A 72,089-nucleotide genomic window follows, 5' to 3' on the forward strand; every position below is an offset into this window, starting at 1 on the left:
AGCTTAGCTTTTGCACGGTGACTGATTTCCCATTATTCCCCTTATTAACAGCTTGATGAGTCCTGACCAGTGCAAAGTGGGGCGTGAATCAAACTCCATGCCATTGATTTGAGTCTATCAAACAGGAAATGCAAAATGAAAAAAATACATTGGGCTGCATCATTATTGTTACATGTAGAGTCGAGTGAAGCATTGCTGGAATGCGCGCCTGTTCATCACAGATAATGTAAAATGACAGAGGAATAAACAAATGCACGCATTAGCTTGTCAGAGGATTCAGTGTGAAATTCTAACAACCTTAACTGCTTGTCAATTTCCTAAATCCAAGAGGTAAACAATGAGCCTTACAGGCGTGAAGGATCCAGTGCCGAGATTAAAATGTCCTTTAGTGCTAATGATTTCTATAAAGAGCTGCCTAAATATCAGGTGACATCCGAGATTATGCAGACATTCCCTTAAAGCCTTCATCTGCTTCGTGAATTCAGAATGTCTCGCAGAAATATGGAGGCACAGGTTCATTCTCATTAAAATAATTTTTAAATGTATTTTAATACTCAAATAGCATCTTTGTTTGGCAGGTAATGAACACAATGTAAAAAAGGAGCACAAATGTTTGATTGTGATGCAAATTGATCAACCCCCTGCTTACTTCTCTCCACTGGCTGCCTGTCATGGCTCGTATCAAAACATTAGTGCTAGCCTTCCAAGCAGTTAAGGGGTCTTCCCTAGCTTACCTCCAAAAAATCATCAGACCCTACACCCCTGCCAGACCTCTTCGTTCAGCCTCCACAGGCCGCTTGGCACCTCCCCGTCTCCGAACCTCCACCTCACGCTCACGACTACTGTCTGTTCTGGCTCCACGGTGGTGGAATGAACTCCCCGTTGAGGTCAGAACTGTAGAATCTCTCCCCACCTTCAAGCGCAAACTGAAGACGCACCTCTTCAAGCATCCCTCCCTACCTCCCTGTGAACTTTAATTGTTGTCTTTCTGTGATTTACTTTGTGTATCGGTATTTTTAGTTGGCTAGGTAAGCAGTGTTTGGATAGTTAAGTTTGGTCACTTATGCTTTGTTGTTTGTTTATTTGTTTAAAAAAAAAAAAAAAAAAAAAATTTAAAAATTAAAAAAAAAAAAAAATTCAAATAGGCCCTGGTCCTTATCTTGGTTGTACAGGTAGCAGTTGAAATTGTACTTCCCTCTAGGGTCTTTCAGCGCACTTAGCCCTGGTTATGGGTATGCACTTTGTTGTACGTCGCTCTGGATAAGAGCGTCTGCCAAATACCATTAATGTAACAAAGGCAATTGCTTTTAATTTGAATTTAACAAAAAAAACTTTTTTGTAAAGATAAATAACTATGAATAACTATCTCACCTGGAAGCCAGTGAAAGAATAGTCCAGTACAGTAGGAATGTTCCACAACTGTTTGGAGCAGCACGGCCGGCTGGTTCCCCTTAGTAAGAGAGATCCCAAAACAGAGCTGGAGTGCAGATGGGCGGTTAACTTTGCATGCGCCCCATGGCATTATTTGCACATTCAATTGGGTTCTACATACTGCTTTGTCCTATCATTGCAAGCCTTCCAAAAATGCCATTATTCAGATGTCTAAACGGCTATAAATCAAGTCACAGCCTTCTGTGTTGGTCCCAGTGTCAAACTGACATTTTCTGACTTGCTTGCAATTAGGTAAGGCCTGGCAGCTTCAGTGACTGAGCCAACATAAGCTGGACTCTAGGCACAAAGCTCCCAGTTACAAATATGCATGCATGAATGCACAGACACACACATACGCATACAGACACATGCATACATACAGAAACACGTGCACACACCCACTTTCTACACAGACGCACATGCACACACTCGCATACATGCACAGACACACATGCATGCACTGACACACCAGTGCATTCACTAAAAGCCATTTGATTCAAACCTTTGAATCATGACCGTATATCCTATGACACAGATATTTGCTCTAACACCAATTATCATGACCATGTCAACAGAATATAGCACTGTTCCACTGTCAGCGAAACTTTATCTATCAAAATTGCAACGCAACGACCTGACTCTTCACCTGTGCTGCCACTGAGATGATCTACTTCTTGGCATGATGCAATAGATGCTGGAGCTATCTGCCCCATGAGGAACATTTGGTGTCCATCCCACTTTGTCTCTTTCTGCAATAATGGCTTCTTGTTTGCCCAGGAGCTCGCTAAAGCTATAAACAAGGGGCATTGACTGACCTGCCAATGGCTTCATGTGGTCCCTCTTTTTAATGAGCACATTAGGCTGCCATTATTTAGCCTAAATTAAGGCCGTTAGTGTCAAACTCCTGACACACTTTAACCTTGCAGAGGGTGCAGGTAAGGTTCAGGCAATTATCACGGAAACCTAATTATCACACTGTCAGCTTGAGGTGGATCCCCTGCTGAAGTTATGATATGACCAATGCAGGCATGAAAAGGTTTAAAAGTGACACCTACTTTGGTTGTTGGCCAACTGTAGATCTACTGTAGTCTAAAAACAATTAAACTTCTAAAACAATTGAAGCAATTACAATGTGTTTGCAATGAAATTACAGTATAAAGCTAGATTTCCCACTTTCCTATATAAACTCAGCTGGCATGTAGGCTAATATAAACTGTAGATGGCTTCCAAGTTTGGTAGTACTGATTAAAGGAAAAAGTGTGGGGGGGGGGGGGGTCTCTACTTGTGGTAAACTGTAATATGATAAAGTATTTTAAATGTATACATATATTTTTTCTAATATTAATTTTGCAATTAACATTATCTGAAATAGTCCTGTATGTAAAATGCACATTTTAGAGAAATTGCCATAGCAATGTTACTTTTGCCCTCAGTTATGTGTATCTGGCATGATTATGACACAAAGCAAACATAATAACAAACCTGACTGACTTCACACATATCCCATGTCATAATATGTTATGTTACTGATAAGGTCATTGTTAACTAGGATCTGTCTATAAAAGTGCAATGTGGCTATACAGTGTGATGCACAGGAAGGGACATTTTTTTTAGCTTGCCTGACTGGCCTTGGTTCTGTTGGAGTTTTGCTTAATAAAATGTGGTAAGTCAATGGGTCCACCCTCTAATGAATGAATGAAAGAATAAAATGTGTTAGCATAGCACTTTTCCAGATGGCCAGTGCTATAGATTGAAGGGGGGACTCACCTCAAACACCACCAATGTATAGCACCCATCTGGGTAATGCATAGCTGCCATTTTGCACTAGAACCATCACCACATATCTGTTAAGGTTGGGAGGGAGTGGATAAAAATTGTGCAGCTGTAAAATCTCAAGGAAATTCCAGAAAATTGTCTACACTGAAATCCACTCAAAGCCCAAGAAAGGCCAAGATAAAAGCTTTCAGTCTCGCTCGACATTTTTGGAATTATTTCTCCAAGGTACATGCAATAATGCCTCTTTCCTTTCTTACCTGCCCAGCCTGGCTGGTTCTATACCCACTTTAACCTCCCACTGCCCTAGATAACCATGTCATGACATACTTGGTTGTCTACATCATAGCCATACTGGGACTTTGACATTTTGTTCATATGAATAGCCTCTTGGCCTATTGGCACTATTTGTTCAAGCACTGCACACACGATAGAATAATCCTATCATCGTAATTCAAACATTCTTATGTTAGCGCTTTGATTAGATAGGCTCACAAACTTAACTAATTCATAAAAGTTGTTTCAAAATATCATGAATTCACTCACTTTATAATTTTGATAGCTAGGCTAACAAGAAGTTAACATTAACCGTTACCCCCATAATCTGACACAACAGACTCCAACTACATGGCTGCAAATGAAAGCACCACCATCTCAGATTTTAAAATATAGCTATTGCTGTAAAAATTACAGTCATAAAGGAGAAGCCTGTTAGCAGACCTCTCACCCTGAGCGGTGAAATAACAATGCTGCGTAATACTCACTGTTGGCTATCTGTCTGTCAATTCTGGATGCCATATGCTGCACCGTGCTATATCTAGGCTGCATTAATGTCTTGTAAAATCCCGGTAACCAGTTACTTCACAGTTAAATGCTGATTACAATAATATACTGTGAAATACTATTGGTAAATCTAGTCAAAATCAGTGCTGTCAATGAAGTGGTAGCAATGGCGATGAGATGGTTGTAAAATGTGTTGGTTCTGAGAAACAATTGGTTCAGGAATCGATTTCAATCCTTTAAAAAGATTCTGAACTGGTATGAGACTATAAAAAAGTTTAATGTGTAGATAAGAGAAGGGATAGTAGTTTGGTTGGCAGTACATTATACCACTGATAAGCTGGAAAGGAGTAAGGTAAATAGGGACTTGGAGGGAAGGTAAGAAATAGCTTGTCAGTGGGAGAAGAACTGTTAACTGTGGCAAGCAACTAGAGCAAGAAAACAGATGCTCAAATAAATGTGAGCAACAATAGTGAACGGGCAAGTGGGTTGAGGAAAGGAGGAAGATTAATTCCCTACTTCAAATTATCCTCCAACTTGCATAAACTGAGAGACTGATTTTGAATTTATCACTAAAAGCTCTTCCAAGTCATGTTTGGAAGAGCTTTTAGTGTGAAATTCAAATTTTGTCCACAAAAGTGATAAGGGTTGAGGTGTATTCATATGAAGACGTCAGTAGTACAGATTCTTGCAGTAGTGGTGGCTTGTTGAATGCTGACGGTTAATGTGGTCTGTCAGCTAAATTGTAAGGACAGATATATATTAAGTTGGTAGCAAGCCAGATAGTGCATATTACTGCAAGAAGTAGAGTGGATTATCTTTTTTTCAAAATTCTATTTGGAATGTGTACGCGACTTTAATTCCCTGTGAGCTACCTTAACTTTGCAATACGTCTGCTCAGCAAGATTTGTCTCTTCTACAGTATCTCACTCACATAGGTTTGGGCTAAAGGAGTCTCATGTCAGATACAAATACCATACCCTATGCAAAGTAATACCAATATTATTATTTATTTATTTAATAAAGGGATATATTTTAGTTGTTGTACAGATCTTACTAGAATAAAATAACAGTTTTATACATTTCATACAAATGAATTTGTCAAGCTCACATAGAAAATTATAATATTTGAAAAGCATTTCTGAACTTTGGTCAACATTTAATTTGCATAGATTATGTAAAAAGAAGAAAAATTGAGGGCAGAACTAATTAAATCTTCAAAACTTTTCTTGACAACATTAAGAATGATGTCAAGCTTGAGATGTTTGCATAAAATTAGAGCAGTAATATAATGACATAAATATCTTTCTTAAATTGAAAATTGATTTAAGCTTTTTCTTCATGGTTAAGTAATTATACCTTTCATCTGGTCCATAGAAAGGCAGGAATACACCCTGGACAGGTCGCCAGTCCATCACAGGGCACACACACCATTCACTCACACACTCATACCCATGGGCAATTTAGACTCTCCAATCAGCCTAACCTGCATGTCTTTGGACTGTGGGAGGAAACCGGAGTACCCGGAAGAAACCCACGCAAACATGGGGAGAACATGCAAACTCCACACAGAGAGGCACCGGCCGACTGGGATTCAAACCCAGGACCTCCTTGCTGTGAGGCAGCAGTGCTACCCACTGCACCATCTGTGCCGCCCAGTGTGAATATATGCAATAATAGAGGAAATCAGGAAATATTTGTACTGCACCATCCGTGCTGCCTTCAGGAAACCAAATGCCCATATTTTAATAAATACCAACCCCTCGTGTTGTAGGCTTTTGAAACCACAGAAAGTCCATAGGAATAGTTTCATTATATGTTGTATGGTACTACGGAGACCACGGAAGCCTGCAACCCTCCCGGACCATGATGTTTGTGGTACCCTACACCTACAGCATGTGCGTTGGTTAAACGAAATGAACGAAAGTAACACCACTTACAGGCTCGCACACCTGGAATCATCATCCTCGCTTACAGTAGTTTACCTGAAAAGAGTCTAAAAGGGTTTAGAAAAATGCGGGCACCAGTAGCACTGACATTGAAGGGAAGTCTCCAGCTCATGAACTTTCATACCGTAGTCCATATAACCACGGGTTGCAAAGTAAATTGTAATTTACAGTACATATTTAGTGAGAGAGAAAGCTCATATCTTCATTTATGTAGTAAACCCTTGTATCCACTTACACAGCCGTCAAAACACGACACCGATATGAAGTGCATAGGCCTACTGTAAAATCTGAGAAACAAGGGCACGTGTAGAAACGGCAGAAACACATAAAGTATCGGACTATACCACTGATATTGACATCCATTTGTAAGGTATTGGTAAATAAGTGGTCTAAGATCCTTATCACGCCTAGTTCCTACTTTTTTTAAATCGAATTATAACCTTGAGTGTGTATGAAACATAAAAAAACAATACAAAAAGATTACAATTTAGATCTGTTTTTCAAAAAGACAAACAAACACACGAAAAAAGAAAAACTACAACAAAAGATTAAATTGCCTACAATGGAAATGTATTATAGCCTATGCACGGGCTGAATTTGGCTACAAGTCCGCAGTAAGAGGATGCGCTGTTTTTGTGTGTTTTGGCAGAAACACGCAATCAAGGAAATGGGTAAAAGCAGGGCTACGTAGTATCTGAAACCTCACTTTCACTACTCTCCTCAAGTGCCAAGAAGGCTAGCAGTCATTGTTGCATATTTTTTGCGCTAGCACATTTTATTTCGCTGTCTATGTAGAGTATGTAATACCTGCATGATCAGTAGGCTAGATATGATGAAACTATGATTCTTTACACATTTCAACTGACGTGTATTTTGGGTAAGCACAATATCCGTTATACTTGCAGTTGGCCTATACAGGATTGTGCTGCTAGAATAAACACTTGGTTTGCCCTCGTCTGTAGGAAATAAAATGTTAAATTAACAGAAATAACTAGATATTACTGGCATTTATATAAAGTCGAAGGTTACTGATGTTAAACGTCATTGCATTAGCTATTGATTGTAGCTGGTTATGCGCTTGAATCGCTTGTTTTTTCATTCAGCATATGGTTAAACGACATCTTTATATTTTGCGGTATCATCATTATTACTGAACCTGCATGGCATTCTCTTCTAGCTCTAGGCCACTGCTGTACCAATCTGACGGTTCGACAAATACCAGAATCTGCATACTGGAAGGAGGGCGCGAGCGTCAACTTCAGCTGTACGTTTACTTTTAACGTCAACTCTTTCCTGGAGTTTTCTGTGGAATGGTACAAAAATGCTTCAATAATTTCATATAAACGCTACAATCTGTCCGAAAGGCAGGATTTTACCGATATCCTACCTTTACATTCGATCCAACGGAATCAGAGTGGAAAGTATTTTTGTAACGTGTCCATCATTTTACCCTGCATGGAACGGGGCAGTGGAAGTGGAACTAATCTCATTGTAGAAGGTAAGAAACATTGGATGTGGCAACATTTAAAGTAGCATCAACTCTGCATTAGCATAGCCTCCTTTTCAAGTAAGTGTTTTCTTTGAGGCAGAACAATTTTTTAACTTGCGTGGTTTGAGAGAGAAAATTCTCGGACAATTAAAGTGAAACCTCTCAGTGTTAGTGAAGTTTCAAAGTAGTTTATAGGCCTAGTGTCTGTACACATTTAACTATTAAAAATGGGGGCGGCATTGGTTCAGGCGGTAAGAGCAGTGGTCTGGCAGTAGGTTCTATCCCGCTCGGTGTGTTTTATTGAACCAGACCCCTAACGCCCAAATGCGCGTTGGTCTGTGAGTGTGTGTATGAATGGGTGAATGACAAGCGTCAATTGTACAGCGCTTTGGATAAAGGCGCTATATATAAATGCCAACCATTCAAATGTGAAAATGCTATTTTGATTAACGGTTTCGGATGGTTGCCTCCAGTTCTTGAACCCCCTGGTACTGTAAGGGAATCCTCCTCTTCAACTGTCGTTTGGACGTCACTGTTGCCTGCAGTTTTGGCAGTGGGACTATGCTGTGTGATCTACAGCAAACGTAAAGGTAAATATATATTACATTAATTTAGCAGATGCTCGCGATGTACAAATAAGTAGGCATATACTACATACATAGCCTACGGTTATTTGAGCAACATTCTACCTAACGTAGGCCAATAAGCGACATCATTGAACTATTAATTGTAAAGTTACTTATGCGAACCGAGAGCGACAATACAAATAATATGCCAGAAAAGAATATTCAAAATATGAAATCAGCCATAGGGTGATTATCGCCATGTCAGCTATTTAGCCATATCTGATTAAAAGTAGCCTACTTTAATTGTTCTACTATAATAATATTGGGGTCATTCCTTGATGTGTTGCAAACTATGTCCGAGCAATTTCACATTCCATAAAAAAATGAAAAAACATACTTAATGTCAGAATATTGGTGGATTCGTTTCTATTAACCTCTTTTAAGATTAGGAAATAGAAAAAAAAATGAAATCGTGAAATTCTGATATATATAATAGAGCTTTTTGTGTCACCACGTCATGAAAAACAGTGTGTCTGAAGCCTTTTGCAATATGATGCGAATTTAACCATCCATCCATCCATCCATTATCTGAACCCGCTTATCCTGAACAGGGTCACAGGGGGGCTGGAGCCTATCCCAGCATACATTGGGCGAAAGGCAGGAATACACCCGGGACGGGACGCAAGTCCATCACAGGGCACACACACCATTCACTCACACACTCACACACTCACACACTCATACCTACGGGCAATTTAGACTCTCCAATCAGCCTAACATGCATGTCTTTGGACTGTGGGAGGAAGAACATGCAAACTCCGCACAGAGAGGTCCCGGCCGATGGGGATTTGAACCCAGGACCTCCTTGCTGTTAAGCTTAACTTTCCTTAACTTTTCCCATTCATTCTCAACGGAAGTTCTTATCACTTCGGATGCGATATATTCTTGGCCGCACGTTGATATCGCGGCGCTGTTCCGAGAAAAACCAATGACGTCCTTACAGCGCCGATTCCTTAACTTTTCCCATTCATTTTCAACGGAAGTTCTTATCCACGGGCTCCTTTTGGTAAGTCTTATTTAGATAATTATTTTGGCATTAACGGGTCCTCGAATGATATTCATGTTGTTGAGGTATTCCCGATGTATTATTGTTATTTTGAATGTTCCAATTGTTCGTTTTTTTATGTGGGAAAATTACAGGTAAACGGGATAATGTCTCTGCATGTCTGCTTCTCAACGTCGTAGCCAGCTACATTAACATGCTATCACATTACGGTTTTAAAATATCACCGTCATTAATAGTATTGACAATTTGTATACACGTTTGATTCGTGAAGGTTTAGACATAAAATGTATTATTGTTGCTCGTATTTCACTGGCAATTGTTTCTTGACATTGGCCTAACTTACTGTCATTCAGACATCTTGGTATATGTTCCTTTATTTTCCATTAATATATTATTATTATTATTGTTGTTGTTGTTAACTTGCCCATATTATGTAGTTGCCCAGCTAAGTACTTAAATAATAGAGCAGTTTCCACAATTATTATATTATACAATATTTACACCCATGTTACCTTAAATTATATGAATGTACAGTAAATACATATACTTTTTGTTCTGTTTTTTCTTTGTTTAGTACAACAATGACTGTAATGCCAGGCAGTATAATTAGGCACACAGTATAATTAGTATAGGTCTCTTGGTTACTTTCATACATTTGATAACTAACGTTACTTTGATATCTCCAGGTGATCAGGATGTGGAGGCGTCTATATTTTCTCCCAGGTAGGCGCAGATGTACATCCGAAGAGGTCTGTGAAGTCCTTGGCAAAATCGGAACCATACCAGTACCTCAGGAGACCCAGCCTTCACCTTCCCTCCTGCCCTGGCTATTCCAACTGCCCCAGTCCCAAGCCCAGTCTCCTTTAATACCTATGCATATCCACCATGCTAATATTGTTACAAACAACAATATATAGTTATTCATTGATATTTTTGTTGCTGTTGTTGTGTTTATATGTTCATAAGAATTGTAATATGCAATGCCCTCCGTAATGCTTGGGATAAAAACATTAATTTAGCTCAGTACACCACAATTTTATATTCATAAACAAACGATTCAAAGTGCAAGTTCTCATATATGTTTGGGACATATTTATGTGATGTAAATTACAGTCATGTTTACTGCATATTTTCTGTCTGCATGACTGGTTGAAGTCTGTGACCCACTGAGACATGACTGTGGTCTTTTGTGGACAGTAGTCTCTGACACATCCACGCCTGCCTCCTGAACGGTGTTTCTGATCGGTTGGACACATGTTTGGGATTTTTCTTCATTATGATGAGAATTCTTCAGCTATCAGCTGTAGAGGTCTTACTTGGCTTGCCATGCCCTATGCCCCATTACATGTTCTCTCTCCTTAATGCTGTTCCAAACAGTTGATTTTGTTACACCTAAGGTTTGGCATAACAAAGCAGACATTACAGACTTTTTATTTTAATTTTTCAGTCTCATAATGGCTTCCTTGACATTCATTGGAATTTGGACATTCTGGCCCTCATGTTTAATGCCAACAATAATACAAACCAAAGGCAAGAAAAAGCTGAGAAAAATATGATGTTTATTGTTACTATATATAAAACACACTGTAATTTCAATATGGTGAAACCAAAGTCTGTAAACATGCCCTTCAATATTTCCTGAGAATATGCATTTTTGATTACAAATCTAAAATTGTGGAGAACAGAGCCAAATAAAAAAATGTCTTTGTCCTAAACATTACAGATGGCACTCTATATAACATTGTAATCTTTTTTTGTGTATGTAATAAATTGCAATCATTGATCTAATGTCAGTAGTGATGTAATGTCAGTTCTACATCTAATGTAGAACTTTCCACATATTGTTATACACTGCTATTTTCACATACATACTACTGTACTACTTTTATGTTGCCTCATTGTGTAAGTGTAAATATGTTTATACGGTTCTGTACTTTAATGAGCTATACCCTTCACCTCAGTTACATATTTTGCATGTTCTATTTGAAAATATACACTCACTTTATTGGGTATTTATTAGATGTATTAGGTCTTCTGCTGCTGTAGTCTATCCACTTAGAGGTTTGACGCATTGTGTGTTCAGAGATCTGTTCACTGATGTTATGTGCAGTTATTTGCATTACTGTCACCTCCCTGTCAGCTTAGACCAGTCTGTACCTTCTCCATTACCTCACTCATCCTCAAGCCATTTCCGTCTGCAGAACTGCCGATCACTGAATGTTTGTTTGTTTTTCGCACCATTCTGAGTAAACTCAAGAGACTGTTGTGGATGAAAATCCCAGGAGATCAGCAGTTACAGGAATACTCGTACCTTGCACCAACAATCATGCCACAGTCAAAATCACTATTGGTGGATATGAACATGAACTGGAGCTCCTGACCCATATCTGCATGATTTTATGCATTGCACTGCTGCCACGATTAGGTAATCGCATGACTAAGTAGGTGTACAGGTGTTCCTAATAAAGTTCTCAGTGAGTGGATATTTTGGCAATTGTCTGTATCTGTGTGCATGGATAGTAGACAAGTTGTAAATATTGTTCTCCTTCAGTTGCCATAAAAACTTTTACCCAATCCAACCAGCTGCCTGCCTTTCATTTTATTTCCTGCTTGATATTATTAATTTGAATGTAAAGTTTGTCAGGATTAGAAGATATTAAATGATGTACTTCATTATCTGTCACGACCTGGCTCATTGGCCGTGACAAAGAGGGAGACGCACACTGACGCATTTAAAAAACAAGGTCAAATTTATTTGAAATAACCAGTTAACAAAAATGTGTAGTGTGAAAGTCAGTTGCATCAGTAGTGTGAGTGAGTGGATGTGTGAAAAGTATGCTGAAGCAATGTTGTCTAATGCAAACCCAAAAAGAACCAACAGGTACGTGGGAAGAGAGTTCCCTCCTTCAGACAAGAGTCAGGTACATTTTAACATCTGGTCACAGGTGCTTCCAATTGCGCAAATGACCTGGTGCTCCGCCAACAAGGCACCTGTGAAGTAACGCCAGAATAAGTAGCACAGAGCAGGGGGCCGTAACGTATCCCTAATTTTAACAATTTGAAACAATAAAATTAAAAAATTAAAACATTTACAGAGTTACAATAACAGCCATTAAAAACAATGTACTTAAAACAAATTGCATATCCCATATTGTTCAGAGTGAACAGTGGGGGACAGAGCCAAATACCTTAATTGTATTTGAGATAACTATTAAGTAGAATGATGGCAGAAAGGATTTCCTATCCATAGTGAAATGGAGCTGGAGATCTAATGACACAACAAACATGATTATGGGACAATTCTACAAGGAAATAGTTTCCATTATTTATGTCATGGTTTGGCAAAGGGCGGATTCGAGCCGTAGTGACCATCGTAGAGCTCTACACCTACACACGGCTGGCCCCTTGCTGTGAGGCGGCAGTGCTACCCACTACACCATCCGTGCCGCCCGCAAATTTAACCACATAAATTAAAATTATAAATGACAATTGTCTGGTCAAAATAAAACCAAACACTGAAATTACTGTTTACTGATTATCTAGATTAGTTTGAATAATGATAAAAATAAAATAATCTTTTATTAGAAACTATTAGAAATAGTTAATATCTCTTTAAAAATAAGCAGGAAGAACTTCTAAACTACTTTCTGTTGGAAGTGATTGTACAAAGAAGCGGGAATTCTGACAGGTTTGACCTACAGTCCCCTCAGAAAGTATTGGAACAGCAAGGCCAATTCCTTTGTTCTTGTAAACTGAATACATTTGGGGTTGAGATAAAAATATGAACACGAGACAAGCGTTCAGAATTTTAGCTTTTGGTATTTACACATATATGTCTTAAATTATTTAGAACATAGCACCTTTGGTATCAGACCACCCAATTTTTAGGTTAGCAAAAGTATTGGAACAGATTATTTAAGTGAATGAAATAAATAACACTTAATATTTGGTAGCATATCCCTTGCTTGCAATAACTGCATCAAGCCTGCGAAACTTGTTCTTCTATGTGATGCTTTTCCAGACTTTTACTGCAGCCACTTTCAGTTATTGATTCCCTTCAATCTCCTCTTCAGGAGGTGAAATGCATGCTCAATTGTCTGGCAATTGACTTGGTCAGTCTCAAACCTTCAACCTTTTCTTCATAACAAAGTCCTTTGTTGTGTTGCTAGTGTTTTTTGGGTCATTGTCTTGCTGCGTGATGAAGTTCCTCCCAATTAGTTGGATGCATTTCTCTGTAAGTTAGCAGCAATGTTTTTTTAGACTTCTGAATTAATCCTGCTGCTACCATCATGAGTTATATCATCAATAAAGTTTAGTGAGCCCATCCAGAAGCAGCCATGCAAGCCCAAGCATGAGCTTGTATGTTTTGGATCATGAGCAGATCCCTTCTTTCTCCACACTTTGGCCTTTCCATCACTTTGGTAGAGGTTAATCGTGGTCTTATCAGACCATAAAACTTTGTTTCAGAACTTTTGTGGCTCATCTGCATACTTCTTTGCAAATTCTAATCTCGTCTTCCAATTCGTACTACTGATGAGGGTTTGCCTCTTGTGTTATAGGCTCTATATTGCTTCTCTCTAAGTTTTCTTCGAACAGTTGATTGAAATACCTTCACCCCTGCCCGGTGGAGATTGTTTGTGATGCCACTGACTGATGTTTCTATCATCAACGGCTATTGTTGACCTGTTCGATGTCTGTTGCTCAGTACGCCAGCAGTTTCTAGACATTCTAGGTTGTTGTACAAGCTGTTCCAAATGCTTCTGCAATGGACTTCCCCTCTTTTCTAAGCTTCAAAATGGCTTGCTTTTCTCCCAAAGACAGCTCTGATCTTCATATTGGTTTATCTTTTCTAACACAAATGCAGTCTTTACAGGCAAAACACAAGGCTAAAACCAAGAGTAGACATTCAGAACTATGTGTGGTTTAACCAATCAATCTATCAGGACACATCTGGGCAACAGTGAACACCTGTCAGTCACATGTTAACTTTTGCTCACCTAAAAATTGGGTGTTCTGATACAAAAGGTGTTTAACATATCTAGATACAAATACCAGGAAATAAAAGATGAAATTCAGATCTGTCATATAGCAGTCAATATGCGGATGCAGTCAATATGCGCCTTGTTTTCTTAATAAAAATGAAAAATAACGATATTCAGTTTAACTTTTAAAGTATATTTTGATGAGCCCCTCTAAATATTTAACTTGCTACAGTGCACAAATGCTATTGATACAGTATCTGACAATTTGATTCAATTATGATTAGAAAACACTCAAGATTACCCAATATTACTAATATTTCCTGATTTCCTCTATTATTGCATATATTCACACTGGGTGGCACGGATGGTGCAGTGGGTAGCACTGCCGCCTCACAGCAAGGAGGTCCTGGGTTCGAATCCCAGTCGGCCGGGGCCTCTCTGTGTGGAGTCTGCATGTTCTCCCCGTGTTTGCGTGGGTTTCTTCCGGGTCCTCCGGTTTCCTCCCACAGTCCAAAGACATGCAGGTTAGGCTGATTGGAGAGTCTAAATTGCCCGTAGGTGTGTGTGAGTGAATGGTGTGTGTGCCCTGCGATGGACTGGCGACGTGTCCAGGGTGTATTCCTGCCTTTCGCCCAATGTATGCTGGGATAGGCTCCAGCCCCCCTGCGACCCTGTTCAGGATAAGCGGGTTAATATAATGGATGGATGGATGGATGGATATTCACACTGAATAGTTTTAGATCTTTTGACAAAATGTAATATTAAGCATTTTCAGGGAAGTTGAGTAAACACCAAACACATTTTTATTAAATTGTGTAATTGATTTAATTACAAAAGTTATCAAACATCCATGTCACCCCTGTGGAAAAGTAATTGCCTCCTTAAATGTAGTAACTGGTTTCACCACCTTTAGCAGCAATAACTGCAACCAAACGCTTTCTATAATTTGATATCAGTCTTTCACATCACTGTGGAGGAATTTTAACCCACTCTTCTGCTTCAATAAAGACAAGTCGGTAGGTTTTTAGCATTCTCTTTTCATATTCTGCCACAGCATCTCTATTCGAGGCAAGTTAAGTTGACCACTCCAAAGCTTTAATTGTGATTCTTTTCAGTCAACTAGATGTGGACCTGCTCTTGTGTTTTGGATTATTGACAGGGTGGACAGCGACTTTCTGACAGGATGGATAGGGACTTTAAGGACAGATGCAAAATCCTTGATTTTATTATAAAAAATCTAACATATTATAAACACTTCAATTGAGAAATAACTTTAAATTTTAATTTTGCTTTTGCTTTTGTTGACTGACTGGCACAGGGTATATGGAATAATTGCTTTCATCCAAAGAATGGAAACTGTAAAATGTATTCAATTTGTCATGTTCTTGGATTTTTATGACCATAAAAGCCATATGGTTCTGCTTTACATCAAATCCGAATGGTTGAAATTCATCTTCTTCAAATATTTATTCCAGGCAATAAAAGAAACACTTCCACAGGACAGGAAACTGGTTGCCCGGTAAAGTTTTTCTGTGTTCTTTCATTAGCCTACCGAATACCATACATTTTTTAAAATGAAATGTAGGCTATTGTTTCTGTTACAAATTTCATGATGTACCAGTGAGTTAAGTCTTGGTGTAAAACTCACAGCATTAACTTGTAGAAATATGAATAAATTATTGAAACAGTAAATATTAAGCAATTCATACCTTTCAGACACCAGACCTTTCTGAGGTTGTTTATGCAAAGCCCAACTTTAGGAATTTTAAGGCTAGTGATGGAAGCAACAGCACTGAAGCACAGGTGAGTTCTAATTAAAAAATTATCCTGTTTTGTTATTATTCATAAAGGTTAGAGGGTGTGGTGATATAATACTTTGGTATAGAATAATTGCAATCAATAAATAATAACAAATACCATTTTGTGAGATAGGGCAGCTTAACCCAAACCTTTCTTTAGACAATGAAAATAGAGGCTAAATAATATATAGTGTCATTAAGTAAGGAGGTTTGTTTAAACCACAATTATTGAATTAATAGTCTTGACAGGCTTGGTTTTAGTTTTGACTTTACATTTCTACATTTGTGTCTGAGATTATAATCTGAAGTCAATATTGATTTTCATCTGGTATTTTAAACTCATTTTCAGTGCTCTAACAAGCCACAAGTTGGAAAGAGAACACTGGATTCAGGATGCATGAGACCTGCTGTTGTGGAAAATGTTTCATACAGTACACTGAAGCTTACTCCTCCAGACCTGTAAATCAGAGTTAATAATTTGTATTGAGTCATACATTTGCTCGTAAAAATTGTTTGGGTCTTTTATTATTGTATCATTACTTCAGCTGTAAGCCAAATATTATTTATTTCTCACATTTCCAAATAATGCTTTGCCAAGAGATCAAAGTTCTTTTGTTGCCATCAGAAATGATGTGATGTGATTTCCTTCAGTTGCTAAATGAAAAATAAAATTTAACAGTGAAAAATAGTATATTGTTTATATACTCAGTTTAAATATAGATGTTAGTACAATGCTAAATGTCTTGATGTAATAGTCGAAATATCTTTCCCGAAACAGCATTGGTAGCATTAGATTTAATTAAATAATCATTCTTACGAGGTCATTGAAGAATTAAAAGTTTATTTTGTATGCTGTCTGCTATATTAATTCGAAACAAATTTGAATATGGTTTGTTTTCACACGCATATGCACACACTCGTTCTAAATGGAGACATATGGCTTTTATTTCATGTGAACAGGGAAAGTGGTCTTCTGCGAAAGGCACAGTGCAGAACGTTCTCACAGCGGTGCGCGGCTCAGCTACGAGCCCCGGCTGCAGCGGTGAGAAACGCAGTTGAGGGTTTGTGTGGACCGAAGGTGCAGTAGACCCGTGGGAGGGTGTGAGACAGAGGGGCCGCTTTGGTTTACTGATACCCCCGCTTCAGAGACCAGAAGCTAGGTAAAAACCCACATTCGGTTTTTCCGCACTGTGCTAAGGCGCTGCATGCAGCTCATGGATGGTTTGTGTGTCCTTCCACGTTGCACTACAAAGAAGATGCACATCTCTGTATTTACCAAGAACAGGAACCCCCTACTGCAAACAGAATGGGCTTTATTGTCCGTTTAGAAAGGGTTGTCCTTCATGATGAGCATGTGTAAAATAGGATTGTGAAAAAACAGTTAAGGACGGTTTACTTTCAGTGATTTTCCATATTATTTTAAGTTTGGCATAGTTTGATTGGCCCAGACACCTTTTGTGTTTGATGAGGGATATTTTAAGGTATTTAGAGAGTTTTCTGATTAACCATCAGCTTTGAATGGCAGGCAGGAGTTCAACATAAATAACAGTTTGGTTTATTCATAATTATTAACATAAATATGTATGCACTTCCTTGAGGACTGTGGCCTCAGATTGCATGCACCATAAGAAATCTTTCCAAACAAAGACAACTCGATGTAGTTTTTGAACAACAATGAAGTGATATACATATGTTGAGCCTTTGGAGGCATAATGACACTGTACAACCGGCATTGGAGTTCTGTGAAGTGCATTTTCTTTCTTTAGACCACACATCCCCAAATGCCCTATAACTGCCATTACAGGCCTGCAGGTAAATAAATGTCCTTAATAGCTCACAAATAAAAAACACACTAAAGTGAAATAACAGTTAAAAAGCCCAGACACTGAACTTTGCCTCTTGGGTGGATGTTGGCATATCCACATATTGGTGGTAGACAGGAAGGAAGTAGTCATGTCAAGTAAACTTTCTTTTTTCACAGATCACAGTCTATCTCAGTACTATATTAACCATGTACTACAGTGGGAGTATATGTGGGGGTAAATGATGGATTGTCATGAGTATGAGGGGGTTTCTCTTAAGTGTGGGCAGGTGTGGCATTCTCCCTGTCATCATAACAGTTTTGCTATTAAAACAAAGCCACAACCACAGCCATTGGTGGAATGTTTTAAAATAATTTATTAGGAATTTTAAAATGAAGTTTCCAGAGGAGAAAAAACAAAAAGAGGAAGACAAAAAAAAACTTACAGTGTTGACTAAGACATCACCTCTCCTCATCAACATAGAGCCAGGTCCCTCCTCTCCACTCTCCATGGCTACTGTCACACACTCCTTACCACCCCCACCCCCATCACCCACCCCACCCAAAAACAATAAAACAAAACAAAACAAAAAAATCCCCCAAAAAAGTATGTTTTGAAAATGATTCAAAAACTACTCATCAGTCACAGGAATAATTTCAGCTTCATGTTAATATAATAAGTCTTAGAAATGAAAGAGTATTTTGAATGCCACAAAATTATCTTCGAATCTTATCACCATTACCATCATAATTATAAGAAGAAAATATAAAATATTGCTTTTTGTCTGTTAAATAGCTACAGTGTTTGTGTCACGCAGTAGTTTGGTTGAGTCTTAGACAGTGCAGGTGGGCATTGAAGCTTTGTGATTCTGGGAGCATGAGACAGAAGAGGCTGGCGGGTAGGAGATGTTCTAAAATGGAAGACCAGTTTGCAGCAGTGTGCTCTGAGGCAGTTTATCCCCAGTATATTTTAAGGCATTAATAAATGCAGATGTTGGTTAAGATGAGGGAAGATGCCCACAGAGGACCAAATGTTGTTTCTGCACCATTGCAATCCATGTAAAACATGCAGAACAGTTTTGAGCCAAACACAGGCTACGGATGCATTTTCCCCAAATTTCCCATGTAGCTTCTTAGCTTCTATCGAACCACATTGTACAAAAAGAGAGCTTCAATGACAGATCGAGATGGAATCAGAAACTCGTATGAATGATCTACAACTCATTCGCCAAATATAACCAAAATTCCAGCCTACAGAAGCAGTCATATATGCACACACACCAAGACACACACACACATGCACGCATGCACGCACACACGCACACACGTACACACACACACACACACACACACCGCCAAATAAGATCTGAAGAAGAAGAATTCAGCCAGAATAGAACCTTGATCAAACATTCTCCATAATCCCTTGCTTTTGGAAAATGTGTCCTTCATTTTTAAAGTCAGAGACAGTTCATTGGAACTGCATTTAAAAAGCAACTATTTTAAAAAAGAAGACTTTGCATAATGATGCCACAAAGTTTTTTTTTTCTTCTTTTTGCAAGACTCAAATAGAATATTTAGACCCCTCCCATCAAATACACCCACATTCCTCACCTAATCCTTCAGGCCCAATTGCATGAAGCACCTTAAGTTCATGTTCTCCATTGTTTTTCCCCCAGAAATGGGGGAGGGGGGGTATTGTGGTCAGAAATATCCCCACTGTACTCTGGTGATATAGGTTTACACGCTGAAGCACAACCTTATAGCCTCTTGACATTTACAGTAGTGTATTTCCAGTTTATTCCACCCTATAAGAACCATTAACTGCAGAATGCCAGTTCCAGATTTCACTAACCCCATTCCCTCAATACAGTAGTGGCGACCTTCCCGTGCCATCGAGAGAAATGTGTTTAAGGGTGTTTAAAATCACTGGTTTAATTTCTAATGTGCAAACTAGTATAAAAAGCAGCCAGAGACTGCTGGGGGAAATCACTTGTCCCCTACAAGAATGCTGTATAAAGCAGCTTAACACCACATAAGTCCTCATTAAGGAGAAAAATATTCAACAGCAGGGAATAAATCACATCTCCCACTGTAGAGAGAGTCACATCAGATTTTACCGGCAGAAGATCCTTGGTTCATACAATTTGTATCGATTACACAAAACAAGTAAGGGCTCTTTAAAGAGCTCTGTCATTCCAAGAGAATGAGTACACCCTTTGTTTCTGGACTGATGGTTGTGAAGAAGAACCTACGGGCGATAAAATCTGGAGTGATGCCATCTTTTTTCCTTCACCCGGTGACACTGATATTTAACACTTCAGGTATTCAACACTCAAGGTGATTTATCCAACTTTACAATAATTTTCCAAGAAATATAAATGTCCCTGCCCCCAAAATTGCCCCTTCCCTATTACAGCAAAAAAAAACCCCCAAAAGACTGAACTATATTTACAATATATTACAGGAAGAAACAAAACATTGTTTAAAACCAATTATGGAAAATAGGTTCTTGATTATGATTATTACTATTATTATTAATATTACAAATGTTCTTTTTTGTTTCAAAACTACCAAAATATACATCTTTCCTTTTGCATGTCTTTTTTGTAAAAAAATGTTCAATTAGAATTATTCTGTTTTCTTAAAATTACTTAAGAACCGAACACTGAGACACAAACATCCATGCACACAAACCAATCATTGCTTCCGTCCATGTACCATCATTTATGACTAGAGAAACATGTTATTCTTTTCTCAAACTATTTTCTTGCTCGCTCTCTCCCTCCCTCTGTAACACCATGACAATGGTTTTAATTTCTGACAAAAAGTATAATCCAAAGCAACAAAGACGACAAACAAAAAAATTAAATTAAATTAAAATTCCTCAAGAACAGTCAAGTAAATAAAACAAAACATAAGGAGCTAATGCACGGATGGTGCAGTGGGTAGCACTGCTGCCTCACAGCAAGGAGGTCCTGGGTTTGAATCCCAGTCGGCCGGTGCCTCTCTGTGTGGAGTTTGCATGTTCTCCCCATGTTTGCGTGGGTTTCTTCCGGGTACTCCGGTTTCCTCCCACAGTCCAAAGACATGCAGGTTAGGCTGATTGGAGAGTCTAAATTGCCCATAGGTATGAGTGTGTGAGTGAATGGTGCGTGTGCCCTGCGATGGACTGGCGACCTGTCCAGGGAGTATTCCTGCCTTTCGCCCAATGTATGCTGGGATAGGCTCCAGCCCCCCTGCGACCCTGTTCAGGATAAGCGGGTTAAGATAATGGATGGATGGATGGATCTGGTCCATAGAGATCCATATAGTACCTAGAGATGTGCGATTGCAGCAAATCAGTGCACCGGAAAACCTGAAATATCTCAGAAATTATGAGGAATATTGAAGAGCTGTGAACAAGCACACCATTCAGGACCGCGCTGGACATTTTTCAGTTGGTTTGGTGTCGGGTATTTGGATAACAATAGTGTGTTGCTTCGCAATCACACTAATAATTAGAAAGCAAAACCACATCAAAACATTGCGGATTTGAAATCCGAGGCATACTTTGAAGTCCATTTCCGTTTCGTGTTGTATCAGGAGTTAATATTAGACATAAAAAAGGTAATAATGTTTTAATAGAAAATCATTGATTTCTTTGAATGCACCCTGGGCAATACTAACACCAATTATGCTTCATTCTGGGTCTGGTGGACACAGTCATGTTTCACTCAGCTACTTAATAGAACAGTTGATAGAATTCCAGTAGGGAAAAAATTACTCTATTGTCATATGATTGCTTACAGATTATTTAGCTTTCCTTTTAATACTTAACCTTAAATACTCCCAAATGTGGTAATCTGCTAAGAAACAAAATGGAAAGTATCACAGCCTTCTGTGGGTTGAAATGTCTTTTTCACATTTCATACTTACAGTCTCGTTTCACTTTGCAGTGTGTGGTTGGTTCTGGAAAGGAACAGAGCACGAACAAGTGCACCTTTCTTTTGCATCGCTCTTCTTTCTCAATGCACGCTCAGACACTACCTTCCCAGCGGAGAGATTGAACAGTTACTCCGGACTCCAAGGATAGCAATGAATTGTTTGAAATTGCATACGAAGCTAGTTACATAGATGCAACATGATATGTATCAGCACTGTTTTCCTGTGTTAATTATCGAAATAGAATTACATACACTCAGTCATGCAAGACAGGAAAAGTAATTTCTTGCATTTTGAGCAGAAAGAAAGCTAGGTTGAAACGTTGATGGGGTGGGGTAATCTAAACCCAACACTAACCGTAACATTTTCCCTACTGCAGGGTGTGAATGTGTGCAATGCCTCCATTGGCCTCATTGTTTATTAATATCATAATTGCAAACACAATAATCTTACTGTGCAGAACCATGAATCTTGTTTCAGTCTTGTGTTTCAAGGGAAATTAGATGTATATTTAAAAGTATTCTAGAGCTTTTATACTTCCATAGAATTCAACACACTGCCAGGTCAGGGCAAATGGTGGTACTCTGACTCATAATCATCTGTTAAAAGCGGCTAAGGTGATGCCAGGGCTTAACCCACTGGCTAGTAGGTGTGCGCTGATTCCCCCAAATCTGTTCCTGAGAGATATTGGAGTCTGCCTGCCCCTGTCCTCCAGGAAGGGAAGCCACAAAAGCCCACAGTCATGAGTGATGTGAAACCACCCAGCCTGGGGAACAGCAGTGGGCCCCATCCTTTAGGCAGTCAGCCTGTCAGATGGGTGTGCTCCACTTCACGCTCTGAGACTCAGCACATCTCCTGTCATTATCTCCTGGCACCTGATCTCCGGGCTGCCTGCGGGACCCAATGCCATACTCGTGCTGCTACTGAAAAAAACTCACCCCGCTGTTCATGAGAAATGATTGCAATTATCAACCACAATCAGCAAGTATGTCAAGAGGGAAAGGAAAACAGAAAATAGCTGTTTTATTTAACCAGAGACTGCCCACTTCAAAAGAGGTGTGAGAGGACAGCAAGATAGCCAGCGTACAGGAATTTCCTTGTGAAAATAATGGTGCTAAAAGACACTAATTATTGTAATTATTTACTAATTGAGTAAAAGGTATTCAATAATCTTCAGAGGTGTTGCAGAATTCCTCCAACTGCATGGTAAGTGTGAAAGCCATGCTAAAATTTAAACAGCAAGGATAATTAACTAGTCATTTTGATTCTACATTTAAAATACAATAAATTAAAACAGCATGGGGTAGATGGAAAAGCATTAAACATTAATGTATTCCTCCTTGGTGGATGAAAATAATGTAACTGAACAAGCTTGACTGAGACTTTCATACAATATATTCCAAAAGTCTACTCGCGCACACACATGTACTTACACATGCACATGCACACACGTCAGTTGTTTTTCTCATTTCAGCATGTAATAATATTTCCTTTTGGCTAGATGCCCTATTTAGAAAGCCTATAATTATCTAGCATGATTAACAGCATGATTCTGTCTGCCACAAAGGTGCAAAGGACAGGAACAAAGGTGACACTTCACTGAAATTAAAAAGAGCGAACACAGTATAATGCAATATTTTCTCTTCCTTTTTTTGTATTAAATAAGATCTAGAAGAAATCACAATATTATGGTGCCATATGCTTGATATACACTCACTGAGCACTTTATTAGGTATTTATTAGACTTGTTTTTTTTTTTGCTTATTGGTCTTCAGCTGCTGTAGCCTATCCACTTAAGAGGCTTGATGTGTTGTGTGTTCATAGATGCTCTTCTGCACACCAATGTTGTAATGTGTGGTTATTTGCATTACTATCGCCTTCCTTTGACTAGTCTGGCCCTTCTCCTCTGACCTCTCTCATTAACAACGGGTTTTTGCCCGCAGAACAGCTGCTTGCTGGATGTTTTGTGTAAAAGTCCTTGGAGATCTGCAGTTTCTGAGATACTCAAACCACCCTGTCAGGCACCAACATCATTCCACGGTCAAAGTCACTTCGATCATTCTGACATTTGGTCTAAAAAACAGCTGAATCTCTTGACCATATCTGGATGGATTGGCTGATTAATTATTTGCATTAACAAGCTGGTGTACAGGTCTACATAATAAAGTGGTCACTGAGTGTATATCGCATAGAAATTGAGTGGATGCTTTGGCTTGGTCTGTACAGAGAACTGGGGTTATAGCACGGTTGGATGGAGGATAGCTAACGCCACAACATAGACACAAAATGGGAGTTCTTGTGAGGACATACCCACGAGTGCTGCGACTTTGGTAATGTTCTGTCCTTGGATATGGATGAATGAGACTTTTCATTTGGAGGCGTTGGAAATTCTGCGGATGGAATTGTGAGTTGCAGGGAAGGAGACATTTATTCATTGCACAGTGACCACAGTTCAAAAGATGGCAGTACATCGGCTCAGCAGAACATTTGAATAAACACCCCAGCAATAAAACCTCAGAGTGTTTTTCATTGTGAGTGAAATTCTTTTGACTGAGCATCAAAGCATTTATTCATATGCAGATCCATTGCCAGCACTGAGTGATGTGGCCCAGCCACCCCCTCCCAAATTCACCTACATGTGGCTCGCCTACTGTCTTAAAAACATTTGTATGAACACAATACACATCCAAAGTACAAACAAAATTAAAGAGGGCCTGTTTATAGGCACAAAACCTTGAAATATCTGCCCTTCTACTGCTTAAATATGTACCACTGAATCAACCCCAAATGCAACAGTATGTGTATGTGTATATGTATTAGCACTTTTAAACATCTGCTTTATCATTTGGTAAGGTAAGGTTTAGGTTATATAATAGCTCAAAACAAGAAATTACGAACACTCGCAGTCACAGCTAATCTTTAATGTCAATTCCGTTAAATGCCTGGTCTACGTTCAAAGCGTTCAAACTTTTGACTCTCATCGTCTCTCAGGCTTTAAATCTAATTTATAAAATGAATTTAGACTTTATTTTATATATATATATATTATTATTATTATTATTTTTTTTAATATATATTATATAAATATATTATATATAAAAATATATTTATATTTTTTATATTTTTGTATTTAATTTAAAAAAGGAACATATTACTGTAAGTAATTGACTACTTTTTACATAAAAACGTGATCAAGGCTGTCAGAAGCACGGAGCCAACCAAAGTCTGCAGAAGAACTGTGGCAAGTTCTCCAACATTCTTGGAACAACCTCCCTGCTGACTGTCTTATAGAACTGCAGGAACGGAAGTTTTAACACCAAAGGGTGATCATAAAAAATATTGATTTGATTCAGTTTCTAACTATTCTGCCAAATTACTAAAATGTAATGTACGTTTATTTACTAATTTACTAATGCTAGGGCAGGATAGGTTTATTACTAACTATTACTAATTACCTCGTTAACTTGTCAATCCTCCACACCTGATTTCCATTCTCTTGCTGCTCTCAAGCTAATTGTCTACACCTGTCTTCACCTGCATATAAAGCTCAGTTTCATGTCTTGTCTTTGGGAACTTGTTGCCTCCTGTTCGTCAGTGCATCTTTTGAGCATTATTGTCAAGCCATTTGTCTACCCGTTATGATCCAAGCCTGTTTACTGCCCATTGTTTATTGACTTCTGTTTTGTTGACCATCGCCTGCCTGTACCACGACTTTGCCTGCTGTTTTAGTGCTTTTGCCCCACGGAGCAGACTTCGGTCCTGACTCTTGCACCGTCATTGACCCTGAGCCTGCTTACCGTCCAGCTGTACTTCTGCCCCGCTGACAGCTTTCCTGGCTACCGGACTTCCCGCATGGTGTACTGACTACGAGACTGCCTTCTCCCTTGGTACTGCGCTTTGGTTTTCTGGCTGGATATTTACATGTATGAACATTTCTTTGATTTTGACTACGCTCTCTAGATATTCCCCAAATAAAGCCCTGACGGGACTTTACTACACTACTGTTTCTGAGTCGTGCATTTTGGGTCCAAACCCCCCACACACCCATCTCATATTTGTTCATTACAGTATGTAATGTCATTGTTTTAATCGTATCATCTGATGAATGACAACCATGTTTTATCGTTAACCTCACACAGACAATGCCTGCGTGCTTGACATCAGGTAAAATTCTGATTTCACAGTCGTAAGGCATTTTGGCCTGCATATCCCTGCTCTTCACTTACTAATGGGAATCTGCAGGTGCCACCAGATGTCATTGCACTTTAAGTGATCAGATGGGACCTGGTTCACTTAAAATCTGACTGCACACCAAAGACACCAGTGCTAATTCAGGATTTTCAGAATTGTTCCACTGAACAGAGAGAGGGCATATAAGCACATTCCATAAAAATAACAATAACAATAATAACAATAATACCTGTACTAAACATACAGCAGTTGAAACACTGGACCATATGCAAGAACCACTTGTATGAACATGGTTGTTCTTAAATCTCTTGTACAAGTCATTTAAGAGAACCAATTTTCTTGTATTTAGGATTTAGCAGCTCGCGTTCCCCACAGAACTCAGATCAAAGTAGGCATTGCATATCAAATATGAATCAAGATTCAGCAACTGCATTGCTTACTTCTCACCTCAAATGTTTTCAGAAACGTATTTTAGTGGACTTTTTAGGAGGAATCAGAGAGTTTATGAATGGTCTGCCATATTCTCATGTTTTGCAAAAACCAATGAACCGCAGTCATATTACCCAATCAGATACCGACTACTGTAGACTACTGTCTTGTTCTTGTTAATCCCATTGGCCGTCTATCTGTTGGAACCCACATACAATACTACATATACTATTTATATATTATAACTGATGTACTAATTTAGGAAAGTTTTCTGGAGTTAGGTTTAACATCCGACATGGCACATTCGTATGAGCCCTTCATATGAAAAAAGTATGAGAAATTTACGATAAGAATACAAACATTTTCTTGTATGTGGCCCATTGTAAGTGCAAAGCACTAATATCAGGAAAATAACTTGTTGAAAATAACGGAAACATAAACTGTATTTACAGACACTTTATTTCACTAATTTAGAATTGTACAGCTTTTGAGCTTAATCCATGTTCTGACACTGAGTTCAATGATGATTAAGAGGTACAATGTGTTGTGTAACATGACTGTTCCATATTTATCTTTTTCTCTCAATGATGTTCTGTTGCTAGGCATTCTCTTTCCTTTGTTCAAACAGGGTAATTTGGTGAATCTGATATCTACTGATATTTCCTTCAGTCATTAAATCATAGCATAATGTATTGAGAGCAGCAAGGATGGTGCAGTGGGTAGTGGTGAACTGCCACCTCACAGCAAGGAGGTCCTGGGCCTCCTCAGCTGGGGCCTCTCTGTGTGGAGTTGCATGTTCTCCCCGTGTTTGCATGGGTTTCCTCTGGGTACTCCGGTTTCCTCCCACAGTCCAAAGACATGCAGGTTAGGCTGATTGGAGAGTCTAAATTGCCCGTGAGTATGAGTGTGTGAGTGAATGGTGTGTGTACCCTGCGATGGACTGGCAACCTGTCCAGAGTGTATTCCTGCCTTTCACCCAATGTATGCTGGGATAGGCTCCAGCCCCCCTGCGACCCTGTTCATGATAAGCGGGTTAAGATAATGGATGGATGGACAATGTATTGAATTCATAATTTTCATTTATACCCAGTGCCATATAACAATAGGCAGATGGAACTCTTGTTTCAAAAAATACTGGTCATCTCCTTTCTGTATAGAAAATAAGTGAACTATCATGTAGTTTTGGAGCATGAACCTTGTGAACATTGTTTAGTTCCCTCAAAGTCGCAGAGACAAAGTGGCCCTCTCAGAGTAATGGAGCATATTCTGCATACCATTTCTGTGCTATACACAATATTAGTGCTACATCTTCACAGAAAGTAGGAAAAGCAACTAAGAAAACATTTCTCTGCTTGCTTTAAATCTTTGTGAAGGCTATGTGAAAACATAGAGACAGATTTGTATTCGTGTAAACATGAAAAATGTGGAGGTGACTAAGTTTTCCCTTGGAATAGAAAGATATTTGTGTTTTTGCTGTCACAGAGGTTCATATTCAGCTGGGTACTAGTACAAGAGCAATGAGGCCAGAGTAAAACATATACTCTACTCTCTACTCTCCCCCCTTTTCTTCATTCAAGGGCACACATATTACGCATGTATCCATCTATTGTCTGGGGCATGATTTACTGCTTTACTGTGGCAAGATACACAGGACTTCTTTTGACTGAGCATCAAAGCATTTATTCATATGCAGATCCATTGCCAGCACTGAGTGATGCTTAGCAGGGCCCAGCCACCCCCTCCCAAATTCACCTACATGTGGCTCACCTACTGTCTTAAAAACATTTGTATGAACACAATACACATCCAAAGTACAAACAAAATTAAAGAGGGCCTGTTTATAGGCACAAAACCTTGAAATATCTGCCCTTCTACTGCTTAAATATGTACCACTGAATCAACCCCAAACGCAACAGTATATGTATGTGTATATGTATTATCACTTTTAAACATCTGCGTTTGGTAAGGTAAAGTTTAGGTTATATAATAGCTCAAAACAAGAAATTACGAACACTCGTAGTCACAGCTAATCTTTAATGTTAATTCCGTTAAATGCCTGATCTACGTTCAAAGCATTAACTTTTGACTCTCATCCCCTCCCAGGCTTTAAATCTTTAAATCTTTAGAACTAGAACTACTAGTCAATTTCTTCAAATATACAGTATTTAGACTTTATTATATATATATATATATATATATATATATATATATATAATAAAGATTTAATTTTACAGAGACATTTTTGTATTTAATTTAAAAAAGGAACATATTACTGTAAGTAATTGACTACTTTTTACATAAAAACGTGATCAAGGCTGTCTGAGATCAGAAGCAAGGAGCCAACCAAAGTCTGCAGAAGAACTGTGGCAAGTTCTCCAACACGCTTGGAACAACCTCCCTGCTGACTGTCTTATAGAACTACAGGAACGGAAGTTTTAACGCCGAAGGGTGGTCATAAAAAATATTGATTTGATTCCGTTTTTAACTGTTCTGCCAAATTATGTATTTTATAATGTGTAAACTTGCCCCTGGAACCTATACATCACATTCACTCTTTTTTAGTAATACATGTTTTTTTATTGCTATTATTGGGGGGATTGCTTCCATGCAAATGTATATGACTAATTGTTTTGAATGATAATTCTAATCATTTGTGTGCAATATTAAAAATTATGCCGGAGAGGAGGTCACTTGATAGAATGGGTGCGAGGGCAGTGCCCTGACTCTGACTAATTGTTTTAATTAGAGGACCCCTCAACATCCCGCTTCTTGACAGTGGGGATGAATCAAATGGCCCTTTGAGGGATGTGCAACAGAGGCTGATAAGGGTGATAGCAATTATGGAATGAACATAAAAAATGAGCTGCAGGAACAATCCAGTATCATGAGTTATACATGTGCTACATCGTGTGACATACCTAATATTTTTTAGTCGGGGGCAATACCTTTAATACCATCCCTGCTTATTGGGTTATACTGGTAACCTATGCCAGAGTGAAACAACTTCTCGTATGAGTTGTCTGCCAACTCCGAAATATAAGACCCCGTAACTCTAAGGCAGCCCTCGTGAACAAACTAATCACAATAGCGTGATTATATCAATGTATATATGTATTATAGTCTTATCATAATCATTATATCTTATAGAAACATGGCTGAAAGAGGATGAGAACTTTACTTTAAATGAGCCCTCTCCTGAAGCTTACATATATAGTATAGTCAAAACTCCCATCACTGTCAAAGAGATGGTGGTGTTGCCATTATTTACAATTCATTTAGTCACTCCACCTCAAAGCTTGAGTATGAATTGGATTTTAATAAGGGCTGCCTGGATGTCTCACATTTGTTGTTGAGATGTCTCAGATCAGATGGATTTAGAAATTGTTGTTGAAGTCAGAAGTGCAACCTATTTTTACATTCCCTTAACAAAGACAAATGAAAAACTAAGAGAATCATATTACTGTTCATTTTCTGACGCACATGATGTTCTCCAGGTCTTTCCAGATATAACTGGTGCCGCCTGCAAGTGACTGAAAGTGTTCCTCGGTTATTCAGTTCATAAGATCCCAAATGAAACAAACACCCTTTCAAACACTGTGCAGCAAAAACACGGCTTACTGTGTGGTCGTCTGCGCTTAGAACGGCCAGCAGCAAGGGCTAATTGTGGTAAGGCAAGCAGGAGACCTGGCCCTCAGCTGAGAATGAGAATCTGTTCACGCCTGAGGACGTGCTGATGCAATGAGCAATACCCGACAAGTCTCTGAGTGTCAAAGACCATCTCAAGTGTGGGTGGAAAATGAACATCCAGGTATATCATATTAATAGGGCCAGTTATATTTTAGATGCTGTGAATTCATTTGAGACACTCTGAGCTGAGCTTTTTCTCAGGTTAGGTTAGATTTGCCATTTTCACATTGTCCTTACTTCTTCATTGGTGGTTAGGTATTATAGAACAGTGTGACTGGATGTGTTTAGTGGATTTTGCCTCAGTGAATCATGTGTAAATCCAATCCAGTCCTCACATTTGGAGCAAGGTGTTGGTAATAACACCTCAACTTCAGACCGTTTATTTATTAAATTGTTTTAAAGAATAATGCATCTGAACCTCAAACTCTTTTGTATGGCATTGTTGATTTCACTACTCATTTGATTGCAACAGATGTTCAGCTCCTATGACATCTCTCAACACTAGTCACTGATTGATGGGAGCAATCTTCAGCATATTTTCAGCACCAAAAGTTTTCTGATATCCCTTGTAAGAGTGTTTTTAAAGAGCTCATATTTGTTCATTCATCCTTCTAAGCCCAGGGATAGAAAAGTAACCAAAACAGCAATGATGGATGATGATAAGTTGTATGGAGACTGGTAATGCATCAGATCTAGAGTAATGTGTAGTGGAAAGCAGTACATTTAAAAAATTGTGATGTTTCATAAGCTACTGCAGGATTTACTTACAAAACAGGAAAATAAACTTCCCTTAAGAAGCATCACTTCATCTTTCAGACATCTAAAAATTATTCCTGCCACCAGAGCTAAACTATATACTCAGTTAACTGGCAGGGTTTCACTCGCATCAAGCTTTTCAATTTCTGGAAACCAAGGAACCATTTCTATTCTAATAAAGCTTTACAGGTCTGGGAACACATAGCGAGCCTTTTTTTCACTAGAATGTTGGGTCTGAATGAATAGTACACCATGCACGTAGGCAAACATGCTCACTTCCATGGTGACACACCTTTATGTCTTTTATTTATATGTTTTTTTGCCTTTTTAATAATTGCTGAACTTGGTTATTAGCTTGAAACAAAACAAACATCTTAGCACTCCTGCACAATGGTGCCTATCATGATTTTATAAATGACTCAATAACCTATTGTTAAAATAAAGCAATCCATTATTTTTTCAGGCAAAATTGAAACGTCCAATACACAATACCCTTACGTAACAAAATTGTCATTCTAAAAAGCCTGCTTCCTTATTTCAACTAGATTGTGACTCAGCTATTGGAAATTAATGGACCTCATCAGACCTGCATTGTTTTTGCAGAGGCAGCCAACCTAGCTTCTGGAGAGAGAAGTAAACTGTAACTCGTAACCAGTGCTTCTCCAGATCTTACAAAAAATACTTTCCCCCATTCTTTAGTAATAGTAGCAATTAATGTCTAGCAATGCAGGAAGGTTATGGGATGCTGTTCAGTTCCTCAATTAGCAGTTTTCGGTTTCTTCATTTGAAATTGTCTGTCAATTCACGAAAGGACAATGCACACTTCTTAGCTTTGCTTTGTCTTTGGTGCACATTGACAATTTGCCCAATAATTCTGCCCCGGAGGGTATTAGGGAGCAGGACAATTCCAGGAGACTGGGATGCCTATCGGTGAAATATCATTGTGGCTTTCAGAGGAAAACCCAGCTGCATTTAGTTGAAAAGTGAAAGCTTTACTAGACGACTCCAACGTAGTTAGCCTGGCTATATCCTGGTAAAACCTGAGCTATATTGGGGTTATAGGGATAATCTAGTCTGTGTATGTCAGATGTAGATTAAATTTGTATTTTAATTGAATTCTTATCTGTAAACAGAATCAGGTGTCTTTGGAGATGTTGTGGTAGGTGATGAGGTCTCCCACATAACATTAGCCTAGCTGAATCTACTCTAAAAATGTATCTTTAATTTCGGAAAAGGAAAAAATTGAATGCATTCCAGTCAGGCTGTGGGCTTGCAAGGATTGCCAAGATGTGATTGAACCTTCAATGACAAAGGGGCAGGGTTTAGGATTGGCCAATTAGCATCAGTAGCATCAGTGATTAAAAGGGGGCTTGAAAAGGTGTTCGCCTGACTGATTAGACTGTGGCTTTTACGGTTTATATCTCTGAGGTTCTATTATGAAACACATAATCATTTTTTCTTGTGTATGTGTATGGTAATATACAAGAGAAAGGTCATGGTGTGATTATACTGCTCCATTAAAATTCTACATCATCCGAAATGTATACAGTGGGGTCCAAATGTCTGAGACCACGAGTGAAAATGCTTCTATTTTGCATTTTTTGCTAATTTAATATAAACTTTTCCATTACCAATTACATTAGCAGCATAACAATTTGAATGCAAAGTTTAATCTGCTTCTAATGCAGTAGAACATCCTCACTTCAGGGTCCTTACAGGCCCATTACTCTTACAGCATTATTCAGGTTTTCCATCACTGCATTCCTCAAAAGAGAAAGAGAAAATATAGGCCACAAACACAAAAGATGTGTTCTTCTAGACTACCCTTCAAGTAGTCTATGTCCACAGCTACCACTAGTGACTAAAGACAGACTACTTAGGTTTGTACTGGTAGCCTCCCCCTGTCTTTATTTTGGATGAAAAGTTAGTAGTTATTTGAGTGTTGTTAGCTTGTCTCACCAGCTATAGCAGTGCACCCATTCATTATTCCAACTGCATAACAGAACATTTAAAGGTTAAAAAAATGCTCACGCAGTACTTACAAAAACAGCCTACGAAAGCAATGGTTTCTATCTCCGACAAGGCTACCACAGAAGTTCATTTTACTCTTCAGAAAATGTGAATGGAATGAAATAGGAGGTACATCTCCTACCCGCATGGCTGGTCTCTAATTAAAAAGGAGGCGAGCAATCGTGTAGTGTTCCTGCCACAGGGCAAAAGAATAGAGGGGCTTGTTTCGCAAACAATATGTGACTATTTTCACTCTCAGATAACAAATTATTGTCAAATGCACTACAGGAAATTTTTTTGCTCGTAATCCACAAACAAATCTGTTACCACTCCAGGATTACCACATACATGCCGTCCTCATGTAACTGCTGCTCTTGTTAATAATACAATAATATCCGCGCAGCCATTGGGCCCTTGAGCAAGGCCCTTAACCCTGCATTACTCCAGGGGAGGATTGTCTCCTGCTATTCAACTGTACGTCACTCTGGATAAGAGCGTCTGCCAAATGCCATTAATGTAATGATACACTGTCTCATCTAACAAATCCTAGTTTTTAGTCCTAGAGATGCTCACATTATAAGATTCTGTGAAGACTGGAATCATGCAGCATCACTCATTATTTATTACAACTCCAGCAGGATTCTCTCAGAGATCTTTGTCTTTGCTTTCATCTTCCCAAAGGAAAACAGGAAGACAGCAGAGTGGGCAAAAGCAGCAGCAACAGCTCTTGGACACTGCTGCATTTGTGTGCGCAGTGCATTTCCGAAAGGCAAAAAAAGAAGGCACCCCAAAGTGTAGTTGCGGCCCTGGTTAGAGTATTCCTTTCTCCACATGATCGTGGTGGGAGGACACTTCATACAAACTGTCTCACTCTCCACCAGCTTCTCTTCTAATTCTACCGTCCACCAGAACAGTGTCACTGTGCTGAAGATGTCAGCCAAAGAGAGCAAACCTATTGGCTGTTGACAGTGTAGGAGTTTAAATTGTGTTGTTGATCACATACCTTGATCACATACCAAGTCGAACAACTTGTGATAATTTTAAACATTCATTTTGTTGGAATGGTCAAGACGAGAAAATGAATGTTAAGACAGCTCTTAATGCTGCTTAAATGCTAAATAAATCCTGCTTAATTAAGATTAAGTGCTGTGATGTTTGGGTGCAGCAACTCACTCTGATTTTACTCTGGCCTAGAAATTTGTCTTCAACTCTGAAATTGCTTTAAATGTAAGGTCAGCATTAGTGTAGATTTTTACAGAGAAAGCCATGTCAACTGTTGATCATTAATGAAAGTTATTTTTATTTTAAAGTTTTTATACCAATGTGTAATTTATCAGTTACTCGCTCAGGGCACTATGGTACAGCAATAAATCTGTATGTTGTATTCTTAAGCAATTGGTGTTACATTCTATTCTTAAATGTTCAGAATGACAGGGCCATGAGGAGAGCTCCATTTGCAGCCTTCCACTTCCACTGTCAGTGCATAGAAAATAACCAGAACAGGATATACTATATTGACAATTACTGAGTGCAGGTATATTTATTTGGCAATTTTACTGTCGAATTATGATCAAAGAGAGGAAATAAGTATGAGTATGGTAAATAGACAAACTAGTCCCTGTTACAGGAATGGAACTGAATCTTAAGTATGCCAGGGCAAACTGCGGTTGGAATTGCTTTGCTGCAACAGCTCAGCTGTGGACTGCAGAGTGAAATGAAGTGGATGTTGGTATTACAGGACACGTGTCAGACGACACTTATGCGCCCTCATTCCTTGATTGAAGATGTGTCAGTGATGGGATATGGCTGCAAATACAACCACACAGTATATCAGAGACTGGCAGTACCTTCCAGACACAGGGCAGAAAAAGAAAAGCCAACCAACTAAAAGTTGGCTTAAAATAAAATGTTTGCCAATGGCAAATATTTTATCTGAGAACTACTTGACACAAGTTTCAGAAATTATTTGAGGGCTCAGGTTAGCAAGAGTTATCGCAGTTGTTGCTTCAGGACTTACTGCTCTGTTATCTGCTAACTTCAGGATTTTTTTTCTTTTTTGCCTCACTGCTGATTGAATCCTACCAGACAGAATCTTTAAAAGGCTCAAACCTAAAAGCACTTGCATTTTATGCTCTGCTAATGTATTTCACATGTATTGAAGAGCCAGGAAGCACAGTCATTTTTATTGTTTACTGCATTATTATAAATTGTTTGCTGTTAAAAGGGGCATTCTCTAGAACAGAATCAGGTAATGTATTGAAACATATTTGTACACTTTCTAAAGGCTACATAGGGTTTTCAATTGATAATAAAATCTTGCAGGATTATAATTGGGAGCAATTATTCCAACTTTCCTTTTCCTTTTAGTTTTTAGTTGAAAAGGGTGCTGTGCAGCAGCACAGTAAGCCTGATCAGCCATCACTGCTTTATGACAGAGAACTGATCATTTTAAGACCAAGGGTAACTGGCATCAAGGAAAGCAATTATGCTTCACAAGTCATGTTTTACGATGATGTTACAAATGCTGTGTAGCTTCCAATGTGCTTAGAAGTAGGGCCCCATTCAGAACAACAGGTTAGTCTACAAGTCAAAGGTGTTTTAGAATTAAATTAGATTTATAGAAGTATGCAAAGAAAATATACAGAGGAAAAACAGTAAGTCAGTAAGATAAGTACTTGTGAAAAATATGCAGCTGCCTTCGATTTCTTACTTTTATGGAAGTCTGCGGCTGTTTCCTCTACCCTTCAGCAAGCCATTTTTTGGGAAGCTATATCAGACACAGGGTAAACAGATCGATGGCTCTGCCTAGATTCGTCTGTGCCCTTTCAGTGAATTCACAAAAACACAACAGAGGAAATGGGCAGGTTCAGTTAACTTTGGATGTCCCTTACTGTATGTCTATTTCAGTGGATAATACAAATCTCAGTAGAATTCTGACTTAATTGAAAGAAGACCCCCGATACACATTTTGCACAACCTGCACACATTAGTGGGCTGTTAACCACAGAGTGAGCCTCTTTTCCAGGGTCTGGGGTGAAAGCTTACAATGAAGTTTACATTTAGAATTGGGTTCAGGGTGAAAGTGAAATCATTTGAGCACATTCCATAAACATTTCATATAAAATAATTTTCAACTATTATATTATATTACAGGCCAGTGCTACAGTTAAACCCCTTAAGTTTTTTTGCATTCATTACTTTTTTCAGGGCACAATTTTCAATCACCAGGATAACAGAATATAATGTTTGAAAGCATTAAAACTCACAGTTCTATCTGTATTACCTATTTAAGATGCCATTACTTTAGCGACAACAGTTCCCTATTTTGTAACATGTGGGTAGGAAAACAATTGTGGGGGGACCTCACCTTCTCTGCATTTTGGAAATCAACATACTACAAGAAATAAGGTATAATAAATAATGTCAGTGTCCTTTTCACATATCCAGATGCATAATAGTTTCTCATTAAAAAAATTTGCTAACTCGGAGAAACCCTGATTAGAATTTATCCGGAGGAATTATCATTGATGTCCGTTTTGCTGGTGTATACCTCTACATAGAAATTCTGTTATCTACGTTTTGTAAAGGCTCTCTCGAACATGATGAGCCCAAGCAGAACTATCTCTGACCAATATTTTAAATGTAGTTGGAGAGAAAATGTGTTTACGCCATCCGTGTGTAAGAAAATTCAATATAACTTCACCTCATGAAAGAACCGACTACAGGCATGTTACTGAAGTGCTGGCTTAACAGCATTTTATCTAATGACATTATGTTTTCAATGGTGTGTAATTTTAGGCTTGCATAAAACAACACAGCACTTTTCGCCAGCGTAACAAAACTATAGCATTTTCATGTGGAGTTTGTTGCACTTCAACAAAAACAGTTCTTGAAATTTTATATCAAAAAAGGTTGAAGTTTTTCAACAAAAAATGAATTTTGCATTGCCTACATCAAAACAGAGACAATTCCAAGGAATATCTCATCTGAGTGAATATTTCTGAGGAAGACAGTGAAAACACAGTTGACAACACAATGGAGGACATTTTCAGTGACGTGACCCCATATTATATCGGTGAGCATCTAAATACGTTCTCAGAATGTTTTATTATTATTCAGTATTCTTATACATAAGGAGCCAGTCAGCTTTTGAATAATAAATAGCATGTGAATTTATGTAATGTGTTTGGCTTGTTGATGGGGGTTCAGTATTTCACAAAAACTTAACAAAATCAATGGACCTCAATGAATATATGAGTATACAAGATGTTTTTATTGTGATTATTGTACTTATGTTTTATGTTCTTCTCGACCTGTTGCTATCTGAGGATAGCTGCACGGAGAGGGAGTTTTGGACAGAGAGGTAGGGGAGTGTGACTGGTGGGGGGAAGTGCAAACATGGATAAAAAGTGTTGCATAGTTTAGTAAGCAAAATTAAGTATTTTACCCTTCATAAGTCCTTTTTGGAAATGCTAATTTTTGGTGATATTGTCCTCAAATTTTAAATGGGATTTGTCAAGTGTTGTGACTCGGCTTCCTCATGTTTCTAATTGCACCAGCCTCAGCTATAACACTCTGTATCCAGTCACAAACATAAAATCTTTTTCAGTTTCCACTTTCATTGTGTTTGGGTTTCTACAACTTTGTCTTAATAATATTTAGAGTAATATTTAGAGTTTGACTCTTAGAAAACAAACCCCAAACATTTTGGAAGAGACCAGAATTATGACTGTAGTGAAAATGTTTCAAGAATAGTAACCATTTTCTTTTGGGTATGTAATTTCTAAGCTTGTGTCAAGAAACGAGGCGATACTTAATGTGTTAAGGAAATTCAGTCAAGAAATTGATTTGAAAACATCAAAGGAGAGACTTAAGATAACAAAATGATAAGTATCCTGTTGACACAACATTTAATTGACCTGGGGGCAGGGGGGTTAATTAAAGTTTAAAGACATTTAGAATTAATACGCTAGTTGCAGAGATTAGTTTACAAGTGTCCCATATGAGCAAAGAAAATTACCTCTCGCAGAAAAAGACATAGCACTTGCCTAGTTGAAAACAAACTTAATCTATCCTCAGCACTGGCTGTAATTTTTTATCAGAATAGCACAGGGACAGGTAGTTCTAGAGCCCTGCGGGGGAGTGGAGAGGGTATGGAAAGGACTGTAGATGTTCTCTGGCTTGGAGGCTACTGTGGCTTCAAAGAAGCAGGAGGCAGTCTCTGCGTGTGTTTGTGTGTGGTGGAACTAATAAGCTGGCCATCTTTCATGAGCACTCGTTCCCCTGAGAACATCATCAGAGCAGGAGGGGTTAGTGCGGTAACCACACTTTCACCCCCTGCCTGGAACTCGGCTCAGAGATCAAAGGATGACTCAGCCAAACTCCACCTGTCTAGATGAGAGAAGGTCAAATGACAAAGCAATGTCAACTATTTGCCTGATATAATGTGATGTGTCATAGGTGCAGTAACACTATTCCTCAGAAAAGGTGTGAGCAGTTGTTCAGTATTGTATCGTTAATATAATCAAATCTTTTTTGAGTTTCTTTAAAATACATATTTAGTGTGCATGGACGGTACCATATTTACCATAAAATACTTCATCCCCCCCAAGTAAACTAAATTAGTTATAAGGGTGCTCAACATCAATTGAAAGAATGGAAAACAAGAATAAATACTTGCATTATCACAGCGCTTTTAAATGCGTTCATTTTATTTACCTTAATGTTGTTATCTTTGCTTAGGTCTTATCACCAAGCAGGAATGCAAACAGACCACTTATGCACAGCAGTTAAGCAAGTGAGTTTTTCCTCTGTAGTGCCGGCTGAAGATTAATTTAATGTGTAATATAATAGCCAAAATGTTTTTTGTGCCATTAAAACAGAGAAGAGGGTTGGTTGGTTTGATATACCTACACTACCTTAATAAACGGAGTCTGTAATAGTTTTAGTCACATACGCCTCTTCAGTTCTCCATCCATCCATCCATCCATCCATCCATTATCTGAACCCGCTTATCCTGAACAGGGTCGCAGGGGGGCTGGAGCCAATCCCAGCATACATTGGGCGAAAGGCAAGAATACACCCTGGACAGATCGCCAGTCCATCGCAGGGCACACACACCATTCACTCACACACTCATACCTATGGGCAATTTAGACTCTCCAATCAGCCTAACCTGCATGTCTTTGGACTGTGGGAGGAAACCGGAGTACCCGAAGGAAACCCACGCAGACACGGGGAGAACATGCAAACTCCGCACAGAGAGGCCCTGGCCGACGGGGATTCGAATCCAGGACCTCCTTGCTGTGAGGCGGCAGTGCTACCCACTGCACCATCCGTGCCACCACTCTTCAGTTGTATGAATAATAATAACAAATATGAATGGAGTTAAAACCTTATGAATAAATATATTTTCACAATATCAATTTAGTATACTGTGCAACCACATAGATACACTTGTTACACAAGTATGTTGTTTCTGTGGGATAATGTGTTAAGTCCCTTAAATAAATACAGTAGTGTTATCCTGATATATTTGTATTTTTCATTTGACATTTCCTCTGTGGGAGGGAAGTGTTGAGCTTTTAGAGACAATTCATGTAATTTTTCCCTCTCTTATTTATTCAGAGATAAGGAGATGATACAAAACATCCGCCCTCCATCCAGCTTCCCTTCACTCTGCGCACAGGCTGGTCTGCTACTTCAATAGCTAAACCCCCAATTTGTGCAGAAGTCTTAGGCGCCTTTATAACATTATGTACAGAGTAGTCAACTGCTTACAGTAATATGTAACTTTTTTTAATTAAATACAAAAGTGTCTCTGTGAAATTAATTAATTAATATTTGGAAATCTCAAATGCATTATTTTATACTAACAAAATAATATATATAATGAAGTCTGGGGTGCCTAAGACTTCTGCACAGTACTGTACACTCACTGAACACTTTATTACTAATACTGGGTTTGGCCTCCATTTGCTCTCAAAACAGCCTCAATTCTTCCTGGCATGGATTCCACAAGATGTTGAAAACATTGCTTTGAGATTATGTTCCATGTTGATATGATTGCATCAGCTGCACATTCATGCTGCAAATCTCCCATTCTGCCACATCCCAAAGGTGTTCCATTGGATTCAGAACCGGTGACTGGGAAGGCCACTGAAGAACATTGAACTCATTCATATTCATGAAACCAGTTTGATATGACTTTTGCTTGTGACATGGTGCATTATCATGCTGGAGGTAACCATTAGAAGATGGGTACATTGTGGCCATGAAGGGATGCACATGGTCAGCAACAATACTCAAATAGGCTGTGGCATTCAAGCGATTGGTATTAACAGGCCCAAAGTGTGCCAAGAAATCATTCCCCCCTGCTGATCACTGGAGGTTTTTTGTACCATTCTAGGTAAACTCTCGACACTGTTGTGCATGAAAATCCCAGAAGATCAACACTTACTCAAACCAGCCCGTCCGGTACCAATAATCATGCCATGTTCAAAATCACTGAGATTTTTCCCCAATCTGTTGATTGATATGAACATTAATTGAAGCATTGTACTGCTGCCATTTGTTTAGCTGATTAGATAATGAAAAAGTAGGTGTACAGTTCCTAATAAAGTGCTCAGTGACTGTATGTCCTTCTGATTTAACTGACACATCTACTGAACTCCCTGTTGGCTATGTTTTGCTGATCAATTAATGATCCTATGAACAATGTTTTTATTACAGTGGGAGTTCCGGGCCCTTTCTAGGTTTTTATAGATATTCTGGTCAGGTTTTTGGGTTCATAAAAGTTTAAAATTTGTGGTATTGTCATCTGCTTGTTTTCATATCCACAGTGCCACAGACTTTGTGTGGAGCTTTGCCAAGCTGGGATTGCTGGAGGGCGATGAAACACAGTCCCCAAGCTGACTGAACCCTCGTGTCTCTGGGCATTGCCCTGCGGGCGTGCGGGGCAACCGTGGTCTGTATTCCATTCGAGACCACGGGCTGATCCGTGCACTTGAACAGTGCTTTGACAGGATGAGCCATCCAGCTGCCTTCCACCTAGGGTTTCTTACTATATCCTCAAGGTACTTTCTTCATATTTCCATTTTACTCTTATTTGAGTAATCTATCACTTTTCATCGTCCTCCACTGGCTGCCTATTGCTGCACGCATCCGCTTCAAGGTGCTAGTGCTGGCATTCCAGGCTGGGGACTGTCTCGCTGAGCATCCAGACTTCAATTGCTCCCTACACCCCAGCAAGACCACTCTGGTCTGCCAGCTCTGGTCGCCTTGTGGTCCCCTCATTACGAGCACCAGGTGATCGAGCTGCACATTCATGCCTGTTCTCTGTTCTGGTTCCTCATTGGTGGAATGACCTGCCTGCCTACTACTGTCAGAACAGCAGAATCCCTCCCCATATTTTGACGCAGACTGAAAACATACCTTTCAGACTATACCTTAGTCCTCCCTCCTATTTTACTCACCCAAATAATCCTCTTGTATACCCCATATTTAAGAAAAATTGAACTTACTATAACTATTGTTTTTGGTTATAACTACTCTCTATGTGCCTGTTTTGCTATTTATGTTTTATTTGATACTTTTCACATTGAGGATCTTGTGCACTAATGATTCGCTTTTGGATTCAAATGTTAAATGTTGAATGTATAGCTATTTACATATCTACATATCTACATATCTACTTAGAAGAAGAAGATCTACATTATTGAACCCCGAGGGGTAAGTTGTCCTCTGCATTTGATCCATTCTAGTTACTTCCGGAGCAGTGGGCAGCCAGCGTGCAGCACCCACATGTACTTATTATAAAGCTGTTGTGATCTTGTGACTGGTGATGCATGTAGCTTCTTTTGACTCAGAGAGCTACTGATTTCCATGGTCTCATTGATGGCATTGATGCCATTGCTACGGTGCTTTGGTAACCATAGCAATACATTTTCCATGGAGACCAAGGTGTCTATACTGAAGCAGCTGTATGTTGTCACAGCCTTTCACACTCTTGCAGTATCCCATCTTCAATGTCATTAAGCAAACTGCTTGCACAAGCCACATTTCACCAGCAATGATTGGCAACACACAGGCCGGCTTTTCAGTATCAAGGTAATTTCTTTTCCGGGGGACAGGGGGCAGGAGACTGTGTCTGAAGACAAAATTATAATTACCCACCTGTTCTGTCCCCTCTGTCCCCCTTTTTTGGGGAATTATTGGCCCTATATTTAGATGCCCTGTTGATGAAAGATGTGTAACTTGGGCAGCTTTTCACAGGACGGTATATTGCAGAAATTAGTATATCCATATTAAATTCAATAAATAACTTCAAATACAGAAAGCTGCAGCTGAGTACTGAGCATAGCTTGAATAAATAACATTTTGTGGCTTGATTCATAACTACAGCCTTTAGCAGAAAGCCCAGACACCTCCACCCTTTATGATCACACATTAATTCCAAATGTTATCGTGGGAATATTCAGTTGGAGTTTCCCTGTTTAAATTACTGTTTGCAGTTAACCTTTAAAAGACTAATGCCATAGTGTTATCTTGAATGTGATCACAGAAGAAAGTCTCTATTTGATCCCATAACACTGTTGTATTGCTTCTAGTATAGCTCAAAGTGAAGGGGATCCATTGATATCCACATGCTCCTTTGGGAAGAAGAAATGTGAAATCAACGCTGCAAGATAAAAGTAATCTTGTCGTTTGAAGATGTAATGTAGAAGCTCTAAAGCGCAACTCCACCCACCATACCATTTATTTTCTTTAGTTGGTTATCCATTGGGCTACAATTAATAACTGACTTTGCACCAAAATTTGACTTAAGACCACTGACATACAAGCATTGAATATAAAATGAAAGAAAAGAAACAAAGATCGGGACCTGACTGGAGCCCAGAGAGAAAACTCTGAATGCTGCCCCTTTGATATCAGCTCTATATTATGAATACCTGCACTTAAATTATTGCCACCTTATTTATTTTATTTCAGAGGTGTGTGCCTATGCTCCCTCTCTCTCCCCTGACCTACCCGGAGGATCATAATAAGAATTTGCAAGCCCAATTTAATGAAATGTGTTTCTCTGCATCTTGCGCTCTTCCCAAGGGTTTATTTTCATACCGTATGACATCATGGTTTCTGGCATCTTTCTCATTGTGTTGGATGCCAACGATTAATTTGTTTATCTGAACTGAAACAAACATCCCCTTTCTCCAGTCAGAGCCACTGGTCTGTTCCATGAGCTCTGCAGTAGGTTTTCTGAGGAAGTGCAGAGTTGGCTGTGAAACAAAGCAAAGAGCTTAATGTTCTATTGGTACATGTGTACTATGTGGGATTTGTTTCCCTCATAATTTATTGTGGGCTTCAATAGCTGGCTGAGGAAGAAGAGTTATTACACATGTGGGAGTTTGAACTATAAAACATAAAACATCTCACAGTCAATATGCATTGTAGAAAAAAATCCTAAATTAAGTCGAAGAATGACAATTAACAGCTCTAGATTATGCTGGCCACAGCATATGTCAGCTGACCTGTGATACTGAGGTGCGAATAAAGTCAATTATAAGAAAGTAATAGCATGTTATTTCTTTGTAAATGACTAGATGTAACCAATTCGCTTTTCCAAATTCTTCAGTTCTCCCTTAATTCCCTGTCTTGGATGAAATAGAAGGTGCATTAATATTTAATTGCGGATGTTCAAAGAAACCAGCTGTATTAATTTCAGGTCTAGAGATTGAGTGCTGCTAGAGAAACTCTAAAAATCCCATCATTAAGAAAGATCAGTCGTGTGATAATTCAATTTTGATAACTAGATTTCCTCACAATGAGGAACTGTGCACTTTGTTATTTGTTACTCTGGATAAGAGTGTCTGCCAAATGCCAGTAATGCAAAAAATGAAGACCATTCCCATGGAAACACCGATTGTATGAGAGGTGTGGTACAGGCTATTTACAGTAGATCAATTTTGCTTTGACTCCAAAGATCTTAACCGAACACTACCGAGGTTCACATTTCCCCCATTGCTTATTTATCTGAATACATCAAACATATTTTTGACACAAATATTTACAGATGCCTTCATTTTAAAGGGAATGCCACAATTTAGGTTTGTAGGTCCAAGGACAAAATGCAGGAGCTAACAAAGGCATTATTTACTTGTATTACTATTATTTACTTTTACTCGACCCAGTGATGACCTTGGAAATAAAAGGTGTATGATGAATTGAACAGAAGGGCAATGATTTGGCACCAGGATGCAGTAAGCTATTTTCCAGACAACAAAAACAGAATAAACAGAATTGTTAGTCAGGACAAGCTAAGGACAAACACAGATTGAATCCAGAGCATAAAATGCATTGTATGTGACGAACCCCACCTCTGTGAAACCTTACAGGGCTCCATTTCCATAATTCCAATACCAATTTCATGAAAATGGCAGTGGAAATTGCTTTGCTGAAAACCTGAACAATTGTTCAGAGCAGGTGATTGTCATCAATCCAAGTGAAAACCTCATAATCATCCAAAAATTAGCACAAACCCCATGGTCCTACTTGACAGGACACAATTTTCAGCCATAACAAGCCTCACTTATGATCTGCCTAATTACCACCAGTTTAATTCAATAAAAATGAAGGCACATCAAATACCCCCTTTAATTGTTAAATTTCACATAGCTCATTTCCATTCAACTAATTAAACATTTTTAAACTTCTGAAAGTTTCACTTGTTTAAAGTGCTAAAAATTTTACAAAAAAGTACTAAACATTTTTAGTACATTTTGAAGACCACAAGGGCACATAATTATTGAATATACTTTTCTTCTTCCAAGAAATAAAAGACATGAAATGACCTGTATCACAGCAAATTAATCCTGAACTTTTGTTGTTACTCATTTCTGTTTTAAAACATTATCCACCAACAGTAATTGGACTTGGGATGTTCTGCTTTTCATTTGATTAATTCAACAATTTTAGAGAGGATCAAAGTTCAACACACGCTTATTCATCTCAGATGTGGGACTATTTTGTCCATGGTGCAACAAAGATGCAGAAATGTTCATTCCTTACCAATTAATGTCCTTTTAATATGTTTGTTCTTTAATTATCATGTCTACAGTAAAAATACTCAAAAACACTGAATTCTGATTATGATTCTTTTTGCCAGCCAAGTCAATTAAGCATTCCCAAAACCTAAAAAAACAAACTCACAGCAAGTAAGGATGGTTACATGGGGTTGCAGGCCTGAGATGTGTACTGGTAAGGGGTTCTGTTGAGAATACATGCACAGAGGACACAAGAATGTAATGTGCAGTATAATTATTATCATACTGTTCAGTGCAAAAAATGACATATCGGACAGTTTTAATCTTGTAATTAGACTTAATGGGCCACAGACACAGACACAGATTAAGCTGTGTAAATTGTTTAAATTGTGTTTTGTAAGGAGAATGTCCATTAAAAATTTAACCCGTTGATATTATCAAACTTAGCACTATGTCAGGCCTATCAAATGTTGAATCTGAGATAAGTGAGCACAGCTGCTTATTATTATTCTGGGAATGTGTGCCTGATTTTAGAAATCTCCACTCCTTGTGCTTCTCAAGACATTTTTACTGCCTACATAGTAACATAAAATAAGGCCTAATATTTGGAGGGCTTTGCCTCTTTCTGCTTATTTGATCCACAGGGAATACTTGAAATGAATGAATGGTTTCAAATGAAGAGATAGTCACTTGATAGTTTCACTTTGATTTTAGTGCAAGCAGATGTGGACAAAAAAGTGTGTGAGATTATATCAAAATTAAGGCCCAATGCAGGTGTATTATAGCATTACATATGGGTAGGCACGAAAAAAGCATATTTAAATAAAATGGCTTTCTCTGGTTGTAAAATACTTCACTTAAATTGTTTTGATTGATAATTAATTTGATCATTGAGACATTATTACATTATATTACATTATAGGCATTTGGCAGACACTCTTGTCCAGAGCGACATACAACAAAGTGCATACCCATACACCAGGGACAAGTGTGTTGACAGACCCTAGAGGGAAGTAGAGTTTCAAGTGCTAAGAATATTGCAATGATAAACACTTAGGCCTTATAGATTAATTAGACAAAGGATTATATCTATAAAACCATTTTTACACAACACAACGCAAAATAATGATCTACACCTATGTAGCAACATCAATAAACAGCTTACAAAGCCAAACAAAAGTAGCAATAGAACCATCCGAGCAAACACAAGTCTAGTAATACTGAGACACATTTGTGAGAACAGCTCGCTGTCAATTAGAGATTACAAGGAGGTAGGGAGGGGTGGGAAGAGGTGCAGCTTGAAGAGGTGCATCTTCAGTCTGCGCTAGAAGGTGGTCAGAGTCTCTGCTGTTTTGACCTCTGTTCTGACGGGGAGGTCGTTCCACCACTGTGGAGCCAGAACAGACAGCAGTCGTGTCTGGGCAATGCAGGTGCAACGAGGGGTGTCCTATGGAAAATTCCTCTCAACTCTGTTTATATGGCAATAAAGTATTGTATTGTATTGTGGCTGTATGGAGAGGTCTGGCAGGCGTGTAGGGACTGATGATCTTTTGGAGGTATGCTGGGGCTGACGCCTTAACTGCCTGGAAAGTTAGCACCAATGTTTTGAATTTGATGCACATAGAGGTGACATGGGAGTGTCTGTTGCTGCATTCTGAGTTGGAGGGGTCTGATGATAGATGCCAGAAGGCCAGCCAAGAGATAGTTGCAATAGTCCAGACGGGACAATACCATCACATGGACCAGTGGCTGGGGTCGAGTCGGGGTTGAGAAAGGCGCAGATGCTCCAGATGTTGTATAGGAAGAATCTGCAATACCGGGTCACCGCGCAAATGTTCTCAGAGAGGGACAGTCTGTTGTCCATCGCCGCTCCAAGGTTCCTTGCACTGGGTGTTGGTGTTATCCGGGAGTCCCCTAGGGAAATCAAGAAGGGGAGAATGAAAAGCAGGACTGAAAATAATTTCTGTCTTACCTGGGTTGAGCTTTAGATGGTGGTTGTCCATCCGGGCTCTGTATGTCACTCAGCCAAGCAGAGATGCAGGCTGAAAACTGTGTGTAAGATGGTGAGAAGGAGAAAAAAAGTTGGGTGTCATCAGTATAGGGTTTTGGTGAAAAGGTAGAACAAGACTGAGCCCTGGGGACAAGACAAGGGGACAAGGTGCCGAGAGAGGAAAAAATAGAGAACCGTTGGCGAGAAGTGGAGTTATGCATTTGTGTTTTATAGCAGTTTACGGTGTCAGCAGAAAATAATCCCACCAGGAGTGACTGGTAAATTGAGAGGTCTAATGGGTCCCTGGATTTCCCCCCCTTCCTCTCAGGTTAGAGAAGGATTCGAGAGGAGGGGGAGAAGTAGTGACAGTGGGACAAGAGAAGGGATTAGGTAATTGGAGCAGGAGCAGTTACTCACAAAGATCAGGTCTAGGAGGTTGCTGGCCATGTGGGTTGGAGGAGAGCGTTGCAGGGAGAGGTTGAAGGAGCAGAGTAGCAGTAGGAAGGCAGAAGACTTGGAGGCTTTGTGGTGGATGTTGTGGACGATCAGCGAGGTGTGTAGTTCATTGAAGAAACTCCCCAGGGGCCCTGAAAGATGATAGACAACAACAGACAAAAAGAGGTTAATAGGGTAGGATATTGAGACAGACTGGCACTCAAAGGTGGATATAGATAGGTCAGAGAAAGAGGGGGAGATTGTGGGTGGTGAGAGAGCAGGCTGAAATGGGGTGAAACACAACATAAACTAGGACAGAACAAGGCTAGCATGGTATCTAACAGTTACAAACACCAGGTACCAGGACTTGAGGTGCTAGAGTATTTGACATATTTCAAGATCTACACCACTATTCGGTATGACTTCTTAAACAAATTGAGGGTTTTTTTGTATAATGCCTGGCATATTCTTTAGTCTTTTTCCGTAGATAAGTCTTTGCATATTATCCATAGTGAAGAAATGTGAATATCAAGGTATCATTTAGCGCAGATACTGTATATACAATTCCAAAAGGATAAGTTAAATAAAACATTTGAATTAAATTGGTTAAATCACAATTCATTAAGTTTCCATTCTTCCTGCAGAGAAGCAAAATTGAATTTCTCTGTTACAAAAATGAGAGATAATATAAATGCTTTTGACCTCATTAGGTTTGCTCAAAATTACTTTCTAAAATATATAATTGTGTGAGAACTTAACAAATGGGAGCAAAAGCCTCTCCAGAAACTTTTTTATTTACTATTTGAGACTGATTTCTGCATGAATATACAAAACTTGCCATGGCATTGCTTGAGGCCATCACATTACAAGAGGAAGCATATGCATAAAAAATTCTGCCCCTTGTGGTTGAGTCATGAACATCCCAAATTATTGTTGCTTTCGTATTTATATAATAATATAAACTGTGATGTAATAAAACTGCAAAATGACAATGCCAGATTGTTAAAAATACTCTCTGCTTGCAAGAACAGTAGTTTAGATGCTTATCAGCCTCTTATTTGCAAAACAGGGAAATACAGATCCAGCCTCCCCCTCATCATGCTCACGGTTTACCCTCACCTCGCCACAGACTCAGATAAATAAAAGGCATATTCTAACAATCCTTGATACCATTTCTCTATGTTCCAATATAAGAACAAATATATACAATTCAGGGGCGGCACGGATGGTGCAGTGGGTAGCACTGCTGCCTCACAGCAAGGAGGTCCTGGATTCGAATCCCCGTCGGCCGGGGCCTCTCTGTGCGGAGTTTGCATGTTCTTCCCGTGTCTGCGTGGGTTTCCTCTGGGTACTCCGGTTTCCTCCCACAGTCCAAAGACATGCAGGTTAGGCTGATTGGAGAGTCTAAATTGCCCGTAGCTATGAGTGTGTGAGTGAATGGTGTGTGTGCCCTGCGATGGACTGGCGACCTGTCCAGGGTGTATTCCTGCCTTTTGCCCAATGTATGCTGGGATAGGCTCCAGCCCCCCTGCGACCCTGTTCAGGATAAGCGGGTCCAGATAATGGATGGATGGATGGATGGATATATACAATTCAGAAGTTGCATGAATAAATGCAGTTTTTTTTCTTAGCTCAGTTTTATTACACATCCGACTGACATAAATGGTAAATGGTTGGCATTTATATAATGCCTTTATTTCTGAATGGTACATGCCTCTTCTTTCATTTAAGTCTTCAAGCATATGTGTGCAGTAAATAGTTTTTGAGATATTGACACTTTTCTAGGACTATAGTGTCAATATCTTTTATAGGTGAAAATTGCCCTTTAGAGGGGCAAGGTGGAAAGGGTTAATCTCCACTTTCACAACAACATCCATCTTTCTTACCACTGGGAAATAATTAGATAATTATTCCAAACTAAAATAATTGCTGAAGAGATTTTAAACACCTATATTGTATAGCACAAAAACCTTAGACAAAATAGTCATGTTTATGTATTTTTCCAGGCGATTGGTGAGCCTATTAGTGGGGACCTTTGACCATTTCTCCATTCAGAATCTTTCAAGGTCCCTCAGGTCCTTCAGTGTGCACTTGTACATAACCCTCTTTGTGCCAATAATCTTGACCTATATTTTTTGCAAATAAATTAATGCATTTCTCATGCATTAAAAAAACCTTCTCTGAGCAATTATATCACTATACAATAATTATACACAAATAATAACATTTTTGAGCAAACAATATTGTTAATTACCTGTGGTGTTTATTTCATACCACTTTTTTGCTCATCAAGCAATATAAACCTATGTAGTGGTATTAGTGCTCTGATTTTTTATTGGAGTTTTTTTATTTTTATGGAAAATTTCCTCCAACATCTTCTGTCAGCCTTTTTGCTGTTAAAGTGATACGATTGTGTGCACCATGCCACCACCTGATAAAGTTAATTAAGTTTAAATGATGAAGACCATTTAATTGCAGATGGAAGCACAATACAATTTTTAATATTCATAAATACATTTAAAAACTTTTAAAATCTGCCAAATGTATTATTGAAGAGCATGCAACTGAGCACCATAACATATTTTTAATTATCATTCTTGCGCTAAATGTTTTTTGTTTTGTTTTGATTATTATGGCGTAGAGGGAGTTAGTCTTGAATTTTTGGGTCTGAAACTGGCTTATAGACGTTATATCAGAGGGAAGCTCATCAACTGAGCTCTCCTGTGCATGATTGTGAATTTCTGTCAACACTTCTCAAAATACTTTACTCATAAAAAGTAAATAAATAAATAAAATTCTTCTTAGCAGAGTGTCAAGCTTTAAGAAATTGACACTTAATCTACTCCCCCATAGAATGCAAAAACATATTTCCAAAAACGAGGGACGATGCGTCTCAGTACCATGTCCTTTATTTGAATGCTTCACTTTCAGAAAGAATGAATTGACCGTTTTATGTAAGTTTTTTTATTCACGCCTCAGTGGCTAAACAAGAGAATTTGCTGACATTATTTAGTCCCTCTAAATATCTGTGAAAAACTCACAAAACATCAGGAACATCTCACCAGATTCTGGTGAGAGATTAGTCTCAATATTATTGACAAATGAGTGATCATGATCCACAAACAGGAGACACATCATAAATGTGTTTTGCTATCCACAAACAAATATCTCTCAACTTATGTCTTATAAATTGTCATTTAAATGAATGTGCACTGGTTTGTTAAATATATATTTGTGAATACATATACTCAGTGAGCACTTTATTAGGTATTTATTTGTTTTATTTTTAGACTTATAAAGTATTTTGCTGCTGTAGCCTATCCACTTAGTGGTTTGAAATGTTGTGTGTTCAGAGATGCTCTTCTGCATGCCACTGTTGTATTGTGTGGTTATTTGCCTTACTGTCACCTTCCCTGTCAGCTTTGACCAGTCTGGCCCTTCTCCTCTGACGTCTCACATTAACAACACATTTCTACCCTCAGAACAGCTGCCCACTGGATTTTTTTTGTTTGTTTGTTTGTTTTCTCTGCAAACTCTAAAGATTGTCCCAGTAGATCAGCAGTTTCAGAGATACTCAAACCACCCTATGTGGCACCAACAATCATTCCATGGTCAAAGTCACTTAGTTCACATTTCTTCTGAACATTTGGTCTGAAAAAACAGCTGAACCTCTTGAGACTGCTTTTATGTATTTAGTTGCTGCCACGTGATACATATCCTTCTGTATTTGTTTTCAATAAATCAGTCTCAAAATGTGGTTTGTGAAGTGTAGAATTTGCATCTGTGGATCAAGTGACACTCGTGCATTCAGTGACGTGAGTTTGTGAGTTTCCTTTTTATTTTATTTTATTTTGAGACTTTCCTTCTGCAATTCGCAATCGCTGTCGATCCACAAATGTGGCTTGCTAATTTTTTTGATTGTTTACTATTTACCAAAACACTTAGGCAACTTAAAAAAAACATTCATTTCTGAGTTGCCACATACACTGAAATTCTGTTTGAATTTCACTTCTACATAAGCAAATAATAATATTTATTTGTTCAATAATCAGTTTCAGCACATTTGCATTAAGATGATGATTATTAATAAAGGTGCCCTTTATTTATGTCCTTTGTTGAAATGTGTTATTGCCGGCATACAGTACGTCGATACTGGTCAGCTCACGGTTTATTGAAGAACATTGATCAAGAGATAAACATTGTATTGTTTCTGTATACTGTAACGATAGAAAAGGGAGTTATTTACCTGCTGGTAGCCTAATGCAACTGATATATTTTATTATTATGGGAATGAGCAGTCGCCTATTGAGATTATGATCATTGCCTAGATGTTCTGGCAAAATGTATAATGTATAAAACATTATAATATTGTTCTCCTTATTAAACCAAAATATTATTATTTTATTTTTGGGTAGACAAAGGGGAGAGGGGGGGGTTCTCATCATTCCTCGCACCCAGATATATAACAGGCTATAATGCTCCGCCACTGCGCCCGTGTGTGTGTGTGTGGGTGGGTGTGTGTTTGTGCATTGATGATTAGTATTTCTTCTTTATTCCTATACCTCTGCTTTTCAGTTCATGTACATTAATTTGAAAAGCAGGTGCTTTAGGATCTGCCATTTTCCCTACGATTGTGTGACTTACTTCATGTGCAGTCTACATATGATTTTTTTATCTTCTCAACTCATACCTCACTGGAGACGGGTTAAATAGGGCTGAAAACACGGAAAGCAGATATTGAAGAAAAACAAAATGTACTTCCGTTGATGAATAAAAAGGGAGTTTAATACATTTTATTAAATAAAAATAACATTATTTCAGCACGTCTATATTGTCATAAAATAGAGTAAAAGAGGCAAGATTTTTACATTTGCATTTAGCTTTATTTATTATTTTCCGTCATACATAAAAAGTGTATTTTCTCTCCCATGTGGACACATTACTGTTAACATTGTAAAACTAAATTCTGCACATGTCTGATAGCAGATATATTTAAGGCTTATGTAAGCAAGCTACAGGTATGACAAACCTGTCTAAATAACAATTACTAAAGCCAAGCTAATTGAATGTGGTACCTAGCAATTCAAGCTAGGTAGCTACAGTCGGGTAGCAAAGAACCAACTTTAAGTTAGCTTACCTAAGATAGGTAATTAAAAGTGCTCTCTTAAAAATAACATATCAGGTAGGCACTGCTTTTCTTCTATCCTCTTCTTTCTCTTTTAGATGGCACAGCCTGTTACTACTTTGGTTAATGCAAACTGGGGTAAACCTCTTGTAAAGCTAGAAACTTGGTGTCACCTTGACTAAATTTAATTGTCATTAAACCACATTTACGCTTTGACTTAAAGAGAATTACCCCTGCTCTGTCCCTTGCTGACTCCAAGCATTGATGGCACATTCTCACCCATATGCTCTGCACACACAAACTCCACACAGACTCAAAACACACCTTTTCAGACTGTACCTTAGTCCTCCCTCCTGATTTACTCTCTAGCCCAAATATCCCTCTTGTACACCCTGTACTTATGAAGACTATTGTTTTTGTTTATAACTGCTGTGGATTTGATGCTTTTCACTGGTTGGGGAACTTGTTAATCGCTTTGGATTAAAAGCGTCTGCTAAATGACTAAAATGTAAAATGTAACAGAGACAGTCTAGGGACAGACAGTGTCTTTTAGTTCCAGAAGCTATACTCAAGCTATGGAATTGCATTCCCATCGGAACATAATCAAAGGGAAAATAAGTCAATAGTAAAATATTAAAATATGAAATATGAAAAATGGAATGTAGTAAACAACAATAATAATTATTTGTCTCAATAGCAGACATGACCATTCATAACCACACAGAAACATTGTCATAAATCATGTAATTAGACACAGTTGAAGAGCCTAATAAAAACACAAATATTAAAATAGTATATATGATTTGGAATATCATACCATATCAAAAGAGCTTTTTAGACAGTTCTACATCCTTCAGCTGACCCCATTCTCATTTGTATGGATACATATTAAGAAAACATAATTTGCTAATATGAGGAGCCTCTTTAACCCCTTAAGTATTGCCCCTTTTCCTGACGCTAGAAAGAAAAAATGACAAACCAAAAATAAAATTAAACCCTTTCGACTGCAGGCATGATCCTGGTCTCTTCTGAAAGGTAACCCTTTGGAGTTTGTTTTCCAAGAGTCAGAATTACCCCAGATATTACTAAAACAAAGTTAGGAACACAGTGAAAGTGGAAGCTTTTTTCTCACTGAAAAGATTCTTTCAGTTTTTGACTGGATACAGATTATTGTAGGTGTGGCTGGTGCAATAATGGAGGCAATGGAGCCAAGTCACAACACTGGACAAATCCCACAAGTACAATCACCAAAAATGAGCATTCTGAATTGTTTTTTCTAATCTATGTCATGGCAGTTTTCCAAAAAGGACATTTGGAGACTCCAAAAGGACACATGGAAACGAAATGATATTGTGGGTCTTATGAGGTGTAAAATACTTAACCTTATTATTTTCCTTAATAAAGTAGAAAACACCTTTTATCCTGATGTGACCACTAGAAGCTGCACCTTTTAAAGAATTCTGATCCACAAAGATGCACAACAAGGTTGACACAAACTAGTTGCAAGAAACAGATTCACAAGCAATGTAAGAAGCAATATGCAGATAATGCAAGAAGTGATATATAAACAGATTATTTACATAAATTAACGTTACATTACCGCTCCACACCCATCTGGGCTACTACAGTGTTTGCACTTCCCTCCACCTGTCACCCTCCCCTACCTCTCTGTCCCAAACTCCCTCTCCTAAAAATGCCCTCTATTGTGTCAACACTGTCTGCCTCAGAATTAATCACTCAGACGAGAGATTCCTTGGAACTCCTCCAAAGGAAGTCCTCTATTTAGATGTAGGCATTGCTAAATAGTTCTTTAGTCTGGCATTTTTGGCATAAAAGCTCAAGAACAGACTCTACAGTTTTGTTATGCAGGCAAAAAAACGCTTTTGTTTCATGCAAGCCTAACAAACGGAAACGTAATGTCATTAGCTAAAATGCTTTTTAGTCATCACTTCTATAACATTGCCGTAGTCGGCTCTTTGATGAGATGAAGTGATATTGCATCTTCTTACACAAATACAAATACTGGTCAGAGACAGTCAGTCAGTACATGGGCTCATTGTGTTTGAGAGAGCCTATACAAATTGTAGATAATAGCATTTCTATATACAACTACTTTTGTAGAAGTATACAACAGCGAAACGGACAGCAATGATAATTGCTCTAGAGAAATTTTAAGTAAACAATGGATATTCTATCAACTTTTCTCTGAGTTACCTCACTTTTTAGAATGAGAAACTATTATTCATTTATAAGGAGAGCAACACACCTTCTTCAAGCTGTCTCGTCTCATGCTCGTGACCGTGATTCCAAGGCGCCAAAAGTGCTTTATTGTGCGGCGATCCACTAACCCGCCAAGTCCCTCCCATGTGAGCCGGCCAAACTCGGCTTTTTGCGGGACCAGGAATCGAACCCCGGTCCTCGGTGTGCAACTGCAACAACTGCAACCGCAAGTCATCTTCGCCTGTTGCGCCACCACAGCTCAGCTCTGGTGAGACTTAAGGGGTAAAAAAATATATATGGGAGATTGAGTTTAAAACCCCAGTGACATTCCGTACAGGAGTATGAATTGTTTGGATTAAAGGAATGCAGTTTATATGGTGCAATATTCTTGTTATCCATTTATACTACAAGAGTTTTGGAATAGTATTGACAATTTGAGTCCAAGCCTTTAGACAGACACTTTTCCATTCATCTTCCACAATAGCACCTGTAAATCCTTCCCCTGGGCTTGGATTCTGGAGTTGAGCAATTCTTCAAAAGACAAACTTGGAGGATAATTCACAGGTAGTCATCTAGTCGTTTTTCTCTGTTGAAAAGGCACTGCCATGGTTGCATGCTAAATACCTCCCAATTGGAAAGTTTTCCATTTTTTATTCAAAGACTGTTGAATGCAGTCAACATTTGCATATGCTTTGTTGTAAGAAAGAAAATCAGATGAATGTTTTTATTTTATAGACTGCAATACTCTGAGAGATTAACATTTTGGGAATGGGTGTCATTTAGAACTTTTTAATGTCTGTAAAGTGAAGCGAAATACAATTTGAATCATTTGTTGGAAGGGTTACTTGCAAAACACTCATTTTTGTGCCTGTGAATCTCTTTTGAATTAACCATCTATAACCAAACAAGTACAAAGCAAGGTTTCATTAGAATGTCATTTTATTCATTCTGATGATTTTTGGAGTGATCAAAATCTAATTTCCATGCATCACTTGCTAACTGATTTGTTCTGAGCCTGTAAAACACTTAACTTTCCACATTGTATGACCCCTGTATAATTGTGATCGCAAAGTTCCCCTGGAAAATGGATGCTTTGACTCACAGATTCAAATTTGCACTTATGTGTCAATTACAAAGAAACTAAAACCAAGGAAAATTAACCAAGGAATGTGTGAGGCGAATGATAGGTGTAAAAGACTCAAGTTATGACAAAAACATCATAAACATCAGTCAGGAAACACTGACAGAAGTAGTCTGCTGTAAAGCATAATACTGTACATCTGATGACCCACATAAACTGACCAAGCACTGTTCATGAATAAACACATCCATGTGTCATTACTTTTACATGTGTTTTCCTGTACAGAAGTATTCATTTAGTTTTTCACCATGTCCTTTGTTCCTTGCATGTTTCAGACCAGTGGAAGCCCTCAATGTATGAGATGAGTATGGGATGTTATTATGGCCTAATTATGTATCTGTGAAAATAATGCTAATGCTGTTATTAATTTGCATATTATAAATTATATTGCAGTTTAAAACAATTTACATATGAGAAATCACATCAGCTTCAGAACCTGTATTTATGTTCAGACAAATACGCAAGTGAGCGCATAATAAGAGCTATAATGATCTTAAGGTATGGTAGCAATGGTAGCTAGACATGCAAGGCTAGCTTACATGAGCTAATTTCTGAATCTGCACATTCTGATCGCACATATTCTTTGTTTTGTGTTCCACAAATTTCCATCAAGGTTGGATCACTATTTCTGCGCTGAAAGCATCAACAAAGCAAAACATAGCCTGCATAGTCCATTTCTACAAACCTGAAATGGATTGACAGGTTCAGTTTCATTCAATTTGAAACCTCTGATTTGAATGCATTGAATAAATTCAGCTCTATTTGCTTCATGAAGTGACTACCACTTGTATCTCTTCCTATATGACACTGTGTCTTTTACAAGTATTATTAAAGATATATTACCTTTGAGCGTCACTTCACACAGACTCGATGTTCTGACACTTTACCCACACCTCCAGAAATAGCTGATTCTCACATACGTGTGAAGCCCAGGTGGCTGGTGTTTGAATTGCAGATCTTGCAAGCAGCCTTGATACCACATTTGTTATGATGTATACAGTCTGTATTTTTTTATTATTTTGGCTCTCATTAATTTAGTCTCACTGCTGGAATTGGAGTTATATTTTTCTTGTTCTGTGAAAATAAATATTTTCAAATGCAAAATGACATGGGCTAAAAAGAAATAGCAGATGCAGACAAATAATTTCTGTAAGAGAAAGTTTTGTAAGGCAAAGCCATGGGGTGTCAGAAGTGGGACAATGTATTTTGGGGGATAGCTTTTTCCTGTGAGTGCTTTTTGTTTGTTGGGTGGGAGGTATCAGCCACTGTGTAATATGCTAGGAGAACAGTGGTGAAATACTGAGCTTTGAAGATTCCCTTTACCGCAGACAAATTTGGAAGCCTTGCTAACGCGGAGTCGAGCACCAATGACCCTCAGGATTAACCCTACCTGCTTGCAACTGTTTGGTGAGTGAGGGGCAAAGGAAGAAGACCTCTTCACTATGAGTTTTCTTGAATGATTTTAATTTTATTATTTTAAAGGGGACAAATCTTCTGTAATGCACAGTTTCAGTCTTTAAATTAATTAAATTAATTGTAAGGGCAATTGTAATTGATATAAATCAGAAGCACATGTGTTCGGAACAGCAGGGTTGAGAAACACAAAATTAAAATGCCTGGAGACTTAACTTAATATAGCAGTGATTAAACAGAGTGGTCCAAATTAATGCCACCCAGACAAAGTATTACATATAGTTTTACATCAAGCACACGCTATACTGTAGGATATAATAGAGGTTCTGAAATGAAATAGCCACCAAATTTGTTCTCTGGACTGGTGCCCCAAAGGGTACAGCTCTAATCACCCTTGTATAAATGTATTGGTTGAAATCTTACAGGGTCAAGCCAATGCTATTTATGTTGGTCTTAATCATGTAAATGGGGTGAATGTTGATTTGTCCCCTGCAAATGTGTAATACCGAGCCTTGTGTCACTGCTGTTAGAGCGGTGCCATGGAACATTTTAATCTAATCCTGCTGCACACCACCACATGGGTCTGATGCACAACCCATGAATAAATAAATGTCTTCAGGTAGGTTAATGCTTTGTTCTTCTTGCCCACATTTAAATCCAAATGCTATACAGTACAGTATACTTTTCAAATAAATAATTTGTAACATATGTAAAATGTAACATACAAGTAATTACATTTTGAATACTGCTTGAATGCCATGAAAGAATGCCATGTTAGTTATTTTTTTACTATCACTGCAAATGTACTCAAACATTATTTGTTGTGACAGTCTTGTTTGTAGTGTGTTGTGACACTCTTGCTTGACTTTCCATGAAACTGCTTTTCAAAATGCAAACAAATGCATACAGAGGTTAATAATCAATAAAGCATTTATTAATAAAGCATTAAAACACTTATTATCTAACATGAAGATGGTCTTTTATCAGTTTTAAAAAGGCCTGCATGATGGGGAAACTTTTCATAGTGTGCAAAGTTTCTTTTCAACCTAGAGCACTTAAATTTTCCACCTTTATTTCTGTATTGATCTCAGATACAAAGTATGAAAGGTCAATATCTCAGTTATGATATATATATATATATTTTTTTTAATTTAAATTTAAGGTGGTATGAGATGCATTTCTATCCTCAGACCCCATCCTACTTTTAAAATATTGTATCTTTGCAATATGAAAAATAGGATGAAAAAATACATTTACAATGGGGCCCAAGAGAAAGGGAGAGTTTTTGTGTAGGTATGTGGGGGAGTGTGTGTGGGTATGTGTATGTGCATGTATGTATGGGTACATGGATACAGGCGTATGTATGTATATATGTATGTATGTATGTATGTATGTATGTATGTATGTATGTGTAAAACTACCTAGTCATATGTGTATGTAGGTATATGCATGCATGCACATGGGAATGAATGAGTATGTAGGATTTTGTGTATGTGTATACTTTAAAACAAGTGTTAATGTGAACATCTCCTTCTATTCTGTTTTTGTGTATTCTTGTTTATTAAATAAATAAACAAATAGTTAAAAAAGCAGATTTTTCACTTTGCATTCTTTCTGCTGTTGTGTATAGTCTCTCTGCAGGCTGCCTTTTCCATTACTCCACTACTCCAGTGATAGAAAAATTATCTTGGTCTGAAACATTCAATCTACTGTCCAAGTCACATCAAGTTCCCTTGAAAAACCTATTACTGAGTAGTAAGTCGACAATCAGTTGCATGATAAGAGCACACAAAGTTACATTTATTTATTTATTTATTTATGATTATTTTTGTACTCAATTTCCAGTTATTTTCTTCAGCCTCTCACTGCATCTTTCTCCTTTTCACTCCACAGTCGACCTGCTGAGCTGTGTAGCCATTGCATCACAGCAATGCCCTTCGTCTGGAGATGCCGGGTCAACCACTGGACCCACTCTTGTGCAATGAGGCTGAGAGCCAGCCAATTAATACCATATGTCCCTGGGTGCCCCTACTGCTGATTATGCATTTCCCTATTGCGCTGCTATCCACAGTCAGACTCGCAAGGTCAGGATTTAATACTGGACCAAAGGCCCATCCTAGTCTCCATCTTGCTCAACCAATCAGAGAATGAACATCGTGGAGAGGTGACCAGCGGGCACTAGCAATACATTACTCAGGGTCTCTACAGCCAAATGCATATGGAGCAAGAAATATAAACCAATACATAATGTGCATATGGCATGTGCTTTATAAACCCCTCATTCAAAAAACATCAGCTTCATGGTTACTTACTTTCTCAAACTTACAGTATGCAGAGAATGCAATGGAAATATAATTAATTTAATTATTTGCAGTAAGTTCTTTGGCAGTAAGCCTAATATTGTATATTGTCTTTTCCGATATGCAAAGACTGCTGGGAAATATGCCTGTGTATATTTTTGCTCAATGCGAAGTATGTCTTTTTTTGAATTTCTTATGCAGAACAACATATGTTTTAAGGTCAGGTTGTGGAATGAGAGCAGGAATCGTAGCTGCAAAGAAGCAAAAAACAAAACGCTTTATAAACACAAAAGTGGATCTCAGAAAATTAAAATAAAACATTGCAACAGTGGAATTTTTGTTTTCTAATTAAGAATGTATCTCGAACTACTTGAGAAGTGACATGGGGCAGTAGAGACTGAATGGACTGGCTATACTAGCAAGAGGGAGCTGAACTTGAAGGAGATTTCTGATGATTTTGCACAACACATGGCTGGTCAGGTTCAATTGAGTGAGTATATGAAAGTTCAGTTTCCAATAATTAGAGCTAGGCCATCTCCATTCTTGATTTGAGTGAGCAAAGCTGCCATGCCAAACCTTGATCATTTTAGTTAAAGATAACTGTAATCCACTGTTTAGCTGACTAGTATGGTTCAGTTGTGCAGGTTTTGGCTGTAGCAATATTTACCTAGCTAGATGGCTAACACACAGCTCACTGATCAGTGGCCATGTCAAACCATGCCTTTCTGGGCTTTTTGCTCTCATGTTTGTGCTGTGTAAAACCAGATTAAAATAATTTGCTGTTATTGTGGTAAAACGAAAGGAACCATCATCCTAGAGGTCATATTTATAATAATACAGGTTCCACAAATAATGATCAATGTGGGAAATAAAAATTTGATCAACAATAAAGAACGTATGTAGCAATTTCATGATTGTGGTAACATGCAGTTTGACCTTGACCTTCTGAAAGGCAAGCACTAGCTTTCACAGGCCTCCTCCAAAGTATCTTATATATTTTAAAAGGCTACGCTTAGAAAATCAATAAACAGACTAGCTTGTCTAACACTAGTCTGCACTTTACTCTTTTGGAGCATTAAATGGAGATGGCAGATATGCCATGTGCTAAGTTACAGGCTGGCGGCATCCACCCTATACCTATAGACAGGCTCATCATTGTTTTAACTTCCTGGATTTTTAAAAAAGGACAGTTTGGATGAAACAGATTTTCGTCATGATTATTTATTTTCTTATTGAAGTTTCTTTGCCTTTGAAATGTTTTCGGAATTAAAATGTATAATGAATTTTCCATTACCGTGGTTGGTAAATGAGGGTATGCAGCTCTGGTGATTAGTCTGTGTGTGTAGGCCTATGTCGGGCTGCTGGGAATGGTGAGAGTATGAGGGGAGTTTTGCGGCCGTTGTGTGTGTGTTTTGAAAGAGAGTATGGTCGTGGTGAAAAGACGATACAAGGGAGTTCAAGTAAAAACATTTCTTTGTGCGAATAAAGGAAGCAAATACCTAAGGACTCCTAATTTCTTGCAGTAGAAACCACTAATTTGGGTGTTACTCTGAGGTTGCTGACAAGTGAATGGTGCAGCTATCGCTAACTGGCTATAATTAGAATGACATTAGAATGACTGTCAATGTTAGGTCTTTGTATACTGTATAAATCAAGCTTCAGATAGCATTTCTTCCCAACTCTCTTCATCTTCTTCCTACGCTACTTCAGTCTTCTGAATTTTTAAAAAAATTCATCCATTTTGTCCATCTTCTCAATGGGTGCATTTGTGATACTTCATCACCGCAGTGAGCCGGGTGGAATTTCTTCCAGATGCCTCACTCTCATTAACATTTCAATACACTTTCTTGTATGAGTCATATTCCAGGGTTATGCTTTGCCTTTCATGGGCTGGGTGGGGGCTGTGGACCCAGGGACCTTGGGAGCTGTTAGCTAGTCCCTCAGTGTAGACATTCATCACCACACACAGGGTGACCAGACCACATTCCGTATGGAAATAGTGCTGTTCCTAAGTCTGCACTTCCCTGTAATTACCAAGTTGACTCCCTCCCGCATGTCGGAGTAGTGGTTTCATTGTCCATTCCACTCCAGCACTTTGTTCCTTTCCATAAGCGTGAACGGTAAAGGTGTCACGGTATCACTCATCAATATCAGAGCTCTGGTGTACCCCATCCAATCTAGCTGCTCACTCAGCTCCATAGCTATATTTACCCACCACATGCAGAAATCTGAATATTTTTGTTTCATGGCCAGACCTACTGTAGGCCATATCCATAATCCATTTGCCTCATAACAATACTACTTTCTCAATTTCCTTTTTCCACCTTCTATACCTAACTTTGCTTATGTATTCACTACACGTATCAGTTGTAATGTCAGCATATCAGACTTGTTTGTTGCCTAAACCTTTATGTATGCACTTATGTAAGTTGCTCCTGATAATAGCTATTGTTCATCCATTAATTTTCTAAACCATCTGTGTTCTGACCTGGTAAGGCTGTCACCCTAATACCAGTTGTACAATTCCTTAATGTAAATTTAAAAACCTGGAAGAAGGCTTTTGTAGAATACTGTCCCAGAAGTATTATATTACAGAGATCTACCTATACAAAACACTGGGAAAAAGAGAAAAAGCGCTTGAAAAATGTCAGTCTCAACTTCGGATACCCAGAGCCATTGAGATTAGATTTGTCTAGTTACTGCCTTTTTATTAATTCTGTAAAGTGCAAAAAATCTAAGAAGAGAAAATGAGGGAAAAGTGCCCATGAGGTAATCACTTGGTCATTTAAAGCTGTAACATGAAATGGTTTATTGCTAAGAACAAAATGTACTTTTTGGATTAAGACAGTTCCGGTTAAACTCATATATGTGATATATTAGACAACATTAAACAATATATTTGTTGTAGAGTACACCTGTTTGTAAGACAACATGTATGCTGTTACAAGCTGTTACATGACAGCAAGTCCAACATCACCAGTGTGAAATTCTGAAAATACTGTACTGTAGAAAGCACAAACTCATATTCTGCCCATCATGAACATAATATATGTGGGAAGAACTGCACCACCATAGTGCACCCATAATATGCAGCAGGAAGCATATTTGTCAACATTGCAAACTTACAAACTTGTTCATCAGTTACTCCATAATGAAAATGAGGCAGTTCAATGGAGTGGAAAAATGTCCAATATAGAGTTATTATATGCTGCACATGCAGTGAAATTGTTGTTTATTTATGAATTAGAATTTTGTTATGAATAATCAGCAAAGTAAAATAAATGTTTTTTATTTTATTTTATTTTTTGCATTTTACCAACCAGCCTGAAGGTTTGGAGCAGACCTGAACTACATGGGACCAGGGTTGTGTTCCACAATGCAGGATTACGGACAGGGTCTTGGTTTTACTCAGTGCAATCACTCCATAATCCTGCTTTGTGTAACAGGCCCAAGATTGACCTGAGACATTAACAGATGCAATTAATTCTCATAACATAAGGGTTGAAACATTAACTTCCAGTGTAGAGAATTTCATCATTCTTTGACACTACCGCCAGGTGGGTGCAACACATTGATGGTGGTTCAGGCAAGTTTCTTCCTCACTACTGTAAAGCACTATAGTCTATACAAGTGTCAGCTAGATGCAATGATCTATCTATCGATCTATCTTAGAAAGGAACCCTACAGCTTCCAGCAGGCACACAGTAAACTAAAGCAGCATACAGTACACAGTGGTTATAAAAGCCACAGATATGAGAAAGAGATAATGATGTATTATTGAGAATGATGTGATATTTCAATGAGTCATTATGGATAGTAACAGAGATCGTTGAATAAAACTGTTTTTACACCAATACTGAATGTGATTGATCAGCAGCACCTAGGCTTGAGAAGCCATGCCATTCTGTGCCATCCAAACCTTCAGAAAAGAGAGAGCAGGATGCAAGGAATGGGAAACTGAGATTAAGCATGCTGGGATCTTGGGAATACAGAGAATGCACTTCCAGGCTCTTCACAAAGGAAAACTCATTTGTCAGCCAGGAAATAAAATACAACAGTTAACATTCCAAGACAGACATAATAGTAACCTGCATAAAATTTTAAATGTAATAACTGTGACAGGCATTGCATTACAAAAGGAGCTAAGCATTACAGTTTTATCTTACAATTTCACTACTGTGCTGGGCCAGTTTCACTGACAAAGATTAAGTTAAATCCTTGACTAAATTGAGTTTTGTATGGAGAATCTCCATTCAAAATGTAATTTAGTCTAGGACTAGGCTCATTTTGTGTCTGACAAACTGCCCGTGTAAATTTATACATAGGGAGAAATACAAGTGAATTTAGGAAACACTTTACAATGAGGTTACATGAATTGGCGTTAACTAAATAACTACGGACTAATCTGTGCAGGTTAAGTAATTGTACATCATTAATTAACAACTACCGTATTTTTATTCATGCCAATGTCAACAGTTAATGTATTTGTTCATGGTTAACTAACTATAAGTTTAAATATTCTTGTAACTAATACATTTAAGGCTTATGGAACGATAACCCATGGTATATTGTGGATATTGGCACAGCTAGCAGTGTGGTTAGGCACAACACGAAGCGGTATACCACTCAGTATCCCGTAGAGTTCCATAACACTTTTGTACAACGGTTACCACATTTATCTGTCCAAATTTCACAAAAGAAAGACAAGACAAACATTAAATGAATGTAGTTTTAATGGAACTATGTTTTATGGTAAATGTATTCTTCCACTGAACAGCAGTTTATTGGTTGCTAAGCAATGGTACTGCTAACGTTAGCTAGCAATAATGTATCCCCACGGCACTAGCAAGTTTACGTTACACCTGATGACACCGATAGTTATTTGTCTTCGTTGTAGACGTTTATCTGGACGCTGACAGATAAGTGAAGTTATTGAAACAACACATAGCGTCATTATGAGTCATCATATATCAGCAACGCTGTGATGTATCGACACCAAACTTGGTACATAAGCTGTGTCTGAAACCGCAAACTTCCATGCTCCGCACTATGATGATCCCAAGTCCACACTCCAGTCAGCATTCGGGAGTTTACACATGGAGCGTGACAGCACAGTAGTTCGGATTGTTTTGTTCATTAGTGGGATGCAGCTTGTGGCGACATCTGACCCATTACCTGTAAATAATATAAGTAGATATACAACTGAAATAGTCTTGACAGCTATATGTAAACTCAGAAATAAAGGTACAGTGAAATGTTTCTAGCTAACGACTTTAGTTGAAATCCTTTTGCTCGTGTTCAAGAAGTCGTGTATCGTTATGCCCAGAAATACAAAATATTGACCATCTTTGACATGCTGCATAGACTACACACGATGGCAGCACAACTCTTAAACCTCTCCCCAGTAGTGGAGTGCCCATTCAAATAGCCACCGATAAGTGGTCAGAGCTGCTAGAAAGCTGTTAGCTTTGGCTGCCTCGTCCTTCGCTGTCTGTCTCTCTTGCTCACGCAATTCTTCCTCTGTAAATTCTGGTTAAAAACAGTCAGGTTGTATTTTTTCATAAAAATCGAAAAGCTCGTCCTCTAACTGTGAAGTTAGCTGTCCGTCATATCACCCCACCTAACCAAGTTAGGTTCCGTGATATTTGTATGCTAACGTTGCCGTATTTTTGTTGGAGTGTCATATGATCGCCTGGATGGGTGGCCGTCCATAAACCAGTCTCTGTGTTCAAGGGTGAAGTTTGAGCACCTGTTACCTTCTGGGAAACACAGTATGGAGAGTCAAGCCAAACACGTCCAGTCCAGATTAACAATGAACTCACACACAGTCCTCACGCCAATGTGGCAATTAAGACTTTCCAAATAGCCTGACCTGCATGTCTCTGGACTGTGGAAGGAAACAACATGCAAACACCACATTATTTTAAATAATTAATTGCGTGAACCCAACCCCTTGTTGAATTTGTTCAAATATGAGTATGAAGCTGGTTGGCTGTCAGTGAAAGCAATATCGGCCACCATACTCAGTTTGCATGAGTTCTTTTGACTTTCATCGTCACAGCTTTAAACTGACCATTTATCATTCATCTATTTGGCTGCACCTCTGTTTTTGTTTGGCTTGTAGTCAACAGTTGAGTGATACATCACAACCACAATGTTGATAGCTTCTGCTTTGGCATTCTTGTTTGTATCATCTTTTAATGGGCTACCATCATCACAACTCTAGGTCAGAAAAAGGTTTAAATCTGCATAATATTGAATAGCATTCGAATTTGAGTACCGTTCACATCAGTATTCAAAAATAGGATGATTAATCAGCAACAGAAGAATGTCTGCTTTAATCCATTACATGGCATGCAAAATAATGCATGGTGAAGCAAATGTATTCAGCAATAGAATTTGAGGTTTCCATGTATTTAAAAAAAAGAAAGAAAAGAAATTAAAGCCTCCAATATAAATATTAATGTATTCAAATTGTCTTCCATGGAGTGCTTTACATGAATACATACTGTTTCATAAAGTTGGTAAGGTTATCCTACTGTACTGTCAACTTACCTTAATGATCTTAATGACCACGGAAAAAGGGGATGCATTCCTTTTTTACTACAGTTTTGGATATGGATTTAACATACTACTGAATAAGATTTTCACATTTTACTTATGTTACTGTATATCATACAATGGTTTTTTTGTTTGACATGAACCAAGATTTTGATTTGGGATATGAAAATTTAAAACCTAGACATACATATCAGTACTAGACTTTATATAGAGCCCTTATATCTTACGAGTAAAAGCAGTGAACTTGGTAGTTCTGTTCTGTTCCACCCCAATGGATTGACCTGTATTGATTTTGGCGTCCTGTACAGTGCAGACTAGGTGATCATTTGCCCAATGATCTGAGGACACAGCAATCTGTCAGGTTTAAAGGCAAAGGGAGATTTTGTATTGATTCAGGGGTTCAGTAATGTGATATGGGGTTGTGCTTAGGAACTGGACTACACATGGGTTGCAAGCTACATTCCCAAGCAGGGCAGTACTGCTCAACTCTTAAGCAAAGAATACATCCCAAATAGGTTTAGTAAACATTGATGTATTATATGTAATTGGCTTTGGACATAGGTAATTGCCTACTTTTAACAAAAAATTACATGGCAGCTAATGTCATGTGTTTTTTTTTTTTTAATAAGACATTCCGATGAAGAAAATAATAGAAGATAACTAACTTCCTCATTGCAACAGCTTTGAGCTAAAAAAAAAAAAAAAACATGACATTAGCTGCCATCAGTGACAGTTCACTGATGTGAATGTTAATCCTGCTAAACTATGACCCAGACATGTCACTATCAGTGGAAAGGAATGTTAAAATAATACAACATTAAACTGCATGCACTGGCTATACTATATATAACTGCCTAAATATGATAATGATGGCCATACTATTCATGAATACAGCTGTATATATCCTTCTGTCAAAATATGGCGGGGGTGAACTTTCGTGGTTTACGTGATTATACAGCTGATTACGGTAAAGAAATGCTGTGGAAAATGCATGAGCATAATCAAAGTATATTCAAGAGCACGGAACTTCAAAATTGTATATAAAGAGCTCTTGGAATCTGAATTAAGTGCTAGATGTTTTCCTGAAATGGAACCTGACTGGGCCAATGCTGCATGCAGCTGGGGTTCTGTAGAAGTTCATATTATTGGCCATAGTGTAGCACTGGAAGGGATGTTTTGGTTATTCTCTGCCTTATTGGATAAAAGCAACTTTTCAATAGGGCGGCAGAATGAGCAGTTCTGCAGTACAATGATTGTGTGGCTCTGCTGAAGGACTAACAGAGAAAAACTTGCATCTCACTGCATGAGTTTTGGAGAATGTATCCTCTTAAATACCTTTATATGGGTGATCTGGCAGCTATGAGATGTATTCATGATTTGGCATTTCATATTGGGGGATAAAAACATTGTAGTAAAACTTAAAAAATATGTATATCCTACAGGCCACTACCTTCATTATTTTATAACAATTGCTCATCACTGCGCAACAAGTCTCTTATTTCAAACGGCTTCCATTTCTGGATTACTGTAACAATTTGAAGTATTGTGCTGCAAAGGAATACATCCTAAATAGGTTTAGTAAAGATTGATTTAGTATATGTAAACAATAGAGAATTGTCCTATTTTAACAAATAAATGAGATGTTTGCAGCATTTTTGTGGGGATTATGGAAATTAAATGTTAATTTTTCTACTGAATATACATCCTCTAGTCCTGATGGCAAGACAAGCAAAAAACTTTAGTGAAGGCTCAGCACAAAATGGGGATAAATTGATGACCTGCATAGCCCATATGGTAAAAAAAATGATGAGAAAATGGAGGACTGGAATAGACTATTAGGCAGTGTTTATTTTAAAATGTTTCCCAAACCATTCCCCATTTGGCTCTGCCAGTTTAGCCTTTCTTCTTTATTTGCCTCCTGACCTTGCAGTGCTCTCCATCTTAGGCCTTGCTGTCTTAATTAAATGTGTAACAGAAGGTGAAGCTGGGTTTCAGTTCTGAACACCTGCTGACACCCGCTTTTGGAAGGAACATTTGGTCAATTTGGTCTTCAACAAGAACAAAGGACGAGGCATTGTGTGGAGTTTGCAGTGTCCTGCACTTAATTACCTCATAAAAATGACAGCAGTGTTTTGCCGGTTCTCTTTCCCATCAAATGTTGCCAGATTGTTTATAATTAGTACGGAAGCCTTAAATCCAAATAATTGTCATACTTTGACAAGTAACAATGCATTGTGGCAATAATGTGAACAAACTATCAAAACAATGTCCTGCCACATTAATGTCCTCCCACCCTCCTAGCCAAAGATAAATAGGGGTGCACTCAGAAAAAAAAGAGAAGAGAAGATTCTGTAGCAATTGCAGCAAGGCAATTCTGCAAACCTCAGAATGAGGAGAGTGCCACAGTGTCGTGGGAGTGCCACAGCATTGAGATGAGAGAGTCCTTGAGAACAGAGGAGTGAGATGAAGCATCTGTGCGATGGTTGTTGCTCAGCTTTATTAACTTGATTGGAGAAGGGAACCTTCACACCTGTGCACTGTGTGATGAGGATTTTAAACAGCGCACGCACAGATGATGTCATCAAATGCACTTCCATTTGCTTGAGGTGACAGTCACTCTTTGCACAAGAACTGTCAGTTTCCATGTGAAACTCACTTCAGTTGCCTCACCCAGACTTGGATATGATGCCAGACACGTCACAGTCCAGTAAAGAGCAGACAGATGTCGCCTTTTATGTTTGACATCTCTGACAACCATGAACAGATTCAGGTTAAAAAGATTTAGGTCTGCATTGCCATTTTATAAATTATTTCTGGTCATGTTCCTCCTGAGACCCATATCTATTTCTGTCATTTCAAGCCTCCAAGTGAACTTGTTTTATCTGCTCAGAAATAGAAAGGGATTTCCTTAGTTTGGGCCATTCCTAGTTTGAGGTACTGTATTGAGTTTGTAAGGCAATTACTTTAGAATTAATCAGATTTTACACAAATAACAACTAAAATGTGATGGAAAACTTGAAGAAGCTCTCTTGCAGTTTAGCATTTAAAGTTCTATTGTTCATTTTTGTAACACTCCAATATTTGACATTGGACATTTCATGCAGTAAAACAGTGACCATTAATTATTTTGAATAATCAAAACAGTACAGTTGAGATTTCAGTGGAGAAAGCACCATTCAAATAGCAAGCTTCACACCAGTGTCTTGTGAACCAAAACCATTGTGTGACACTGCACCCATAATATAATGGACTCAAAAATGAAAAAAATACAAATACAGATCAAGATCAAGATCAATTAATTCTACTCACATTAACTCGTAAATACCATAGGGATTTTTAAAACTTTCTGTTCAAAGAAAGATTAAATCTTGTGCGACAAATGTATCTTTGTGCTCAACAGGCTTGGCCAACAGGAGTCATGGTTGCTCTTAATTGACTTTGTCCTTTAAATGATTACAGTGTTTGGATTCAATTAATTATTCCTCAGCAGTTTTAATTTTTTTAAGTGCGCCTTTCCAGCTGATGCCCCCATCAATCTGCCTTCATAAATCAGTCTGAACTCTGAGACACCGAGTTCTTTCCCGCCGAGTTCAATTTGTCTCATCATCTCCAAGACGTGCTGTGTGCAACTGTATCATCATTTAGTTTTATCTATATGCTTCCAAGTGGGGTGAAACATTAAGGGTTCTATTTTGAGGGTAAGAAAGCTATTTACTAGCACAGCCATCTTAAGTCAAATCAGAGTGTTGGAGTAGGGCAGAGAGAAACAAGCATTTTTCTGCCAGCATTGGTATTTTCAAAAGGCACCGCATCCGCGTCTCTCAATCGACCGCTTGTGGGCATACAATGTATTTTTTGACTGACAGTGGTGTTCGTTAAATTTCGACCAGGTTGTTATTATTGCCCAGTTTTAATAAAACCTAAAAAACATGAAAATATAAGGTTGCATTTTGTATGTGGTTTGAGCTGGCTATATCATTGGCCTATTTTTATGTGTTCTGTGAGACTGTGGAAAGGGGTGGCCTACTTTATTCAGTGCAAATGTGGCCAGAAGTGCAGCAGGCAATGCACAATTGGCTGTAATGTCACCCAGTGGTGGGTAGGTTTCAGTCAGCCAGTATTACAGGGTGTCCAAGTTTCATTGCTCCTGGTCATAGGCACAAATATGGCTACTGAGCTGCACATTAAATGTCTTCCTCCATCACTGTGCTAACCCAGCTTGTGAACTGCAGCATGATAAGAACCAGTGGCAACTTGCGCAGGAAGAGAGTGCATGCTTATCTGTGCTCTCCCAAATCAATAGTCAAAGTAATGAGCACTTATACAAATATGCATGTATTTCAGATGTGAAACTGTTGCACAATTATTCCATTAGGCTGATTCAACTGAAATCTTCGAACAGGAAGAGGAAAACTCCTGAAAAAGTTTCTGTGATTTCTCTAGAGGCCACAGATGCTGGACTCTTTGTGCCTAGGAGCAGTGAAGCATTCAATATTTACCCTACTCATACTATGAACAGAAGTGAACCTGACCTCTAAATGGTACAAAGATAGCATGATACATTTCTTCATATTTTAAAGCAAGATTAATTTTTTTGCACTTTCAAAATAATAAAAAGGGAAAAGGCCCTGTGCGAGCTGCACTGTCCTCTCCGACTGTTCCCCAGTCTCAGACCCCTACTGTGGAAAGAAGCGCACTTTTAACATCCTGCACTCATTCGCACTGCTGTCCAGGTGTGTGCCTGCTTAACCAGTAGACGTGGTCCTCGGATTGCCCTGCTTCTTTCCCACAAACCGAGCCCAGTGGCCAGTGTTTATTTGACATAAGGCTTACTATACATAGAAATCATCTACTGTATTATAGCAGTAGAAGTACTACAGTATATTTTTTGGACAGACATATGTAGTACATTGTATGTATTGCTCTTAATTTATCACGAATAAATAAATATAAATGGTATCTCATTTTGGGTGAACAGAGAAATTATTGTGATTAATCTTTTTTAAATGGCTATATTAATGCTGTAGCACTGGCTCAGTGTAACAAATCAATTCTATGCAACTTTTCTGTGACCAGTAAGATTGTCTGCTCTTGATTATGATGAAATAGGAAGTTATGCAAATAGTCCATACTACTCTACCATTAGCCAGCCATGCATACACAACACTGAGGCATGGTCTGCTGCTCTCTCTAACACAGGGATGAATAACTAGCCTCTGGAACCCAGAAGCTCAGAAGACTCTCTTATAGTCCGTCTTCACATCACTCAAGCAAATGGGGTCACATCGTGAAGAAATAACCGATTTTCTCATAGAAATAAATGGAAATGAATCATTCTGATGATAATCATCATCTATAATCTAATGGTGAAATTTTAAATTGTCTGCTTTCAACATCCTATTATGGGTGTTTCAGATTAACCATTAACAGAAGACTGATGTGTGCTGGTAGTCCTTACTCCTACTGGATTATTCCAACTCTTGAAATGTATATACAGACCATGTCTGCATACTTTTATGCATTTAGTTGCTGCCACACGATTGGCTGATTAAATATTTGCATTAACAAACTGGTCTACCTCATAAAGTGAAGATAGGATACACTTCAGTAATCATTCTTTGACACTTTAATAAGGTTTTAATTGCCTCCCAAATTATTTTGTATATTGCACTGATGTCGTCGTTTTCTCTCTCCAGATAACCTAAGCCCAGGTTGTAGCAAAAGTGCACCCAGGACAGAAATGGCAATGCGTATCATCTTTTCTAAAGACAGAATGGGATCAATTGAACCATCAAATGGCTTGACCTGCCGAGAGAACCCTTCATGTGATGTTTTAGTAGTTGGCTTTCAGCAGGCTACATCAATAAGATCAAGCACCTGCACTCTCAGGGTCTTTTTTCTGTGCTGCAAGGCAGAAGCCAATACTTCTGACAGAATTATGTGTAGGCTTCAGTGCCAGTGAGAGGACCACTGACAGCCCTCTTCATTTCCATATTTATAGATACAAAATAACTTAAGGACAATTCTTCTCAAGGGGGTCAAGCTCGGTGGGTGCTTAGGGATGATAAAACTTTGCTAGAACTATAATTATACAGTATGTTCTCATGAATTCTTATCATCATTACAACTCTGCCTTAAAAGTATTATTGGTTTAAGTTCATAAGTTCATGTAGCGCCCATGGAAAATGATGCAGGAATTTCCCTAAATAATAATGATAAATATAATTTCATAA

At 38.4% G+C, this 72,089-nt stretch overlaps 1 protein-coding gene across 1 annotated transcript; it reads left to right on the forward strand.

The window, feature by feature from the left end:
- The first annotated feature begins 6,731 nt into the window (after positions 1-6,731).
- Positions 6,732-16,894, forward strand: LOC133139941 (uncharacterized). The gene is made up of 6 exons (XM_061259433.1): positions 6,732-6,810; positions 7,111-7,431; positions 7,896-8,012; positions 15,512-15,555; positions 15,753-15,839; positions 16,796-16,894. Exons 1-6 carry the CDS (start codon positions 6,774-6,776, stop codon positions 16,892-16,894), a joined length of 705 nt encoding a protein of 234 aa, XP_061115417.1. The 5' UTR covers positions 6,732-6,773.
- Positions 16,895-72,089: the final 55,195 nt, after the last annotated feature.

Source organism: Conger conger, chromosome 11, assembly GCF_963514075.1.
Source record: "Conger conger chromosome 11, fConCon1.1, whole genome shotgun sequence".
In the NCBI taxonomy this organism is placed as follows: domain Eukaryota; kingdom Metazoa; phylum Chordata; class Actinopteri; order Anguilliformes; family Congridae; genus Conger; species Conger conger.

Bases quoted from the DNA above. Each gene is read 5' to 3' on its own strand.
- LOC133139941 (XM_061259433.1), top strand. From the start codon at position 6,774: ATGATTCTTTACACATTTCAACTGACGTGTATTTTGG. The intron at 6,811-7,110 runs GTAAGCACAATA...ATTCTCTTCTAG, and splicing joins TCAACTGACGTGTATTTTGG to CTCTAGGCCACTGCTGTACC. The intron at 15,556-15,752 runs GTAAAGTTTTTC...CATACCTTTCAG, and splicing joins GACAGGAAACTGGTTGCCCG to ACACCAGACCTTTCTGAGGT.